Below are 72,089 nucleotides of genomic sequence, written 5' to 3' on the forward strand. Positions count from 1 at the left end.
CATTAACATACATTTTAGCATCAATTCATTAGCACATCATCACCCACTGCAAAAATCATATTTCAAGTTCGTAATTAAAATTCAATCACGCGCGAAGCATCCATCGAAGCACCAAAAAGGGTAAACAAAGCTAGTTCATACAAGCACGGAACATAGACATATAATGACTAATCGGTGCGAGACAGTATCATGTTCTGATTTTGCTCACATCAAGCCCTCATCTTGCCGTCATTGATGGTTGTGTTGGTGAACATGAACCGGGTCTCCTCGGTGAACAATGCAAGAGGTACTTGCTTCACCTTCATTGCCGCTTTCATCTCTTGGTTGCAACTTTTTTTTTCCTTTTGATCTCAAACTTGTCCTTTCTTAGTTTGTATCTCCACGAAGCTTTTGAAGCGTTCATATTTTTTTGCTCCCTCAAATCAAGTCTCTTCTCACTTGACACCTCTTTGAGCCTCATTAGTATAGCTAAACATTCTTGCAATGCGCTTGGTGAGGCGGTGAGGTAGCACACTTTGTGGCAACTTTCTCCCACATCCTTCTCCTTGTCGATTTGCGGAAACTCATTTGCGGTGGACACATTGTTTTTGCACCCGCCGGGTGCATATGCACCCATTATTTGAAATATATTTTTAAAATATTTAAAATGTTAAACAAATAAAAAATGTCTCTTGTATATCTTGACATGTTCCATGCTCACAAAGTTGTTTCAGTCAAAACCGATATATTTTGTACCCTTTGTAAAAAAAGGCAATTTTTGGTGCTAAGATAGACTATTTCTCGAGACTTTTTTTTGTTTTTTTTTGCACAGCGCACAAAATATGTCGGTTTTATGTAAAACTTTACGTGTTCACATGTCCATCAACATGTGATTTTTTTCCTATTTTCTTTTACTTTTTAAAATATATATTATACATAGCGGGTGCATATGCACCCGTGATTAGTTTTGAGTTTCTGATTTGTATCGCCATATTCATCATGGATTGTCTGGGAGCTTGAGATTTCACTTACTCACTTGCATTTTTTTGTTCAACCACCCTCATTTTTTGATTAATGTTGGAGTGAAATGACAAGAGTTTTCCTTGAATTTGTTGTCGGCCTATCTTCTAGAAGAGCCCAATGCTATGGTCAACTACACCTAGAAAATATATGAGAGACCATGGGTAGCTCATGGAAGTAATCATGTATTCTTCTTCAATAGGTGCTCCCTTTTTGCTCCCCATTACAAGTGAGAGCTGGGCTCACTTTCATCCATGCATCACACAACAAATCAACATTCTTGATCGTGTATGAATTACCCCAATTGTTTGAATTATGTTTTGTTTGTGTTAGATTAACATCAAACAGCACCTCGTCCTCACGGTTCATGTCTGTTGTTGATCATGTCCATGATACAATCATTAAACAAGACTAATGAACAATCACAATAGATGAATACCAATCAAAATATTCACAACTATCCATTTTATCCAACATTGCAAAAATCTGCACGATATTTCGGACACAAATACATCAAACATACACCACTTTGGGCAGGAATTTTGCCGAGCAAGTTGATGGCGTACGAGCCAACGCCACCTGAGAACACATGCGGCTACCGTTGGAGCATCGAAGAGTCACCGACCACATATGGGACATTGTAGTCCACCTCAACATTGTGGCAAGCATGTTGATCGATGTTGCTCAAGGTGGTACAGTTAGGAGGTGAAAATACACGGCTGGCATCCCAAACAGTCACTCTGACGTGGGCATAACCCTTCGGGTACTCGACATTGCCATACCCGGTGCAAACTATGAAGGTGGACCAGCACGAGGACTCGACAAGCTGGACCTGCACGCGCCTCAACTTGGACTACAAGGAAAGAAGACTCCAATATGAATCCTACTAGGACTCCTGTAAACCCTAGCTTGGCTGATATATAAAGCCAGGCAGGGGCACCCCTTAGACACGCACAATCAGAAACATAATTATAGAGGCGACACGCCTAGACACCGCAACCCACGGATTAGAACTAGACTAGATCCAACAACTCCGCCTATGGCGGCCCCCTGTATACATATATTGATATAGTGGATTGCTAGCAGGACGTAACGATCCTCCACCGTGGGGACGTGAACCTGGGTACGTCGTGTACCGCCTCGCTCCCGGAACTTCCGTCGTCGCCTTTCTCTAAAACCCAAGCCCCTCATGGTGGGCATTGCCGAGGAACCGCCCCGTCAATTAGCGCCGTCTGTGGGAAAAGCGACGCTGGATTTCGTCATCCGGGCGGGATTCTTCATCTACATCGTCGGCCAAAACACATCTGGCAAATTCATCTACACCGAGTGGATCATCAAAGACGTCATTACAACAGTTAAAAGAGAACCAATTCAGCGGAACCATCCCAAGATATCCGAGCTTGCGGCGCAAGAGCGCTGGGAAGAAAAGGCGTAAAGATCAATCTGCTGGCTGGGAAACTCTGGAGGAAGAAGGCTATGTGTGGACGAAATTATTGGCAATTCAATTATACTTCCGAGAAGCCTCGTTCCGTCGGGTTCGTTCGTAGTAATGGGCAACTCCGCTTATTACGTCTACGCTTGATACCCGGCCCGAATCAAGACCCGAAGAGTCGACTGTATCGGAGTCGACCAATATTTGTCTCAGCCTCATATTGATCCTATCCAGGCGCCCACCAGTACATTAAATCCCAAAAGCGGAGCAGCAACCAGAAAAAGCTGGGTGCAGTATGTATGATTGAAGCTGCCTTCTGCCAGGACTTAGGCCCTGTTTGTTTGGGCTGGAGCTTGAGCTTTTACTGCTTTTGGGTCTTTAAAAGCACAAGCCCAGCCAAACACCTAACTTCTAGGCATGGGCTTTTACAAGTGCTTCTCACATTTACACTTGAAGCCCATAAGCAGGTCCCGGGGTACTTCCTGCAGCTTCATGTGGCTTCTCACTTACAAATCGAGAAAAAAATTTGCATCTTGAGAAAAAAATTCAGATGCTTAGTTAATTTATATCTTATAGTAAAATCTTTTTAAATATAAAATAATAAGGAAAATAATATTTTTATTATTATTAAATAATAAGGAAAATAATATTTTTTATTATTAAATAATAAGGAAAATAATATTTTTGTTATTATTTTCTATTTTACATTTGACCAGTTTGCAAATAGTCCTGGATGCAGTTTGCCAAACAACAATTTTACATTTGACCAGCCATCCAGCTCCAGCTGGATGCAGTTTGCCAAACAGCAATTTTACATTTGACAAGCCATCCAGCTCCAGCTGCTTCTCAGATCTTACCAGCTCTAGCTGCTTTTCGTTCAGCTGCAGCCCAAACAAACAGGCACTTAAGCCAACACAGTCGCATCAACAAGTTTCAAGGAAAAGACATCCACGTGAAGGCTGGGAAGCCAATTCTTGGTTGTACTACTCGCGACTTGAAAATTACTGGCGAGCGAAGATTGCAGATGCAAAGTGTTGGCAGCTGACTGATCAGCTGGAACAAGTCCCAAAGAAAAAGCATGCGATACACCAAATTGGTCTTGGAGTCCCACATACGTATATACTATCAAGAAGGAAAAGGTGATCGACAGATTGGTCTAAGGGTCAGCCTCAGGCTGCTCAGTTTGTGCTACTTCGTACCGATGTTGCTGCCATGCTATCTTAAACAGACTCGAAGACGTCGTCAGTTGAAACAGCTAAGGAAACCATCGCCTGCACGCCTGCACTCCATCATGGAAGGCTCGTTTCAAAAAAAAAAAAACAAAAAAAAAACAGCACCGGCCGGGTCAAAAGGTAACATGCCGATCAGAAGATTGATACTGGCGGGAGCAAAAAAGGCATCGAAATAATGGCTACGTGCTTCAGATCTTCGCTGCCGACGTGATTGGTCATAACCTGTTCCACATACTCGTTCGTGGTTTTTGCGCCGCAATACACCTGCAGATTGAAACAAAGCTTCGACTGCTCTGCTCGGTCAACCGCGCCTGTCATGGCGCACTCGTCTTACTCGGGAGTTCGCTGGCCATGGACCCGACATCGCGGACCCGATATATTCGGGTGCTCGCCCCGTCGATTGCTCTGCTCGGCTGACCGCGCCCACCATCACGCACTCGTCATACTCGGGCTCGTCTGTCGTGAGCACGGCATTACAGATTCAATATATTCGGATGCTCACCCGCCGCAGATCGGCCATATCAACTGCGTCCTCGTCATCATCCAGGCGCCATTACATCATTACCTCTGGAGCGCTGGAATTACTCGGGAGCGCCGGTTCGCTGGAACCCAAGAAGATACGAAGACTATTACTCCCATCGGGAGCGCTGGTTCGCTGGAACCCAAGAAGATACGAAGACTATTACTCCCATCGGGAGCGCCGGTTCGCTGGAACCCAAGAAGATACGAAGACTATTACTCCCATCGGAAGCGCCGGTTCGCTGGAACCCAAGAAGATACGAAGACTATTACTCCCATCGGGAGCGCTGGTTCGCTGGAACCCAAGATGATATGAAGACTCAAGTTTTGAAGAATTGCAGTAATTCGGGACACCCGAACTACATCATCAGGAACTTTGTTCGAACATCGGTTCGATGGAAAGTACGCCCAGAGATTGCACTCTAAAAAAGCCTCTGAAATTACGAGTGCTATGATGCAAAATCAACGGGGACCTTGCTCTTTTCCTTTGCTATAGATGCCTCAAAGAGTGCCGCAAATAGCAAGGATCATGAAGCAACGGGGACCTTGCTCTTTTTCTTTACTATAGATGCCTTAAAGAGTGCCGCAAATAGCAAGGATCATGAAACAACAAAGACCTTGCTCTTTTCCTTTGCTATAGATGCCTCAAAGAGTGCCGCAAATAGCAAGGATCATGAAGCAACGGGGACCTTGCTCTTTTCCTTTGTTATAGATGCCTCAAAGAGTGCTGCAGATAGCAAGGATCATGAGGAAGCCTCTGAAATTACGAGTGCTATGATGCAAAATCAACGGGGACCTTGCTCTTTTTCTTTGCTATAGATGCCTCAAAGAGTGCTGCAAATAGCAAGGATCATGAAGCAACGGGGACCATGCTCTTTTCCTTTGCTAAAGATGCCTCAAAGAGTGCCGCAGATAGCAAGGATCATGAAACACGTACGAAAACGACCCACAGTCAAGACATGCATCGGTTGAAAGCAAAGTTGCACATACAACGGGTTTAGCAAGACCTGCAACACGAGCTGATCACTCAAACAATTTGCTGACCAACGAATACACATACGCTTAAACAGGCAATTAAGATTTGCTCCTTCAAAATTTGCCAACGGCATTGACACGGTAAAAGTGCATATATATGTACCTACCGAAAAACTTACAAACAATGGCATCAACGATGCTCAAAGTGCATTAAGGATTGCCCCTTGAAATATACAACAATGTGTCAACGGCACCTGAAGAAAACCATAAACATCGACTTGCTCGACTTGAGTCTACTCACGGTTGCAAGCACCAGTGCCCTGACTCGGGGGCTACTTCCGTTGGGAGCGCTGTGGCATCGTCCAAATCATCGGCTCCTCTGGGCCATCATCCGAATCATTGGCTCCTCTGGGCCATCGTCCAAATCATCGGCTCCTCTGGGCCATCATCCGAATCATCGGCTCCTCTGGGCCATCATCCAAATCATCGGCTCCTCTGGGATATCATCCAAATCGTCAACTCTTATATCAGTGAAATCATCAGAGTTATTGACATCATGTTCTCGGAACGCGAGGACATGTACGGTATTTGACTTAGCATTTTTTACACCCTATACATAACTATTTCATATTTATCTACAGGCTCGGGGGCTACTCCCATCGGGAGCGCTAGTCGCGCACCCGATAAAAAATATGGCAACCTCGCCAACAAAAAAGAATAAAGTTGAAGACGTCGACATCAACAATCAAGATCTTCGAGTAGTACAACTTGAGTCTATGCGTGGCTGCAAGCACCCGCCCATAGACTCGGGGGCTACTCCCATCGGGAGCGCTTCGCGCACCCGACCAAAAGCAACTTCGACTCTACATCAAGCACAAGATTCAACAGATGATTAAGTCATTCGGCGAAGACAACTTTAGTCCCTGCCCGAAGCTTCACTTCAGCCAGACACTCGGGGGCTACTGACGTGGGCATAACCCTTCGAGTACTCGACATTGCCATACCCGGTGCAAACTATGAAGGTGGACCAGCACGAGGACTCGACAAGCTGGACCTGCACGCGCCTCAACTTGTACTACAAGGAAATAAGACTCCAATATGAATCCTACTAGGACTCTTGTAAACCCTAGCTTGGCTGATATATAAAGCCAGGCAGGGGCACCCCTTAGACACGCACAATCAGAAACATAATTATAGAGGCGACACGCCTATACACCGCAACCCACGGATTAGAACTAGACTAGATCCAACAACTCCGCCTATGGCGGCCCCCTGTATACATATATTGATATAGTGGATTGCTAGCAGGACGTAGCGATCCTCCACCGTGGGGACGTGAACCTGGGTACGTCGTGTACCGCCTCGCTCCCGGAACTTCCGTCGTCGCCTTTCTCTAAAACCCAAGCCCCTCATGGTGGGCATTACCGAGGAACCGCCCCGTCACACTCGAAGGAGAGACATGCGTGGCGGCATCGACTAGGGGATGGTTACATATGAGTCTACGATTTCTGTGGAGAATCAATATGGATGTGGGTGCAACAGGGTCGCATAGAAACATATGCGACTGCTCCGACCTCTTAGGTGGGTACCTCGCAGAGGAACCCAAACCTTGGCTAGTCGTGGCTTCGGTGTCCATGTAATTAGTGTTCATTGCGCGACACTTTGCGTGCAAATTATCTTCTATTTTTGTGTGGTTTTCTCTATGAAGGCATGCTTCTCCTCTTGCTTGCATGACAGAGGGGACATAAAGGGAGACAAAGGTGTCGGAGAATGGGGAGATGACTCGATTTGGTGGAAGAGATCGAGACAGCCGTGGGAGGGAGAAGAGTGAGGAGAGAGAGTGCAGAGGGCTTTTGGGGCTCTCTAGCTAACGAGAAGGCCCGTTGGGATCCACACTCGTGTGGAGAGGACATAGACAATGTTTATTTGCCTTCAAACTTCCCCAAATTTGGGGCCAATTTAGAGTCAAATATACAAGGTGTCCATTTGGGGTGTCATTAGTTTGGACATCATTTTTGTCGGCCCTCCTAAACATACAAACGGGGAGGTTTGTGGGGATGCCATATATTGGAGTTGCCTTCAGACTATACAATGCTTGTTCAGCATATCTAGCATTTATAAAACGTAGTTATTCTAAGTGTTAACATTCAACCTGATAGGAATGCCAACTTCCTATTTGATAGCTCCCATCCCCCTGGCCATATGATTGTCTTTATTCTAGTATTTGTGACTTTCAGAGAGAGAGAGAGACCGCCACAATATAAACACCAAATAGAGATAAAGAAGCAGTGCACCATCAATAATGATTGAAGGGGAAATACTGCTAGAGCTACTCCTGATTGCACCTCCTACATCTTCACCACTGCTGTCATGATGATAGGTGAGTAGTCCATCTCTAGACCACAATTTTGTGGTTGTATCATGTTTAGAGCCATATGAGCTGCCCTTGTATTATCCATATGATGGATCTTTTGATATGAGATGAGTTATCACATGCAATTTCAGTATGTGTTTGATATGTTGTAGATGTATATTATTACCATGTTCTTATATATATATGAATACAAATTTAACACCGCATTGAAGTTACATAGCTTATTACTTTTCAAGAATATAAAATTTTGCGCAACCATGTTTGTGAGAAACAGGTCATGTGAAAACCTATGAACCCCGCTCCATATTTTTGTCGTAAGAATAGAGTTTTCCATTGATACATTTGCTTTATATTTTGCATTATTAAATATTCCAAAATAGAAACACATTTACTAATTTTATTTTTACAATTTTCTACTTTGCTTGCACCATCAACATATTTTTATAATACACCATATTACCTGAGAACGGCCACGGTTGAGTTGGGGACATATGACTACTTTTGGTTTTATAGACATTGCTTGAAAAAGGAAGAAAGCAAACTTAGAGTCCTTGTATTCGATAATCAACCCAAAATTATTCTTCTGATGAAAGAGCCAGTTGTTACAACACTCTTTCCGTCTGAAGTTCAAATAAATTGGTATATGTTTTCTATTTCCATCAGGATCTCTTCCTGAATGCATTGCTAGGGACTTCAAGTAAAGACTGCAATCATCCATAGTAACAACTTCTTATAGCAAGTGTTTGGCTTGGTTGTGAGCTTCACTTCTTCCTTTTAGATTATACAAAACCATTTCAGTTGGCTTGTATTAGTTTCATGTTGTACTTGTGCTATATATTAAAAGTAGTGTAGACTATTTGCATTTGTGGTTCTTTTAAATAAAAAGGGTTAAGTGCACTTTTGGTGCCTCAAGTGTTGCAAAACTCCAACTTTAGTACCCCAACTCTATTATCATTTAAACTGGCCCTCGAACACTTAATTAGCCTAATAATGGTCACTGGAAGTTGTTTAAGGATGATTGACCGATTTTTAACTTTGTATGTGCATTGTTGAAGATATGATTTGGCCCATTTGTATCTATAGGCTCATTTGACGTGGAGCTCAGTTGTCCTTGATCGGTATCACATGCATTACTCATCCTGCAGGAAAAGATGAAACCCCTTACCTTCTTGATCTCTCACGATGAACATATAGTTCTAAAGAAAATCACCAATATGCATAGATGGAGCCGTTGGGAGCTAATCAACGACACACAACCTCCATGGACATTCGTTGTACTTTGATTTAGTCCCTCTCCTAGACGCCCCGACTGCCAACACCATGCGCCAGCAAGGGCCTCCACCCCGAGGGATGGTCCACTCTATTGGACTAAATAGTAATTAGCAGCCCATTTTTATTCCTATATATGATTACAGCCGCAGGGACATGAATCAAATTCGATGGCAAAAATCAAAAGAGTTTTGACTGCATTTGAGATTCAGGTCATCGTCTTTTTTGCATGGTGCAACCGTCCTTGCATGTCAGCCGCCACCGTCACTAAGTGTTGGCAACGAGGTAGGTTAGTATACGGGCTAGTGATTCCGATCGTGCAGCCAAACACGCCTGTAATAATTAATTTCTTATATGATCTCACGACGATACTATGTGGATGAGATTCGGTCAAATCCTTGACAGTCATTCCACACAAAAAGTTATAAACTGGTCGATCATCTTTAAACCATTGTTAGACCTAATTCAGTGTTTTGGGGCTCGGTTTAGACTAGAATAGAATTGAGGGACCAAGCTTAAACTTCTGAAACACTTGAGGGACCAATAATACACTTAACCCTATAAAAACATATAAAAATTGGAAGTGGATTTATTTCAGAAGTTCTATCTATTATTATTTTCCTTTTAAGATAAATTTAAACACCAAAAACATGTATGCAAAGCTTGAAGAGGGCTTCCAAGAAAAGCCATGGATGAAAATTATGACATTGACAAAATTCTTGACAAAATTCTTGACGCATACAACAGACATCTCTCTTCCCAAGAGGGGAAAATTAAGGAGGGTTTGTTTAGACACCTAAACCATATGGCTTATAGTTTGTGTAAATTGCATGATATGACCTCATGAACTAAAAAAGACTTAATTTTTTTATATCAATGTAAGCACAACAATTATCATATAATTACCTCTTATCAACATAATAGGCTCCAAATTAGTGAGCTTATCAAGGAGCCCGTGAGACTCGTCGGCTCACTCGTTTAACTCGTGGATGTTAACAAGGAAAAAATGTTGCTCAGCCCAGTCTGTTACTAAAATGAGCTGAGCTAAACGTGATAAGCAAACGAGTGCTCATTAAGCTTGCTGAGCTTCGATGTCCAACACGGTTAGCAGCAACTTAAGTGGCAGTGATAGTGAGATCAGCACACATATGTGCCTGTTGTTTAGGGATATGGGCTGGCGCACACCCATGGCTCTACTCGTTGGGATCCGAAAAGACCGTGTGACTTGACTGGCAAGGCAATTTGGGTAGGATTCAATTTCAGATAGGATCTATGAGATCATTTTGTTTATAAAAGGAAAAATATGTTAAAATATTCTGGAAGAACTTGACAACATATATGTATCATGAATTCGAGCTACACTTAGAGAGATAAAGACATAAACTTGGGTGTGAATAATGTGATATATATTCACCCAAAACTAGCACATATATTGACATTTGAGCTCAAATTTCTTGAAGTTGTAGAAACAGTCATAGATATGTTGTATATAAGTTTCAGATATTTGTTTTGCAATTTCAAATGAGTTGATCCTACAGTCCCACCTATAAGAGGGATTCTATTCCCCCCATCCTTACCATGCTAGCCTGCTACCGTTCTCATCCTCTTCCAGCACAGAGCACGGTGTCCAGGTGTCCTGCTCGTGCACACAAGAACCTACCTAGGTGGCGGAAGATTCTATTGTAGGCAGTAATTAAACGGAGTGACGCTCTGATCTCAGGGATTGTTTAATTAGGGTTTCCTGCAGTACATGTGCGCTGACAGCCCATCGCTTGATAACAGAGCCGGGGTGGCAAGAAATAATCCCTTCTGGCTTCTGCTTTCCCGTTTTTGCTCCGCACCTTTTCTTGAACTTCTATAGCTTGGTGTGAAGATAGGGATCCAGAATTGGACTTGCACGTTTGATCTGCTACGTGGATTTTGGGGTAAGGTACGTGGTTTAGAGATCGAGCATAAAAGGACCAAGACTCGGAATGTTAACTTCTTAGTCTTTTCATGGCCATGTGGGCGTGCACCAGCGCATAAACCTAGCTAGTGAGTGGGAAACTAGGCAATGCATAATATGCATTGCATAATCGCATCTGAACATGGGTACTAGGAGATGCATAATTGAAGTAGACCTTTTTTTTTCTTCTGGGAATAGACAATCGTTTTCTTCCCTTATTGGAGATCATAAGTCATCCTGGTCGGGTGGCAACAGCTTAATTATAAGCCACTTGCTTATACGATCAAAGCGTATTACGAAATATTCGATGTTTAAACATGCGGGCGACATGATGTTGATGCCTTCTTTTTTCTGTCTGACACTAGAGGTATGTTCACGAAAAAGAAAAGCTCCATTCGTGGGCTGTCCTTACGTGATCCAATGCACATGTGTTCACCCTACAAGTGCTGAGTAATTCTCCCCTCATGCTGAGTGAGAATGGAGATACTGCAAGATTTGTAATGCAAGTCCTTTCACATATGCAAAAAATCAAACATCTACTTTTACTTTGCACCCCTCCCTCCAAACTCAGCAAACTCAAACACAATAACTTCTCCATTACCCGATACCCCTTCATAACAAAAGTCATGATGATCAACACCGGCTGCAACTTTTCCAATGACTTCAACCGTCAACGACTCCATGAAATTGTAGGTGGTGATGAACTCCTTCAAGCGAAGTCAGTAATCGGCCCACATGTCATTATTATCTTAATTATCCACCACCTTAGCCATCAACGTCCTTTGTGTTAGAAATAATGGGCTAGTTGAGTAATCCATGTGTGGGCCAAAGCTGATTGGCCCATGTAGATTTTAGATTTCTCCTAAATCTCAAAGCCCATCTTTGTGGTAGCTCAAGGCAAAAAATGGGGTCCTAAATTTAGTCTCACATAGAAAGTTCGGAGGAAGTTAGTCTACCTTATAAGGAGATTGTTTCGCCACTTGGTGAGAGCGTTAGAAGAGGAGTGTTACACGCATGCTCTCTCTCCTCCTCCGCTCGCCTCATCATGACGCGGCTCGGAGACGAGCTTTACTTTTGGTTCTCAGGAAAATCGAGACTTTGATGGTCATGTCACATCAAATCGATTCGGGCCGCTCCCGGATTGTCGGCTATTGTAACTGAGTCGAACGTGAGGCGTGGCATTGCCTAGGGTTTTATGAGCGCTCTATATAATGTCATGCAGAGCTGCCACCACACATGCAACTTATACACATGTTAGGGGTTTTCCATGCATCTCTGCTTGATACCGTAGTCACTCAATCCCACCCATCGGCATACATCGATGAATGGACGAGCGGGACTCCAAAACCAATCGCATGCACATGAGAGGGCAAATTAGGTTTTTGGAAAACACTATGTGCGCCTGCTCACGATCTTCGTCATGGGTCATCTTCAACTTTTCGTTGTGGCTAGGTTGCGATTTCGACGTCAACTTTCTGTTGTTGTTGCTGCTGCACCTACAATCAATCGCTACGTGCGCGGTGCTCCTCTTTACATGTTTAACATGATCCGCAAGACCACAATAGCTGCTACAGGTTTCTGTTCATCATGTTGTCGAATACATCTAGTATGTTCAAGTTATACGTTATAGTGGTCTTTTATGTCATGTTTAATATTCTAAAATTAATCATGAAATATTCCCTAGTTATCCAAAACCTTGTTCTTCATCTCGGGGAGATCAGTCTTCAAGATGTCGTCGGGCAATGTCTGAGTCCCGATGCTTAACGAGGGTCATCGTACCAGGATGTCTCCGCCCACAACGACCTCCAAACAGAAGTCGACCTCCATGTGATAGATGAAGTTTGGGAGACATGTACTTTTGCATAACTAGAGGTTGGTCCAGCGACCCACAGGGCCGAACCGGACTACCTGCATCTTGAACTAGACCATCTAGTGCGTCGTCTACAGACACTAGTCGGGTCCGGTTCTGGTCCTCGTTCTTTCTAGATATGCCAGACAGTGTAACAGGCAAAGGTTATAGTCTCCTTTCTCTGAATTTTGGAACACCAAGCCTAGACTGTCAATGCTTCAGAGCATAAACTTGCTACTGCAGCATTAGAAGTTGTGAAACCAGCCCAGACCCCCTTGACACAAGAGCACCCAACAGTCAGGTGGGCGGCCTACTCAAGCTCTTGGTCACAAAGGCTACAAATTGAGTTGCAGATCAGACCTCTCTTAGATAATCTGTCAGCGGTCCAATTCCTATTGTGTCATAAAATCCACAGAGAAAACTTGATCTTGCCCTCAATTTTATTTTTCCAAATCTTTTCCAAGTGCAGTTGCTGAATAGTGCCAACAAAATGAAAACCATAGGCAGATTTAGCAGAGTAACATCCATTTGCCTCCGGATTCCGGAAGCCATTGGATTGAGTCAGGAACATTTGTAACCTGCACTTCATCTACTTTGTCTTTAGCCCAAAGCTGCAGGAATTGATTTAGGTCCTCTTCGTTTGCGATCCGGTTGAGGCCACGCAGCCATCGCACATTGAGGATGACCTTAGCAACAGAGAGAGATTTTCCTCTCGCAAGCCGGTACACCGGGGGAGGAAAAACTCAGCAGGTGCAGCTTCACATAGCTCACCAAGCAGTGCCTCCCTTTGCTTCGTTATCACCTTTCCACCATAAGTTCCTTCTAATTCTGTCGATATTCTGATTGCCCAAGGGGTCAACAAGAAACTTGTAAAGAATTATGTCAAGGAAGAAGTCCGAACTTAAAAGGTACTGTAACTCGCAATCTGTTTCTCATCGTCGGCTTTGCATCCACATGTACGGCTTAAAACTAGACCCATGTTCCACAAATCTCTTTTCGGTCCTTTTTGTATCTAGCAATTTTCAAAACTACCACTAGTAGAAACAAGGGCTTTGGTTTTTTGCCCCAAATGGCTTTTGCACCGGATTTGGCATGAACCGGTGCTAAAAGGGGTCATTAGCACCGGTTCGTGGTGCGCAGCCGGCCGAGAGACCTTTTGCACCGGTTCGTGTTACGAACCGGTGCAAATGAGGTATCTTTTGCACCGGTTCGTAACACAAACCGGTGCAAAAGGTTCGTCGCCAGGCACGTGTCAGCCGAGGAACCTTTAGCACCGGTTCGTGTTACGAACCGGTGCAAAAGATAGACCATTTGCACCGGTTCGTAACACGAACCGGTGCTAAAGGTCCCCAGCCCTATTTCAGCTCAGCTACCCGGCCAAACAGCCCACTCACTTCATTTTTGCTAGGAGAAGGTGTGTGTGTTGAGTGCTACCTTGTATTTCTTTGGCATGCACACAAGGTGCTCGATGAAATGTCTGAGAGAATGATTTCGCTTGATTTTACACAAAATAAAAATGAGATGAGGTGCCGGAGCGACACTTAAGCTTTCTCCTCTTTCTTTCCCTCCTCGATCAAGGTTAAACAACTTTACCCTTTCATTTGTACGGTGCTAATATCCACTATATATATTATGATGTTTTGTAATGGTTTTTTGATAAACTTAATATTTGATGTAGATGAACCGGCGACAATGGATGTACGTTGACCGACGTCTGCCCGAGTTCACTTCGGGCCTGAAAGAATTTTTCCGTGTGGCTGAGGAAAACCCACAGGCGGATGGTTATATGTGTTGTCCATGTGTTGATTGCCGGAACTTAAAGCAATACCCTAAATGGCAAGTCATTCACTCCCACCTGCTTTGGAAAGGTTTCATGCCCAGCTATAATTGTTGGACCAAGCATGGAGAAAGAGGGGTTATGATGGAAGACGACGACGAAGAAGAAGAGGATGATGATATGTACCCTAACTACAGTGATACTGCAACAGGGCATGATGAAGATGAGGAGGCAGGTGGAGGTGATCAAGATGAAGAGGCATCAGATGAGCCCGTTGATGATGATCTTCGTCGGGCCATCGCTGATGCACACAGAGATGCAGAAACTGAAAACGAGAAGCGAAAGTTAAAGGGCATGTTAGATGATCACAAAAAGAAGTTATACCCAAATTGCGAAGATGGCAACACAAAGCTCGGTGCCACACTGGAGTTGCTGCAATGGAAGGCAGAGGCTGGTATATGTGACAAGCCATTTGAGAAGTTGCGAAAATAATGAAGAGGAGGTTTCCAAAGGATAACGAATTGCATGACAAAGACGTACGAAGCAAAGAAGGTTCTCTCGCCCTCTAGGATTAGAGGTGCTGAACATACATGCATGCATTAATGACCGCATCCTCTACCGCGCCGAGTACGAAAATTTGGAAAAATGCCCGGTATGCAATGCACTACGGTATAAGATCAAAGCGAGATGACCCTGGTGATGTTGAGGGCGAGCCCCCTAGGAAGAGGGTTCCTGCCAAGGTTATGTGGTATGCTCCTATAATGCCACGGTTGAAACGTCTGTTCATAAATAAAGAGCATGCCAGGTTGTTGCGATGGCACAAAGAAGACCGTAAGAAAGACGAGAAGCTGAGACACCCCGCTGATGGGTCGCAGTGGAGGAAAATCGATAGAGAGTTCCCGGACTTTGCAGATGACGCGAGGAACTTAAGGTTTGGTCTAAGTACAGATGGAATGAATCCTTTTGGGGAGCAGAGCTGCAGTCATAGCACCTGGCCTGTAACTCTATGTATCTATAACCTTCCGCCTTAGTTGTGCATGAAGCGGAAGTTCATTATGATGCCAGTGCTCATCCAAGGCCCAAAGCAACCCGGCAACGACATTGATGTTTACCTACGGCCATTATTTGAAGAACTCTTACAGTTGTGGAGCAAACCAGGTGTACTTGCATGGGATGAGTACAAACAGGAGTCATTCAACCTACGAGCGTTGCTTTTCCTGACCATCAATGATTGGCCTGCTCTTAGTAACCTTTCAGGACAGACAAACAAGGGATACAATGCATGCACGCACTGCTTAGATGAGACCGAAGGTGCTTATTTGAAGAAATGTAAGAAGGTTGTGTACCTGGGGCATCGTCGATTTCTTCCAAAGAGGCACCCCATCAGAAAGAAAGGCAATCATTTCGGAGGTGAGGCAGATCACCGGGAGAAGCCTGAACTCCGTACCGGTGATGCTTTACTTGATATGGTCAAGGACATAAAAGTAATATTTGGAAAGGGTCCTGGCGGCCAATCTGTTCCCAAAAAAAGGCTTCGAAGAAAAAATCTGTTCCCAAAGACGTTGTTACCGGACACGCACCCATGTGGAAGAAAAAATCTATATTTTGGGATCTACCCTATTGGAAAGTCCTAGAGGTCCGCTCTTCAATCGACGTGATGCATGTGACGAAAAATCTTTGCGTGAACCTGCTAGGCTTCTTAGGCGTGTATGGGCAGACAAAAGATACACCAGAAGCAAGGGAGGACCAGTATCATATGAAAGTCCCAAAGAACAAGCAAGAACAGAATTACAAGACGGATACAGGGAGTCGCTTAAGTCCTGGCAGCTACGCTCTTACCAAAGCAGAGAAGGAAATCTTTTTTGAAGTCCTTTACCGTATCAAGGTGCCGTCTGGATTCTCATCAAATATAAAGGGAATTATAAATATGGCGGAGAAAAAATTCCAAAACCTGAATTCGCATGACTGCCACATTATTATGACGCAGCTGCTTCCGGTTGCACTGAGGGGGCTTCTGCCAGAAAATGTTCGAATACCCATTGTGAAGCTATGTGCATTCCTTAATGCAATATCTCAGAAGGTAATCGATCCAGCTAGTCTTCCAAGGTTACAGAAGGATGTGGTGCAATGTCTTGTTAGCTTTGAGTTGGTGTTTCCACCATCTTTCTTCAATATTATGACACATCTCCTGGTTCACCTTGTCGAAGAGATTGCCATCCTCGGTCCTGTCTTTCTACACAATATGTTCCCCTTCGAGAGGTTCATGGGGGTCTTAAAGAAATATGTTCATTACCGTGCTAGGCCAGAAGGAAGCATCTCCAAGGGCTATGGAACAGAGGAGGTCATCGAGTTCTGTGTTGACTTTATTCCTGACCTTAAGTCGATTGGTGTTCCTGAATCGCGACATGAGGGGCGACTAAGTGGAAAAGGCACGCTAGGAAGGAAATCAATGATATGAGGGACGACATTTCTTTCACTCAAGCACACTACACAGTTCTACAAAGTTCCACCTTGGTGGCCCCGTATATCACTGATCACAAGAATATTGTACGCTCCGAATATCCGGGGCAGTCTGAAGACTGGATAACACATAAACATATGCAGACATTCGGCGGTTGGCTCCGAACACATCTCATTAATAACAACGCTATTGAAGATCAGTTGTACTTGTAGGCCGGGTCACCATCTTCGACTATGCTGACTTTCCAGGGGTACGAGATAAATGGAAATACCTTCTACACGTTCGCCCAAGATAAAAAGAGCACCAACCAAAACAGTGGTGTCCGCATTGATGCAACAAACACTAACAGTGGGGAAAAGGACACATATTATGGTTACATAGAGGAGATATGGGAACTTGACTATGGACCTTCTTTTAAGATCCCTTTGTTTCGGTGCAAATGGTTCAAGCTTGATGGAAAAGGGGTAAAGGTAGACCAGCTGTACGGAATAACAACAGTGGATCTCAACAATCTTGGTTACAGAGACGAACCATTCGTCCTAGCCAATGATGTGGCTCAGGTTTTCTATGTGAAGGACATGTCCTCCGCATCAAGAAAAGAAAACAGAAGGAAACGAGCTCATCCGATGAGCCAAAGTGTCACATAGTTCTTTCAGGGAAAAGAACCATCGTGGGAGTCGAGGACAAGACAGACATGTCAGAAGATTATAATAAGTTTGCTGAAATTCCGCCCTTCACAGTGAACATTGATCCAACCATCGCGTTAAATGCTGAAGATACTCCATGGTTACGGTCGAAGCGATCATAATGTATTAATTATTATCTTGTACCTTGATGAGCTCATATTGTGAAGCGTTTGTTGTGATATGTATCAGTAACATTGGTTGTTTGAACTAATCCACCATCTTTAGCACCGTTTTAAGCCAGGAACCGGGATAAAAGGGGTATATAATCAAATCCACCATCTTTAGCACCGGTTCAAGCCAGGAACCGGGATAAAAGGGATATATAATCAAATCCACCATCTTTAGCACCGGTTCAAGCCAGGAACCGGGATAAAAGGGGTATATAATCTAATCCACCATCTTTAGCACCGGTTCAAGCCAGGAACCGGAATAAAAGGGGTATATAATCTAATCCACCATCTTTAGCACCGGTTCAAGCCAGGAACCGGGATACAAGGGGTATATAAACCAAAGACAATGACTTTATTGAAATTTAACAAGATACGTTAACTAAACTTAAACTAAAACAACGACAACGACTTTATTGAAATTTAACATTAACTAAATTTAAACTAAAATAATAACAACTTCTACTAGTTCTTCCGCGCATCCGTTGCTGCCCTCCTGGCTGCCGCCTCCTGCCGCAGCTCCTCCTCACGACGACGCTTATACATCTCCTCACTATCCAGATCCGCCACACGCGGCCGCTTATGCAGCTCCTGGAGACTCTGCCTCTCAAATGCTTCTATGGTAGCTGCTAGCGCCGCCTCCTCCCACTCCTCTATCTCTGCGAGCTACGGGTCCACCTCATCCGCTGCTGCCCTCCTGGCTGTCGCCTCCTGCCGTAGCTGCTGCTGCAGCTCCTCCCACTCCTCTATCTCCGCGAGCTGCGGGTCCACCTCCACCGGCGGCGGCTGCGGCTTTGGGGGCATTGTGCAATGGGCTAGGGTTCGGCGATGAGTGAAATGGGAGAGACGGGGGCGTACTATTTATAGAGGGTGTGTAGGCGGGGAATCTCCGTGCTGCGCGTCGTGGCGGGAAAATATCCCGCGCGGCGTCGTGGCGGGAAAATATCCCGCCTGCCGTCGCGTGGCGCGGAAAGTATCCCGCGTGGCGTCGTGGCGGGAAAATGTCCCACGCGGCGTCATGGCGGGAACATATCCCGCGTGGCGTCGTGGCGGAAACCCGCGCAGCGTTGTGGCGGGAACACGATCCCACGCGAAAGAGAGAAAAAAGGCGGGAAGAAAGCAAAAAATTTCAGCCGAAATTTCGCCCTTTTGCACCGGTTCGTGGCTGGAACCGGTGCAAAAGGGTCTTTTGCACCGGTTCCAGCCACGAACCGGTGCAAAAGGGCCTCCCCTTAAAACTGCCCGCGCGCCCCTCTTCCTCCTCAGATCGAAAGCGCGCGAGGAGAAAAAACACGCCGGCAGGCTGCCAAAATTCACCACGCGGCGCCGCCGTCCGCCGCCGCCGCCTCCTCCCGCGCCCTCTCCGCCGCGCGTGCGCCGCCGCCTCTCCTCCTCCTCTCGCGTCCGCGCGGCCGCCGCCGCCGCCCGACCACCTCCGCCCGCGCCGCCGGCCGGCCCCTCCGCCTGCGCCGCTTGCCCCCTCCGCTCGCGCCGCCGGCTGCCGCGCGCCGGCCGCCCGGCCGCCGTGCCGCTCGAGCCAGAGGTGAGGCGCCGCGCGCCCGCCCCCTGCCTTTTTTTTGTTTTAGTTAGTTTATATTTAGTTAGGAATTTGTATTTGGAAATTTTAGTTAGGAAATTTGAATATGTAGGTTTATTTAGATGGAAAATTTAGTTAGAAAATTAGTTAGATTTTAAATAGTATGTGTTAGAAAAAAGTTACTTTGATTAGTATGTGTTAGATGGAATATGTAACTACTTTATTTAGATGTGTTAGAAAAAATTTAGATGGAATATGTAAGTACTTTATTAATTAGTATGTGTTAGAAAAAATTTAATTACTTTGATTCATATTCATAAGTACTTTATTAGTATGTGTTAGAAAAAATTAGTAAGTACTTTATTAGTATATGTTAGACAAATGTAGTAATATTTGTTACTAAGATATATATTCATAAGTAATTTATTCAAATTCAATATTATACTTGTTAGTTTGCATACGATGCCGCGCCCGCCGCGTCCTGGAGCTAGGACAATTTTAGAGGAGTTGCGGCAGTTGGGGGCAGTTCGGGACTGGGCTCCGCCGGGGTGGCACTGGGAGGTGTTATCTTCCGGGGCGCGCACCTTGGTGCGGAATCCGGGTCCCGTCGTCGACCCGGATATTCTCTGGTGGAGGTCTTATGGGCCACGTTCGTTTCAGAGGGAGCCGGCCCCGCCGGAGGTGGTAGCTCAGCGCATTGCAGCGGAGGACGAGCACGTTCGCCGTTACATGTATGCGTTAGACACCATGTACTATAGGACCGGATGGTCAGTTATGCAGGGATCTCATGTTAGCTATGCTCCCATTACTGTTCCGTGGCTTTGGGTGTTCACCCGGCGCGGCTCAGGACCCGGTCGGCGCCGTTGAGAGGTTGTAGTGTGATGTATTAGGGACCGATCGAGCTATATGTGTAACTCAGATCTTTGATTATGTATTGAGCATTATCCTTAATTTGCACTTATATATATGTGTAACTCTAATATTTGATCATTTATTTATATCATTATCTTGGTTAATTACTGCTTCGTTAGCATTAGAATAACTTGTAAGTCTTTGCAGAAACTATGGAACGAGACCTAGAAAAAGAATTCCTCGTCGAGGAGATTATCCGTGATGATGAGGATATCACCTCTCTTTACCTAAACCAATCTGGCGAGGGAGACGAGCGAACCCGTGGAGACGCCTCCGGTGAGGAAGATGAGCAAGACAACCGTGGAGACGGCTCCGGTGAGGGAGAAGGTGACGACTGCGAGGGAGAAGCTCGCGACGCCGAGGTGTATATATATTAATTAACCAAGCCTCCAGATTTGTGCATATACATGTATTAACGTTGTTTCTTCTTTTAGACCTCCCGATCAACAAACTCTACTGGCAGAACTAAACGAGGCGCGGCCAGAAGGATGGAAGACCATGAAAGGTGCACCATCACGGAAATCGCGATAGATGGCGAACCGATTTCTCCCAAGGCTCACGCAAAAAAGTTTGTAAGTCAATGCGGAGTTATTGTTAGGGACACCGTCCCGATCACCACTCAAGAATGGAAGAAACCTGGAAAAGGGGACGAAGGAGTTACTTATGTCGACACGAGATTAAAAAGTCTGATGTTTAGGAAACTGCTGGTAAATTTCACCTTTCCGGAGCCAACTGACTCTGATAGTGAGAATGACAGGCCAGACCCTGAGGATCCCGAGCTGAATAGTGTACAGCGAAGAGTTAAGAAGTGGGCTCTTAAGAAGATGGCAGTATAGTTCAACGACTACAAGAAGAAATTGGACAGCTTCTTTGTCAAGAAAGGGAAGACTCCTGATTTCAATGGCCCCTATGAGAAGATAAAAGACCACTGGGAGGAATTTGTGAAGTTAAAGAAATCGGACAAGGCAAAGAAAAGGTCAGACACCAATACGAAAAATGCTTCTAATAAGATGTACTTCCATACCATGGGGCGAGGAGGCTACAAGGCTGGCAGGCCTAAGTGGGAGAAATGGGAGAACGAGCTAATTAAAAAGGGGATCCAGCCAGAGGTACTGAAATGGAACCAGCGGTCAAGGGATTGGTTTTACGCGCATGGGGGCACGTTGGACGCACAAGGGTTTTGCATATATACACAAAGACATAAGGAAAACCCACTTCCCATCGAAGCCTTTAGAAATGTTGCAAAGGAAGTTGAAGAGGGGAAGTTTCGTCCCGAAAGAGAGAAGGACCAGCTCACACGCGCCCTTGGGATCCTGAACACTCAGGACGAACACGAACCACATCAGGTGGCAAGCCGTGGTGTATTGGGTTTCCTGCAGAAACGAAGAAATATCCCGATAGAAGCCGTCAGAGGCAAAAGGATGTGGTTCACGAACGCGTTGCTAAGCTAGAGGAGCAAGTGAGGATGATAATGTCAGGCTCAGTCACAGTCACCCAACCTCAACCTAATCCGCAGATAGAAGAAGTTGCATTCGATGCTACCGGCCAGGGATCTCAGCGGAAAAGCAGCGTGGCTTCCACGGAGCTGCCTGGTGATGATGCACATGTGGATCCGCAGATGGTTCCTCCCTCCCCTCTGGATCCGCAGATGGATCTTGATCTCTACCCTGTGGACTTTATCACAGAGTCTACACCTTGTGAGCTACATTTCCAAACGATGGGATACTTAACGCTCAAGGTGGCGGTCGGCTATGTCTTACCGCCAGTACCTGATCAAAGATACCACTTCAATCCGGTTCCACCTGGCTACGCTGTTGCCGGGGTGGATCAAGTTATGGATGGGTATGGGCCGCTGAGGCTTGACCACCCTGCCGGTGAAGGTGATTTGCTAGAGCTGGGAGAAGCCAAGAACACTACAGTTCTATGGCGAAAGGAATTCATTGTGATTCCGGGTTGGAAGGCGCCAACAAGGTCTCCACCGAGGCAGCATTCTCCACCGATGCAGCCGTCTCCAGTGCGTGAGCCTTCCCCGCCGGCGCGTGAGCCTTCCCCGCCGGCGCGTGAGCCTTCTCCGCCGCCGCGTGAGCCTTCTCCGCCGCCGCAGCCCAAGTCTAAGAGCAAAAGGCGGACCGCTACGACACTGAGTAGTACCAAATCACCGAGACGCAAACAAGAGCCCCTCCCAAGAGTGCCTAAGGTTCCTCCCAAGAGACCTTATGACTATACAGTTGAGGAAAATGCCAAGATCGTAGCTGAACAGCACAAGCAACAAATGTTGAAACTGAAAAAGCCCCAGCTTGAGCCGGAGCCAGCTATATCTCTGGAAAAGAAGTTGAAACTGCTGAAGAACCTTCATCAACCTGAGCCAAGTCTTTCATCGAACTATGACCGGTCTATTCGCAAGTCAAATGTGTTAGCAAGAGATCGGTGGGAAAAAAGTAAGGTAGAAGGGAAACCAGTTCCCCTACTTGGAACCCAGAAAAACTCGTGCCCCCCGCTCCAAGTGTATCCCGATGTCCTATCGTGCCTTGATCCGCAGATGGTAAAACTATACAAAGATGAGGCAGATGCGGCCGGTATGAGTATTCCTGAGTACTTAAGCCGCATCGATGCAGAATTCTTGTTCAAGGGTGATGATGTCCAAATAGCATACCAGTACAAGTACGGGCAACCTCTTGTCAGAGCTGAGGAGTTGCCTAATCTATCAACACAACTGCGAAGACTGCATAATTGGTACATGGATGCATGTAAGGATGGTAAGAACTGGATCATGGTGGCAATCACAGATGAGCACTACGGGCGAAATGACGTGATGAACATCGAATTTTGTGAATTATTTCAGTTATTCAACCAAGACGCCCTCGACAAATCTCTGCTGAGTGCCTACTGTCTGTAAGTATTATTTATGTAATTAAGTCTCTACCGCGGCTCGTCCATTGCATGCATATAACCATACTCTCACTGTACTATGCAGAATGAAGATCCGCGAATGCCGCAAGGGGCAAATCTATGATCTTGGGTTCGTTGACCCATATACCGTGAATGGGTATACTGTCGACCACTCTCCCAAGGACACGGAGAATAACTTGGTATATGTCTTAAGGAAAAACTCATACAAAAGGGCAATACTATTTCCTTACAACTTCGCGTGAGTGTTACTGTCTTCGCACATTAAATCTTTTTCGCTTACTCCATGTGTTAAGTGTAATTGATGAGTTATGCATATATATGTGTGTCCGCAGGTTTCACTATATCCTGCTAGTCATTGAACCCGACACCGGGATAGTAGAAGTCATGGACTCGAAGAGTAAACCCCTTGAGGCGTGGGGGGACATGGCTGATATCCTCCTCAAGGCTTGGAAACGGTTCACCAACAAGTCTCCGGGTTTAAAGAATAAAGAACTTCGAATAAAACATGTACCGGTAAGTACTACTGGCTAGGCCGCGCATCTCTTTGATTCTAGTTTCAATACCATTATTATCATCCTTGATTATATATATATTATTTTGATTGAACTTTGTTCTCGTAAAGTGCTTGAGGCAAGAGGACGGGAATAATTTATGCGGGTTCTACGTTTGCGAGTTCATCCGTCAGAATACCCACCATAAGAGGGACATTTTGGAACAACTTGATGTAAGTAAACAACATTCATGGCTTTATTTTATCACCTTCTGTTTCATTCACATACACACACATATATATATATTGACCACCGTACCTTCTTTAAATTATTAGATCCAACGGTTGCGGAACGGTCTTCTAGCAACCGAGCGTGTACGAGCAATTCAAGAAGAGCTGGCGGGATTCTTACTTGAGCAAGTCATAGCTCCAGACGGAGAACACTATGTGGCCGACATCCAATATCAAATTTGATGTAGACATATATATATATATATGCATGAACGTGTGTCACTTTGATCGATATATGTAATATAATGGTTTCCTATATATATATATTTGAATTGTCTGCATTAATATTATACCGTATTTCGAATCGGGCAGAGTCTGTGCCGCGGCAGCGTTTTAGTGCAATTCCCTGCCGCGGCAGAGTCTGCCGCGGCAGGGAATGGCACTAAAATGCTGCCGCGGCCCAACCCTTTTGCACCGGTTCGTATTACGAACCGGTGCAAAAGCTCCCCCGCCGAGCGCCCCACAGCCGGCCACGTGGAGACCCCTTTAGCACCGGTTCGTAAGACAACCGGTGCAAAAGGGGGGGGGCCTTTTGCACCGAATGGCTTGCACCGGTTGGCCATCCGGTACATATGGCCTTTAAAAACCGGTGCAAAAGGCCATGTTTCCACTAGTGTACTTTAGCGAAAATGAAGCACTCAGACATTAGAATGAGCGACAACACCGCCCCAGGTGATACGCTTGAACGGGACAAGAGGCGGCCATGAGATAGCCTCGACCGATCGAGCGGTTCATTACTTCCGTACGGAGATGCACGATTGACTCGCGAGTTTGGTAACATCGTAAACCTTGTTGAAAAATCGCTAAAAGACTAAACTACCCTCTTAACTGGATGATGGTCAGATTTAAGTGGCACTCCCACCCTTGTTATGGAGTACCAGATCGAAAAGTTCTTCTGCCACGTTTCTATATTAATTTTTGTAATAATCATATCTACAAGTTCATTTTAAAAAAAAAAATCCGAACTTTGTTAACGATATATCTCACAAGCATGCAAAGATCGCAATGCGAAATCCTTTTGTTGTGGGCTACATAAAAATGGCGAAATCTGATATTTTCAAGAGATTTGAAAATGTGATACTTAGATCCACACTTTTGCTATTCCGTATAGCCCAAAATAGACATTATTTGTAATTGATAGTTTTCATGTTTGTGGGATACATCACTGACTACATCCTAACATTTTCAGTAATTTTTGAAACTCAAAACATATGACGTTTGATTTTGTAAAAAGAAAACAGGATCACTCTCACCAGTGCGTCTTGTTCATTTTCGCTTTTGACCGTCCAAGTTCTTCTTCCTCGTACATTTCTCACTTTTGTAACCGCGGTGGGTTAAAAGTCTCAACGTGATACCAGTGCCTCTTCTCCTTTTAAGATCATTAGCAAGATGCTTGCTCGGAGTGATTTTGGACGGGATTTAAAAAACATGGTAGAGGTTAAAAGTGATGAATTGTGGTCACGTTATGTTGAGGTATTTAACGGTGTAAATTTTATTTTGTGCTTACTTTTGCAAGAGATACATACAAGAAACTGAAGGTGCTAGAAAAGAAAACTAGCTCTAAAAATTAGACGGAAAAGAAAAGAAAAGGCCCTGGACATAGCTGTGAGGTAAAATAGACAAAGACTACCGTTCTTCCCTACACTTCTCTCCTGCTCAGGTATATAGTTCCTTTGTTCGGGATTATAAGGCCAGAGCATATCCCTAGGTCATAAATTTAACCAATGTAATCCAAGGTATATATTTTAAAATATATAATGATATAATTTTTATTTTTTAATATTCATATTATGTTGGTCAAATCGACGATCTAGGTATATGTGTCGGTCTTATGATCCCGAACGGAGGTAGTATCTCCTATGTTTCTTTTTTCGTTTCCTTTTCTTTTTCGTTTATGTTTTTGGAGGGGTTGCCTGTTTGCTAAATCAAAATCAGTCTCTGACCTGACTTTTCTTCTTGACGATAGAGGAGCCGGTTCCGGCTTATGGGGGCTAGTTTCCTTTTCTTTTCCGTGTACTTTTTGAAGGGGAGTTATCCATTTGCTGAAGCAAAGACTTAGCTTCTTGATGTTAGAGCAGCCGGTTCCGCACCCAATACGTGGCTTTGCATCTTGAAGCTCATGTAACCTGCAGAAAGAAACAAATGCATCGGCTCGACAAGGAAGCATGCTACATTCGCTAGAATAGAAGCCACTCGCCATGACGGGTTTATCACGGAACCAATCTGGAAGGAATACTGCTGAAAAAAAAAAAACAGTCTGATGTCCTTGGTAGCTAAGAACTCCAAGAATCTAACGCGCGTATATCAGTTCTCATCGGATCGGTACTATTGATGTTGCAGATGGGAATGCATGAGCGAAACTGAAGCCTCTGGGAAGTTAACGCAGGAACATAAATCCAACAGTACACAGAATTAAGTCTTCCCACGCAGTGAATTCAGTCAAACCGATCGATGCCGCACGAATGATCGACCAGATCATATGCTCCTGGGCTCCTGGCCGTCGTAGCGAGGATGGATGCTCTTATGGAGGAGAATTCACTGCAGAAATAATGAGCGACACAGTGACCGAAAGACTTGGTCAATCGAGGAGCTTTGGCATGCTACTCAGTCAGGAGGGTTTGTTATGATCCTGTTCGGGTGAATTTTTCCACTAAATCATGTGTTTGTTTGGGTGGTCGTGAAGAGCGTGCACGAAAGCTTAAGACAGCTCGTGCTCCTCCACTCGCCTATATAAACCAGCCTGCACCAGCGTCTAGAACCCACAACCAGTTCACAACCCAAGAACCAAGCTTCACCAGGCTATGGCTGCCATGGCCGAGCGCCTCGTGCTCGCCTTCCTGATTGCGGCCGCCGCCGTTCTGACCACGGTATCGGCGGTGGACACCAAGCTGACCCGGCCTGCAGAACCTCTGCCCGTTCACCGTGTACCCCCTGGTCACCTCCAACGATGGCTTCCCCTCAATCGCCGGCAACACTATTCAGCTCGACGCCAACGGCCTCGTCTCCTTCCCCTTCCCGCCCACCTTCTGGGCTGGGCGCGTGGTGGCGCGCACCCTCTGCACGTCGCCGACGAGCTGCGAGACGGGGACGGCGCCGCCGATGACGGTGGTGCAGCTGGTCGTGCACTCCACAGAGGCCGGGCCCGGGGAGGACCTCGCCGCGTACAGCGTGAGCCTCAAGGACGGGTTCAACGTGGGGGCGGTGGTGACCCCGCAGTTCATCGGCGGCGGGCAGTGCCCGGTGCTGGGCTGCCCAGTCAACCTGAACGACGGCTGCCCCGTGGAGCAGCGCGTCATCGGCAAGGGCGGCGGCGTGGTGGCGTGCAAGGGGGACTACGTCTACTTCAAGCAGCGGTGCCCGCTGACGCGGGTGAGCGGGGGCGACGTGGAGCCCGTGCCGCAGAAGTGCCTCGCGCCCCGGGAGCTCAAGGTCATCTTCTGCCAGAACACCATCTGACCATCGTCGGCGCCGCCTCCGTCAAGACGGAGCTCCTACGCCGTCGGCGACAACTATATGGTCATTACTCACTATTAGCGTGCCGTTGTTGTGAATGAGAATAAATGGGTCTTTGATTCACATACTAACTACCTATGTTCCCTAAAAGGATGTCATACGTTTATCTAAAATTAGATTTAGTATCAAGATACATTCGAAAAACAAATTTACAACATCTTTTTACGGAGGGAAGGAGAACACAGGATGTCAAAAACCAAAAGGATCCTAATACTGACCATAAAAAAAGGATCCTAATAAAGATGATCAAATCAAAGTCAAACCACGGGCAAAATTAAACTTAACAATTTCTCCTCAAAATAGACTTTTCGTCACGCTTTATAAATAACAACAACATCATACAACCATTCAGATAAAATAAATATTGGTGCAACAACACAGACATGCCCGACATAAAAGTAAAGCGATACAAAGAAAGACCAACGCGGAAAGACATACATGTAGACCCTCAACCGACGCGTCCTTCGAAGTTGTCCCACCACTAAAAGCACCAAAGGTCGTTGAGTATCAAGGCACCATTTTCAAGAAGGGATGCGACGCGAACACACAGTTGCTGCCCCCGGCCAGCGAACTAGTCCTACGGTTTCCCCCGATACTCATCGGGGAGTAGGGATGGTTCGCCTCGACGCCCTACAAGTAGCCACGGCAACACCTGCATGCACCACTGCGTCGGTGCCGGACACGACGGCAAGGCTTTCTCCCGAACCGTATCAAACCACAGGCCCAAACGATTGTGACCCAAGAGCACCCAGAGGTCGGACGTGCAAACGGATCGGTACGATAACAGCAGGGCGGCAGGTAGGCCGAGTGCATCATGGCCCACGTAGCCCGTGCCCAAAGGCCCGTAAAGCGGCCACCAGATCCTAGCCCGCCTAGCCTAGATCTAGCCCGCAAGCGCCCTACGCCGCCACCTCCACCTCACCAGAACCCGGCCACCTTGCACACACGATCGTCCCCTCATGACCGTCCTTGCCACCCACGAGCTCGCGCATCAATAGACGTAGGATCCCAACGCCTTCGCCATGTTGTCGACGCCGCTTAGATGTCACAGACATGCTACCGCCAGCAGATCCGGGCCCACCTGGCATAGATCCGCCCTGCAGGAGCCACTCCAACAACCTTCGAGCAACATCAGCTGCCATATCCTCCCCTCCTTCTCGAACAAGAACCGGCGAACGACACCGTCGGACGCCACCATCGCTCCCGGCGGAAAAGCCATGCTTGGCCACGCCCTCTCGCATCGGTGAGGGATGGGGGAGGGAGAGAAGGGTTCGAGGACGGCGGGATCTAGGGTTTCCCCCTGTCTCCACGCGGGGATGACAGGGAGGGAGCACTACTCGTCAAAAAGTTCACAATTGAATCTTACCATGCGACCCTTGTCTCTTTTTTCGTGCCAAATAATTCTAAAAAAGAGGATTACTGGCTTCTCTGGTCAAAGGACATATATAGGTTGATGGTCACTTGCCAGAACCCTCATTCAGGACGTCATTCCACTATTCAATGGTGGTATCGAGCTAGACTAACGCCGACTGTACAGCACACCACTGGATATTACATCGTACAAGGAACCTCCTGAGCTCAGCTCCTCCGCTGGATGCGTTCCCCGCCGCCGACCTTCCTCCGCTCCTCCTCCACCGCCGCCACCTTCCAGGCCCTCCAAAGCGCGGCGGAGGGTGCGGATGACGTCTCCAAGCAGTTCACGCGGGGGGGGGGGGGGGGGGTCGACCTCTCGGGGCCCCATTCGGCCTCGCGAGGATCCACGAGGGGCCAGCGCGTTGGAGCTAGACCTCCACGACAAGCTGGTCTGCCGCTTCTACCTCATCTACCTCCTTCAAGCCTCGTCGGAGGAACGCGACACCATGTGCGAGCCCATTGGGTGGCGGCCTCCGCTTCCTCGAGATCTCCCGAGGCAGATCTGGTATCTGGAAGCGCGGGTGGCGGCCGGCGATCGAGGTGGTGGGATTCCGCCACCCTGAGCCTCCCGACAGTGAAGCGCCGCCCTGCTCCGATTCTGGGCCAGGCGGAGGATGGGGATATGGAGCACCATGCCCTGTTCATCGGTGGGATCGAACCAGGTGCGGGTTCCCAGACGAGCCCGTGCAATGTTTGGTCGCGGACGGAGTGTCGGCGGAGTGGATCCGCTACCCCACCTTCACCGACCAGTCGCGCCTCCTTGGTTTCTACCCCTCCCTCGCTCGGAAGCTCCCCAATCGCACCACATCGCTCGCCGTGGCTGGAGAATTTGCTCAGACCGCTCCGCCGTGCCGCTCGCCGTCTGACGCTGGCGTTCACAGTTCATGGAGGCGCGGATGAGGCAGGCAGCTGCAAGGCCACGTCCACCTCTGGCTTCGTCGGCAACCCTGAACCTCTGTTCTCCGCCTCAGCCTCTGCTTGAGATTTGGATTGGATCAGGCCGCCGAACTCCCAGGAAGGCGAGAGGAGACTTACATCAGATAATCAGGTACATTGGTTCATTGACTCATTCTTCTCTGAAGCTGGGTCAGACTGTGGGATCAGAGCGCAGGAGATTCAAGCGCAAGCTAAGGTCCGTGGTAGATTTCTCTTCGGGTCCAAACACTGTCCCTCTATTTCCTCAACCGCAGTCGACGTTGATTTTGGGGACAAATGCAGTTGGGCTCCTTTCAAAGTTGGCTCCATCACCATCAGTGACACCGCAGGAATTGCGACTGAAGCTACCTCCGTCTTTAGATCTCCTGGGAGAGTCCTCGATTTTCAGCTTCAGGGACGTGATTGCTGCGGCAACACTGGTTGCAATGAAAGAGGGATCGACCAACATTGGGAGGAAGATCGCAGAAAATCTGGATTCAGGAAGCGAAGCAGGCAGGTCTTGACAGTTTCTCAGGCTTGCTCTTGCTGCGCGGGAAGCAACGATAACTCAGTGAGTTCAAGGAAAGAAAGAAGGCTCACGTGTAAAGGTGTTAAAAGCGATAGCGACGCTGATAAGGCTTGGGGATATTTCTTTGGCAAATTTGGGATTCTGAAGATTGCTCCTCCACTAGGGTTTCTCCTCCTTCCTCTAAGGCGCCTCCACTATCCTTCCTTGTCTGGGTCAGAAGAGAGCTCGTCTTGAGGAGCTGTTTTGCTGTCTCCGACAGCTTCCCCGTCTCTGATGGAGATGATGTATCCCAACCAGCTCTACATATCTGTCTGAGTGACCATCCCTGGAATACCTTGCCAAACCTCTCTTTCTCTCAGGTTGCTGAGATCTGCAGCATGTCGGAGAAGGGCAGAGGCCGGGGGAAGAACAGGGGGGAGGTGGTAGAGGAGGACTCTGGCAACAACAGCAACCTCCTCCTCAGCAGATGCCACCGCCGACTCCCTACAATTTCGGGTTCCAACCTCAAATGGTTCCCCCTCAAGGTTTTGTTGGTGGCTTTCCTCCTTACCAGTTCCATCCACAGTGGCATCAGTTTGGTGGTGGTTTTCCTCCTCAGCAGGTTTACCCCAACCAATACCCTGGTGCATGGCAGCCTCCTGGCATGGCGCCTGTTCCATGGCCTCAGCAGCAACAGCAGCAGCAGGCTCCTCAAAAACAGAACAAGGATAACAAAGCTTAGAAACAGCCACAAAAAGATAAAGAGGTAGTCAAAGCTGCAGGATTTGATGGAAAATCTAAAGATGGAGCCTCTGTTACCTCCACTGGTTCTGGATCTACTGCTACTGGAAAGATGGAACAATATGCTGAAGTCATTTGCTACAACTGTGGTGAACCTGGGCATCACAAAGATGCTTTCCCTACTCCCAAGTCATGCTTCATCTGTGGTTCCCTGGAACATGAGGTGGATGCCTGTCCTGTTAAGAAACAACCTCAGCAGCTGGCCAAGTTTGTTGGGAGTGCTGCATCAGGCCTGGGTTTCTGTCACATTGAGCTAACCTTTTAGACCACAAATAACCCTGCTCCTGCTCATCACAATATAGCTCTGGTTTATATTGACCAAGGGGAAGTGTCCAAGAAGGAGCTTTATCAGGGGCTTGCAAAAATCTACAGAACAAATTGGCCTTGGCAGATTAGGATGCTTGATGAGTGGAACTAACTTGTGAAGTTTCTCCCACATCTCAATGTTGAAGAAATTGCTGGCTACCCAAGATTTGGTCTTCCCAAGGAAAATGTGTTTGTTAAGGTACATGTATGGAGTGGTGTGATGGACTACTATGCTGATTTAGAGGAGGTTTGGCTTCAAATTAGACGTCTCAACCAAGAATGGTGCAAATGGCCTATCCTCATGCAATCCGTGACATCTTTTGGCATCATGGTGGATGTAGATTGGCATGGAATGTTCAAGACTTTCTATGAAGTAGTCAGGGTTAAGATCAAGTGCAGAGACCATAGCAGGATCCCTGGATCTAGGATCTTTGAAGTGCAAGGTGTTCTTTTTCAAATGAGATTTGCTGTGGAAGGGCCAACTAGTGTTGTGAACCTTGAGGAAGGTGGAAATAACATCCATCCACCTCACCCTGACCCTGATAATGAAGATAAGGATCAAGGTCCTGAGGATGGAACTCTGAAGGAGAATGATGTTATGGACACTGGAAATCACTCAACCCCCTCAGCAGGTCAAACTTCTACTGGAGCCTCACGTGCAAACCTTGGTGCTCCAGCCACTGACAAGCAAAAAAGCACCTCTACTCTATCTGAGAAAGTGCATGAGATTGCTCAGTTCTACTTGAATCAAAAGGGGGATATCTCACCTGGACCTAGCAAGCTCAGTCCTATTCCTGACATGGTAGCTGCAAATGACAAGGTGATGGATTGGATAAATCAAACAACTCAGATTGACAACAGCTGCATCAATTTGCTTCAAGATATGGAGCTTGGTCAAGAGGAATATGACTTCTATGAAAGTCAAACACAAGACCTGTCTCAGGAGGAGCTTTCTGCTCACCTAGACTATGTGCCTCTCTCCAAACAAACCAATAAATGGGGACCTATAGCTGGCACAAGGCAGAGTTCAAGGCTCTTTAACAATGAAGGGAAATCTATGTTGCAGCTAGCTCAAGAACTGGCCCAGAAGAAAAACCTGGAAAAGGTGGTACCAGCCAGCTCAAGAGTAACAGGTAATCCCAGCTCTAATCCTTTTGAAGTTATTTCTCCTTACAATTTTATAGATATTGCCAATACTGTTGGTATTGACACGTCTCTAGTTATTAATGAACTTAAATCGCCTGTTGTTGATGATAACATTCCTGCAAAACTTTCTACTCCTGCTCACCTGAAGGGTCCTGACTATGATGAGGATTTCCCTGATGCTTTAGGTTGGTCTAGCATCAAGAAAAAAACTAGGCGGGGCAAGCACCCCATGACAGATAATTTTATATGATTATTTGTTCTGTAATCCTAGGGGAATTCAGGCCCCGGGAAGGAAAAGTACTTTGCTTGACCTATTCCAAAAACACAAGCCAAATATTGTAGGTTTCCAGGAAACAAAAAAAGAAGTCATTTCTGACAATTATCTTAACTCTCTAGTGGGTAACAAAATGTTTTGTTGGAACTCGCTCCCAGCCATTGGCTCTGCAGGAGGCATATGTGTTGGAGTGGATTCTGATCTCTTTGATGTTATTAGCTGGGATATTAGGTGCTTTTCAGTCTCAGTTGTGCTTAAAATTAAAGCTTCTGGTATTATCTTTAGAGTTGTTACTGTCTATGGTTCCTCCTATGAGGACAAAAAAGAGGCTTTTATTTCTGAATTGCACAGCCTCTGTTTAGATTTTAATGGCCACTCTATCATTGGTGGTGACTTCAACCTAGTTAGATTCCAGGGAGATAAAAGTAATGGAGTCATTGACCATAGATGGATTGATAAGTTTAATGCTTGGGTGGAGATTTGGAGTCTCATGGAAGTTAAGCTAGGGAATAGAAGATTTACTTGGGCTAATAATCAGGAGAATCTGATCATGTCCAATATTAATAGAGTCTTCTGTAACACTGAGCTTGATCAGATTTTTCCCTTAGCTTGCATTAGAGCTCTCCCCGGAATGGGGAGTGATCACACACCAATTCTGTGGGAATCTGGTGGTGATAGTATTCCAAGAGCCCCCCTCTACAGATTTGAGAAATGGTGGCTCATGAGAGAAGAGTTTAAAAACCTAGCTAGGCAGAATTGGGCTCTTCATGTTAGAGGAAGCACTTCAATTGATGTCTGGCAGGAAAAATTTAGGAGGTTTAGGAAATGGTCAAAAGGCTGGAGCAAAAATATAGAGTCATAGCTCAGGACCTTGAAAAAAGACTTGATGGAAGAATATGACTTCCTAGATATTAAGTCTGAATCTGAGGAGCTTTCACATGAAGAACTCCTTAGGTTAAAAATCATTTATGCTGAAATGCACAATCTTTGGTTGAAGGAAGAAGTTAAAGCTAAACAAAGATCTAGAGATAGGGACATTAAGGAAGGAGATAGGAACACAGCTTACTTTCATTCTGTTGCTAACCAGAGGAGGAGGAAGATGGTAGTTCATTCCCTGGATGGTCCCGATGGGCCCATCACAGAGGAGGCAGACATGCTTGAACTAGCTACCTCCTTCTACAAGGACCTCTTTAAAAAAGAAGTGCCTTCTGGTTATAGGTTAGCTGAGGATTTCTACTCCTCTGAGGAATGCGTTACTGCTGAGCAGAATAGAGGTCTAGAGGCCCCATTTACAGAGGAAGAGGTCAAGAAAGCTATTTTTGACTCATACTCTGATGGAGCCCCTGGTCCAGATGGTTTACCTTTTATTTTCTATCAGCATTTTTGGAACATGTTAAAAGATGACCTCATGGCTATGTTTAAAGATTTTCATGAGGGTAAACTAGATCTATTTAGACTCAATTTTGCCATTTTAACTTTGATCCCAAAAGAACCTGAAGCTAGTAGCATGAAGAAGTTCAGGCCTATTAGTCTCTTGAATTGTTGTTTTAAAATCTTTACTAAAGTTTTAACCAATAGGCTTGCTCTCATCATGGGCATCATTACATCTATTAACCAATCTGCATTCATCAAAGGTAGATTTATACTGGAAAGTGTAGTGACTGCCCATGAAGTCCTTCATTCTATAGTACATGAAAGAAAAGAAGGGCTGGTCCTTATGCTGGATTATAAAAAAGCTTTTGATAAAGTTGACATTGACTTTCTTTTAGATGTTCTTCTTAAGAGAGGCTTCTTCCCTAAAGTTCTAGCCTGGATTAAAGCTATTACTACTCAAGGCTCTGTTGGAGTCAAACTAAACAATGTTGTTGGAAATTTCTTTGTCACGGGCAAAGGGCTGAGACAGGGAGATCCCCTCTCCCCCCTTCTTTTTAATCTAGTAGTAGATGTTCTAACTAGAATGCTGATTAAAGCATCCAATGCAAACCTCATTAGAGGTCTTTGCTCAAATCTCTGCCCTGGAGGAATTATTTGCCTCCAGTATGCAGATGACACTATTCTTTTCTCTGAAAAAAATCCTATTCTAGCATCAAACCTTAAGGTGGTGCTCACTTGTTTTGAACAAGTATCAGGGATGAGGATTAACTATGAGAAGAGTGAGCTTATATCTCTAGGTGTTAGTGAGGAAGAGGTAAACTCTTAGACTAGTCACAATGCATAGTATCATATAGAAGTATCATGCGTATGATACTACTAGATGTTACTATCTCCACAATGCATGGTATCATATACTAGTATCATAGTCTCCATATATTAATTGTTTTGTAGAATCTCAATGTAAATATGTGTACAAGATTTACTTGACATTAATTTTTCTAGTAGTATGTGCTATGATACAGTATCTACCTATGATACTAGTACCCTCTCTCTCATCCTTAATTGCACTGCCACATCAGCATTTTGCATGCATGGAATGCATGATACTACCTATGATACTCCCATTGTGGCTAGTCTTACATTGACATCCTGGGATGTGCCCTAGGCAAATTCCCTATCAAATATCTAGGTATACCCTTGCACTACAGTAAGCTTAGAAGAGAAGATATCCAGCCCCTAATAGATAAAATTCTAAAAAGGATTGCTGGCTGGAGAGGGAAATTACTCTCTTATGTTGCCAGACTAACTCTTATTAAAGCATGTCTGGCTAGTATCCCTATTTATCTTTTTTTTTAAAAATTCCCAAGTGGGCCCTGGATCTTATTAATACCCAGATGGCCAATTGTTTGTGGAATGATTTTAAAGGACACAGGAAGCTCCATCTAGCTAACTGGAAATTAGTCTGCAAAAAGAAAGAGTTTGGTGGGTTAGGGATTCCTGACTTGGCCAATGTTAACCTTTGTCTCCTGAGTTCCTGGATAAAAAGATATTCTTTAGATGATGGGAAAATTTGGAAGACTTTAGTAGATGCCAAATATGACACACATAACCCTAACATCTTCTGTAGCTCTACATCTCGTGTCTACCAATTTTGGAAAGGGGTGATGTGGGCTGCAGAAAGTGTCAAGTTTGGTTATAAATGGAAAGTTGGAGATGGGACCAAAATTAGGTTTGGGAAGATACCTGGTTTGGTACCTCCCCTCTGGCTGTTCAGTTCTTTGACCTCTTTGTGGTTTGTAATGAACAAAATAAAACCATCTCCCAGGTCTGGGATGGAAGTACCCTTATGCTTACATTTAGAAGAAATTTTCCTCCTGCTCTTATGCAAAATAGCAGGAACTTGAAGAGATTGCATTTAGCATTACCCTTTCAGATGAATGTGACTCCTTAATCTGGAAATATGAATCTTCCGGGGTTTACTCTTCCAGTTCTTTATATGCTATCATCAATTTTGGTGGTGTGATGCCAGTTTACATTCCAGCTGTTTGGAACTTAATAGTGCCTCCCAGAGTTCATATTTTTCTGTGGCTTCTCTCTCATAACAAGCTCATGACTAGAGATAATCTACTTAAGAGAAATATGAATAAACCTGTGTGTTGTGTTTTCTGCTCTGAAAATGAAAGCATTGATCATCTCTTTTTCCAATGCATTGTGGCAAAGCAAATTTGGAAATTCATAGCCAACTTTTTCAACATTCAAATTGGCCATGACTATATTTCTATTGCTAGATTCTGGGTTGCAAACAAAAAACACCCAGTTTTAAATTCTATCTGTGCTGCCACTCTTTGGTGCATTTGGAAATTCCGCAATGATATGATCTTTAATGGGCAATCATGACTTAATTTGCACCAGATTCTTCGGATGATCCCTTTGTCAGTCAGGCGATGGAAGATCATCTTCAAGGATCCCATGCTTCCCCTCGTCGACCACTTATGCGAGCTTGCACTGAAGGAAATTTCGACGAACTTCCGCATCGAGGGGGGCTAACTGATGCCCGCTCCCGCCAAAGTCTCTCCCCTCCTTCAGCCAAGAAGAAGGCGCTGCCTGGCACTTGGTCTACTCCTACCTCCACCTTGGAGGCGGCCTCATGCATCTCCCCAGAGTTTGCTGGAGCGTGAAGCTTGATCGCTGGTGTACCCCTCTTTGGATGCAGTGCTATAGCTCTTCTTGTAGTTGAAAAACTAGTGTTGTTTCCTGTTTAAACTTTCCCTTGTTTTGCTGTTTCAGTTTCTTTTTCGGTTAGACACCTAGTCTTTATGGAACTGTAATGAACCTCGGGGCCTATTGGTTTCGTTGATTTATATCAATGGAACTGGGGAGGGGGTCCTCCCTGTTGATCTATAAAAAAGGACATATATAGAACTTTCTGATGATTTTAACTCTGTTTTAGTGAAGAAATTTCCTCCACTAACATCTAGCTACAATTACATTTGATTTCCTATGGTGCCACAAATACAACACGTAACTTTTCCAGTCTCCTTTTCTACATTCTTGGACATGTTTTGTTCATGTGAAACAAAGAGGTCCTAATGTCTCTACCCGCGTCAGCACGCATACAGTATTTTGCTTCGCGACCAGCGCGCTAATAATGTTATCACCAGAAAATTGGTTGTATATATCTGCACTTTGAGATGTCATTTTGATCCTGGTGTAGTGGATTCAGACGTGGAGCGATTCAGAAACAATATGCTTCTACATACACGTACAGAATCAAGTCCAGGGCAAAGGATTCAACAGAAGTGGAGGTCGGATCAGCTGTACGTCCCCCAACCCACAAAATTGTATGGAGAAATCTGTGCAGGAGAAGAATCTACGACATGATGCCCATGATGATCCTAAACAAGCCCTCTAATAACAATGAAAACGGCCCCCGTCACTCCGTCTGCTGCGTTTTGCTTCTCAAGGGCTTGAGGATTTGGAAGGAGCAGAGTAGGCTGGCGTCGACGTTCATGAGCGCGCCGGCGTTGTTGAACTCGCCGCAGTAGTTGGGCGCGGAGAATATGGTGACGAGCTGCCGGTCCGCGAAGAACTCGTAGCCGTCCTCTACGACCTGTCAAGAAGCGTATGTCAAATTGTCAATGCCAAGTTGGTTGATTGATTGATTCTGCAATGCGCGGGTGCAAGGAGGTTGGAAGGTCGGCTTGCCTGATGTGCGCGGCAGATGAGGTCAAGGTCGTGCTTGTTGAGGAACTCAGCGACCTTGTCGGCGCCGAAGGTGAAGGAAACGCCGCGGTCGTTCTCGCCCCATCCGGAGCTGTCGCGGTCGGGGTCGGACCAGAGGAGGTCGCAGAGGAGTCCCTGGTCGGGCACGTCGACGGGCCGCTGGATCTCCCTGATGCGGTCGAGGCTGTCGAGGTCCGGCGAGAGGCCGCCGTGCATGCATAGGATCTTGTCGTCGACGAGGGCGGCGACGGGGAGGCAGTTGAAGCAGTCGGTGAAGAGCTTCCAGAGGCGGACGCTGAAGCGGCGCTTGCACTCGTCGTAGAAGCCGTAGATGCGGTTGATGGAGGCGCACTCGTGGTTGCCCCGCAGCAGGAAGAAGTTGTCCGGGAACTTGATCTTGTAGGCGAGGAGCAGGCAGATGGTCTCGATGCTCTGCTTGCCGCGGTCCACGTAGTCGCCCAGGAACAGGTAGTTGGCGCTCGGCGGCAGCCCGCCGTAGTCGAACAGCCGGAGCAGGTCCGAGAACTGCCCGTGGATGTCGCCTGATCGATTCCCCACACACACACGGATCGTTGTTATCAAAAAAACCAAATTTGACGACCGCGATGGAATCAAAAAAATTAATCTTGACTCACCGCAAACGTTGATGGGCGCCTCGAGCTCGAGGAGGTTGGGCTGGGAGAGGAAGATCTCCTTGGCGGCGACGCAGAGGTGCCGGATCTCGGCCTCGCTCAGCTGCACCTTCTTCCCCGGCCCCTTGTTCTTCTTCCCGTCCAGGAGCCGGCGTATCAGCTCCTCCAGAGCGTTCCCGTCCATCGATCAGCCAGGCAATCCGCCCCTTGCCGTGCGCGGTGGGGATTGACGCCGGCGTGAGGTAAGGGACCGGCAGAGGGCGGAGGGCTGGGAAGAAGAGGAGAGGAGGGGAAAGTTCGTGCGTCCGTGTCCATGGAATTGGTTTTATGTCCACCAATGCTTGGCTCGCAAGCGCCCTGCCAAATCAGGACGAGTGGCAAATGGGGATCAGCCGCCACGGAAGCCATCAACAACCAAAGCGTGGAAACTGAAAGGAAAGCGTGCGCAGAATACTTGGCCAGTCGCGCGTGTTTGGTTGCCGGAGGCATTTCTCGGCTCGGGTGGTCAAAAAACGTGCGTTTGGTTGTTTTGGTTCATGGGGCATTTTCGGCCCACGCAGACGAAACAGTCGCTCATCGTCCGTTTACGTCGCCCCGTTGGAGATGCCCTTACTGTCGAGAACCGCACTCACCCCATTCAGCATTTGTAGGGGCGTAAACAGTAGGATAAACTTCGCACCGAAACCCGTGCCAAATCCGTTTTAAGTTATTCATATCCGATTTTAAAGAATCCAACGGATAAGGATATCTTATTCCGAAGTGGTGCTCTGGATATGGTATAGCAAATAGCATGTGAATATGAACTATCCGAAATTTAATTAGGATAACCCAAAGGCTTTAAACCAGACAATCCGATTTTTTTGTCAAAAGCCAATGCCAATCTTGCAAGGTTAATAGTTATTGAGTTGCCAAATTTATTTGCCGAGCCTGTTTAGCTCTAAATTTCTATCGATACTTGAGTTTTAGCGTATTGTGTTTCTTTTTTTCATAACTACACAAGATTGAAAGTGTAAATCTCTCTCAAGATTTAGAAGAACTATAAATATCTACCGATGAGAGCATGTATCTAACTATTTTTGTTTCTGGTCCGAATCCGCTCAATTTTCGATTTGAATCCGTGTTCCGGTATATTTGCATTCAAATCGGAAACTGATCATTAGCCAATCTGATTCGAATCCGAGAAAAAATATATGGTAAAAAATATGATATGGGCAAAATTCAATCTGATCTGATCCGTTTACATCCCTAGGCATTTGCCCTTCCATGGTCGACGTACCTCCACCTCCACACAGCCCCGCGCTACCATAAAGCAGACGTCACACACCCATGAGTTGTCGCCCAACTCGACAAGTTAGACACCGCCAACAAAGGAGATTTGACAAGGGCGTTTTCTTCCCGTTTACTCGCACATAAAAACATAGTGGTTTTGATAGTGACAAATTGGGCTACGGTGAGTTCTAATCGTGCTTGGGCATTAATATATGTTCTAGCGTGATCGGTTCTAGTACATTGTTCTAGAATTTCCCATTTTGATAATTGTACTACGTGTGCATGATGTGTTCTAGTTGTACTTGTGCATTGCCCACTTTAGGCATTGCACTATGGGTGCGTTTGGTAGCCTGCATCACTTTCCTGCACCACTGGCGCAGCGGGAAGTAGTTCCCTGCGCGTCGCAGACGGGCCATGGGCCATAAAAACCACATTGTTTGGTGGCCTGCATAGAGTTTTTTCGGTCCCGTGGAGATTTGGCCTTTGTCCATTTGGTAGGTCGGTTTTCAGGCCCTGTAGCAGCCCAGAACGGCGCCCCTGTCGTTTGGTTGCAACCCAGAAACTGCTTCTGCTTACTTCTTACTTTCGGTGGTGAGGTTACCAGCGATCAACAACACAAGCAAGAACACAATTCACAGTTCAGACAAACTTAGCACTAATAATAGTTCAAACACGGTCATAGTTCACGACAGAGGACGATCATAGTTCAAGACACACTATAGACGATCATAGTTCAACAGACGACTGGAACAGCAAGTACACACAGACCAGGAGCTTCAGACATGACTTTGGAAGACGACCCACTTGGTCGCGTCGCCATGGTAACGGTACATGGTCATCACCTCAGTGCAGGTGTAGTCGAAGATGACCACATTGTACTGGAAGGTGGACACCTTCTTGAAGACGAGGAACTGGCCTATCTGCAACTGATGAGCAACGGTGAAGGCCGCCCACCCCTGGTCAATGTATGCGTCATCGCCTTCTCTCACTGTAGTCATCCTCCAGTAGCAGCCAGTGTTGGTGGTGACGATGCTGTTCGAAGGAATTTCTTCGAACCACCTGATGAAATCATGAGGGATCCATAGCCGGTTGAAGGTTGGCTTGAAGACGATGCGCAGGAACTGGTCCGGCCCTACGTCCGGCTGGAAGTGGCCGATGTTAGCCGTCCTTTGCTTCTTGGACGGTCCCTCGTCGGGGGTCTCTGGTGACCCAAGCTTGAGCTTCTCAGTCTGCCACAAGAACACATGCCATTAGAGGTGTGCCTGCTCACAAGTATATAGATGAAAACGAATATTAGAAACATGTGATGCCTCATACATTGGATCACACAGCATCTCAAGGGACTGCCCTCGAACTAAGTCTAGTGTGCAAGATATCACACGCCCACGACTAAGTTTGAGAGCATCACGTTGCCTTCCAGTGTGCCATTGTTCAATAATTGGTCAATGCACTAGACAAACCAAAACGAGGCCTCATATATGTAGGATTACATGGCAGACAAAGGGACTCTCGGCAAACTAGATCTAGTGTGCAAGTCATATGGCACACACGACTAAGTTTGAGGGTAGCACCTTGCCTTCCAGTGTGCCATTGTTGAATCATTGGCCAATGCACTAGACAAACAAAATGAGGACTCATATATTGGATCACAAGGCAGGCAAAGAGACTGTCCGCAAACTAAGTCTAGTGTGCAAGTAATATGGCACACACGACTAAGTTTGAGGGCAGCACCCTGCCTTCCGTTGTGCCATAGTTAAATCATTGGCCATTGAACAACTGAAGAAGTACAAACATAGAAAGCAAGGTAGCATAGGCCTCATACAATGAGCACATATGGAGGAGATGTTTGATCTGAACCAATGGCATGGTGATGTTCAGTCATGCCATAGGTTCTGATCAATCATCTCCTCAAACTATGATTACCGTTACAATCAACGGCCTAGTTCAATCAGAAACTACACAATCTACAACAAACTACCGCGACTCATTCCGTACAGCAATCTCAACATGCTAAACCCCAACACAAAAAACCCTTCCCTTCTTTGCATGCACAGTAAGATCTGCCAGTTTCAGCAATCCAAAGCCCGATCTAGGAAGGATATACCGCAATCCGATACTAGAGTAACAGATCTAAGCTAATCGAGACCGTCAAAAGCAAGAACTGGACAAGAACATCAAGAAATGGGGACGAACACCTTGCAAATGTCAATCCGACCGCTATCATAACGGAAACCCTAGTAGGTCTAATGTGCATGTCGTCGGAAATGCCCGAGAATGGCATGTTCTGCGAGAACGAGTACGAAGGTGAGAAGGAGAGGTCGTTACCGCCATTGTTCCGGCCGAGGACAAGCTCGAGGTCGTGGGCGAAGTCGAGATGCCGATGAAGATTGCGGTCGATGTCGCAGTGTTGCTAGCCGATCTCTCCTCCTCCGGTAGCGATGCTCCTCCGTGCGTCGGTGCGGCGGATTGGTCGGCGGGAGGGGAACCGCCGGGTGATGTGACAGTTTGGGGGAGGTGAGAGTGCGGTCGCGAGTGAGAGGAAGGAGAGAGGAGCGGTGAGGCTAATTATGGCGTGTGGTTCCCAAAGTGACGCGGCGTTTCCGCCTCCCTTCTCCACGCGTGCAGGCTTCTGGCCGCAACAGGCCTGGCCCTGGAGAAACTGCCATTCCGGGCGTTCCTCCAGGGCCTGTCCCGGGGGTGCTTTAAAACCCGGTTCTTGCAAGAACGCAGTGGGTTGCAGGCATCCAAACGGGCAGAAAATTGCTGGCCCGATGCGAGCCAAGGGGGATGTAGGCAACCAAACGCGCCCTATATGAACTTGGAACAATGTTCTACTCATTCTGCCAGGATTGTTCTACCGCATTATACTTTATGGTTCTAGCAATGTTCTAAATTGTTCTAGTTCATGTTTTTAGTCCATGCATGCATTGACATGATCTAATGCATTTTTCTTACATTTATGTATGCTTAATGACAAGGTAATTAAGTTGGACTGCGAAATGGTGCATGGGGTTAGCACCCCCGCTCCTGAAGCTAGTGGTGCATGACAGGGTAGAGAGATCGGCGGTTCCACTTCACATCCATGGTCGTTAGCCAAAGCTGGGCACATATTCCAAGGGTCATGGTTCCTCGCTGGTGCTACGTCTGACGTGGGCACTACCCTTCGGGTAACCGACATTTTCCTATCCTGTATTGACTAATTGGAGGCCCATGAAGACACCTGAAGGCGAGATGGGCCACCTGGACGGCGTGCCAGAGGAATCCTTGACGAGCAAGACAAGGAAGCAGCCGAACAAGGAAAGATTAGATCTAAAAATACTGTAAACCTAGTCGTACTCGGTTAGGACTCTTGAGACCTGGCCTCCTATATAAAGGCCAGGAGAGGGGCTGCCGAGGGACACGATCAATCTTAGCAACCTTAGCCAGCAAAAGCTTAGAGCTAGGTTACCCTAGCAATTAGCCATCTCGACGAGATCTCAGCCGAACTATTCGGCACCCCATTGTAACCCATTATCATCATAATCAAGAACAGACAGGCAGGACGTAAGGGTTTTACCTCATCGAGGGCCCCGAACCTGGGTAAATCGCTCTCCCCGCTTGTCTGTGAACCGATGTCTCGTGTCAGCTTGCAGGATTCCATCAACCCTAAGCCCCTATCGGAGGGCATTGGCGAGGAGTACCTCGACAATTGGCGCCGTCTGTGGGAAACCTGTCGGCACAAGATCGGACATCGGCTGAACCCGTCATGTCATCGGCAGCTTCATCAACACCGTCATCGCCTCGTCTGGGAAGCCCAATTCGTTTCGGCTCCTACGAGTTCACCCCACATAGCGATTCGTCTCGCTCGACTTTCTCCGGTCTACAAGGCAACATGGAGATGGCCTTCGGGAGCGTCCACTACAATGTCAACTCACAAGGAATTCTTCGGCTGCTGGAGTCTCCCATCTCCAGGCCGACGAGTCCAAGCGCATCATCGTCACTCGACCTTTCGGCTGGCCTGACAAGCCCGTCAAGTCCGCTCGCGCCTTCGACTCCCCGTTCAGCGTCCTCCAAGTCGGTCGGATCCGACGATCCCGCGTCCTCGGAGCTAACCTCGTACTATTGCATGAACTGCGACACCAGGCACGGGCTAGGGTCGAGCGACACGCCGTTCATCTGCAATGCCCACTATTCGTCGGGAGAGGACAGCATCGACAGCATCACCCAAAGAGACACCTGAAGAGTGGCGCCCCTCCAAGTTTATGTTGCTAATAGGGGAGATGGAGATCGCACCCCTGCCCAAAGAGGGCGAGCTAGTTTTGAGAACAGCGCCAGCAACAACAACAGCGACCACACCATCGCAGAGGAAGAGTGGGCAGCAGCCAGGGCAGCCGTGCTTAACAACACACCACTTCCGGCGGGAACCGCGGTTGGCACTCTCAATTCTTACCGCTCCATATTGGAGAAAAATCGGGAGCGCCTATCTAAGGAGCAAGCCACCCTCGAGAGACGCCTATCTGCGGCAGACCGATCCAGCGAGCGACGAAGGGGCTCGCAGGGAACTGCCTCTCGAAGTACTCACGGAGGAGGCAAACATCGATCAAGAATGTCCAGGCTTTCGGAAGATGATGCAAGGGAGATAACGTCAAACTTGACCAAGTCCTTTATGACTACGGACACTGCGGGCATGCCACGGCCAAAAACCGTTGCGGGAGCAACAGCCAGCCTTGCAGCGTACCTCATTAACCAGCGTCCTGAAGGATCCATGGCTCAGTGATGCGGGGTGGCCTTCGGTCACCTCCACACCAAGACCAACAAGTCCCCCAAGTGGACCAATGACGCGAGCCCGAGTTAAAGCTCTTCATGATGAGGTGAACTCGCTCCTCACCACCCTTGATCTCGGTACCCCTTTGGATGGATTACTACCTCATGCCGACGTGCTATGTGTCATTAAGTACAAGGAGCATCAAGATCACGGAGAGGAGGACACACCATGGTCAAAGGGAGGAGAGGAGCAGCTGGACGTGAAGATGGACATGGAGCTGGACCGGAAGTCGCCCGAAGAACACAAGGAAGAGAAGATGGCCGGCCGGTCCAGAACCCGGTCTGACCGGCTTCCTGACCGGGTCACCCGGTCCAAACTGGGTTTTCCACCTGTGCCATCCGGGCGCTATCCCGGGGCCCCGGAACCCCGTCCGGTTGCCGCCCGGTCCCAGGTCCGGTCTGACCGGCCGCCTGACCGGCCTGCACGACTTAAGTCACCAAATCAGCCCGAACCTGTTTCACTTGTACCTTTTCAGCCCGTGACGCCTTGTAAGACTATATAAGCACCCAAGACGCCCCTTCACCTCTTTAGACTTGTTTTGAACTCAAACCTACCTTTGAGCTTAGTCTCCCTAGGGTTATCATCCCTCTGTAATCAAGGCACCTTGGTTTTTGATTTGGATCTTGTTGAGTGAGATTCTAGTACAAGCTACTCTCTCTCCCTCATCAAGCTCTTCTTCTCCAATCCCAATCTCTCTCCGGGAATTCTGCCGCGTGCCTCTTCCAGGAGATTCTATTGGCGTGGTCCATCGAGCCACGGGGGTAAGTATCGGGTGTATCGGGTTGGTGTGCGTGCGTGAGTCTCGGCGTTCTTCGTGTTCTTCGTGTTCCTCTCGTTCTCCCACCTCTTCCCTTCGTTTTCGGGGTCAAACCGCGAGATCGGGCCACTCCCGGGATCTTAGATCTCATCATATGGTATCAGCAGCTCTTGGTTACCGCGATTTTGACCCTCCACCCACCCGATTTCGTTTCTAGAAAATTTTCCAAAAAATCCCCAAAAATAGCCCCAAATTGCCTCTTGACCGATCTGTGATTTGGTTGCGTTTTGAGTGGTTTTGGTCCGTGGATCTGGTGTTGTTGTGCTTGATCTACTATTTCCCCAACTTTGAGCCCCCAATTCCATAGTTTTCCCGTCGATTTGCTCTTTGGATTTGGTTTGGGGAAGAACAGGAGAGAGAAATCGACGAACCCGGTTGAGACCCGGTCAACCGGACCCCAGACCGGACGCGCCGGCCCAGAACCCGGTCGACCGGGCGGCAACCGGATCCGCCGGTCCTCAGTCCGGTCCAACCGACCCCAGACCGGGCGCAGCTCCGCGCCCTTCTCCGAGCTCGATTTCCGGCGACATCCACCACCACCACCATCACCACCACCATCATCGCAGGTATAACTTGCAGCTTTCCCTTGTAACCCTCTTCCTTTTGCGATCTATCCCATCGAGCATTGCTTGTTTAGTGTTGCGAGACATTGCACGTGGCCCCGCATTGTGAGGTGTGTGTGTCGTGTTGAGTAAAGCATCCAAGCAAACACTCGTGTGGCAAGATAGCAAAAGCAAGGCTAACGCTAACATAGTGCGTGAAAAAGCCCCAAAAACACAAAAAGAGTGAAAGTGCCACCATAGATACAAACGAGTTCAAGTGCCACCATATACAAAAGAGAAAAAGCTTTTAAGCAAAAGAGAGATAAGAGAAGAGAGGCCGCATGTGAATCTTGTTGTCTCTTCCTTTGCAACCGAAGCTTTGGCTCTCCTTGTGTTAGTGTGACACCGAGCACTTATACATACACTTTTCCGCTCACTTTTGGTTGCACTAACCCCGCTTATCTCGTGTGTGTGTTCCACAACTTTTCCGTGTTTATAGTGATCTTCACATTGACATTTGGATTTTTTGGACCTTACCCACTTTTAACAACATACTCGATCTTGGATTTGTCTTTTGGCTTTCCACAACACTCGCCTAACACCATATTTGCTAGCTTTTGCGTGTGGTTTTGCGTGTGTCCCGATACACTTGATCTTGCTTTTAGCTTGGTGGATTGCCTCAATACTATCTTACCTTGGTAAGAGTGCGAGGTAGTCTCCTTCCACTAACATACACAACATAGTTCTTGTCTTTCCATCATGGATAGGAACGGAGATACCACAAGGGATGAAGAAATCCTCCGCAACACCGAGAGGTTGGCTACTCAACACAACCTATGGACACAACGCCAAGAGTTCAAGGAGCAACTCGCTCTCTTCGAGACGCGCATCGATGAACAATACGAGGAAGTGGCTCACAACTTCTCTACCGTGAACCAAGACTTGGCTCTCCTTCGTGAAGCTACGGACAATTTGAATGGCCAAATGGCGGCCAATGATGCGAACATGGAGCGGCGCATGGATAGCCTCGAGCGCGCCATCACCAACTTGGGTCACCTTCGCCGACACCGCTCTACTTCCTCTTCAACAAGCTCACCACAAGATTACTACTCTCATGGTGGCCTTTCGTCCTCAAGCTCTTCCTCAAGGCATGAAGACCATCATCGACCTCATCGCCCACATGCTCGTCATGAAGACTCTCGCTCAAACTCTAGGCGTGGGGAAATACATCGCCATGCTCGTCCACATGAGCGTCCTCCACAAGACCAAGGCCTACAAAAAGATCGTCACCAAGTGGATCACCATGCCCACCATGGGCGTGACGACCAACCCCAAGACCAAGGTCCTCAAGATACACCTCGGCGTGATCTCCGACGCCACCCTCGCCATGACCAACGTGGACGAGGAGAGCCACACCATGATCAAGATGAGAGAACCAACATTGAGCATCGTCAACAACCGCGACAAGATCTTCAACCACATCCTCACCGTGAACCAAGTGAAGCAAGTGTTCACCTTCAACGCCAACCCAATGCTATGGTTGGCCGTAGAAGACCTCCTATTCCTCCTCTAGCCGCAAGAGATGAATGCGCCCCTCCTCGTAGAAGAAACTTGGAGGATGAAGAAAACATGTTTGGAAGGCTCAAGTTCACCATGCCAAAGTTCAAGGGTGAAGAAGATGCCGAGGCCTACCTCTCATGGGCACTAAAGGTTGACAAGATATTCCGCATCCACAACTACTCCGGTGCCAAGAAAGTGGCTATGGCATCGCTTGAGTTTGAAGATTACGCCAACACTTGGTGGGAGCAAGTACTCACTCTTAGGGAAGAAAAGGGTGAACCCCCAATTGACACTTGGGAAGAGATGAAGAAAGAGATGCATGCTCGCTTTGTCCCGACGCACTACATGACCGACCTCTTCAACAAGCTACAACAATTGAAGCAACGGACCAAGACCGTTGAGGAGTTCTTCAAGGAGATGGAGCTCACTATGATGCGAGCCAACATCCAAGAGTCCGAGGAACAAACCATTGCTCGTTTCTTCAATGGCCTCAACTACCCCATCAAGAGAATTATGGAGTTCCAACCATACTCCAACTTGGTTGAGTTGGTCCACCAAGCAACCAAGGCCGAACGCCAAGTGATTGAGGACACCAAGTACTCCAAGTCCAAGACGTACTTCGCCTCCAAGCTCGCGACCTCAACTCCTCCTACTACAAGTGTCAAGCCCGACGCATCCTCTACACCATCCAAGAAACCGACTATCCAAAGTCGTATGAAGCAAACTGTCTCCTCCACCGCCTCCTCTAAGGCATCCACGGGACCCTCTAGTGTCACTTGCTTCAAGTGTGGCACCCAAGGCCACAAATCGTTTGAGTGCAAGAACACCAAGGTTATGATCACTATGGAGAATGGTGACATCGAGACGCTTGATGAGGATGAATATGAAGCCCTTGTGCAAGCCGCCGTTGCAAATGAAGAAGCTTATGAGGAAGATAGTGGAGAAGACCCTCTCTTATGCGAGCATGACCCAAGTCCCTCACTTGTAGTCACAAGGGTGCTAACAACACAACCTCACGCTATGGAAGACCAACGGTGCAACATCTTCCAAACCCGTGCCGGAATTGGTGGCAAGTCGATAAAGGTCATCATCGATGGTGGAAGTTGCCATAACCTTGCAAGCACCGAGTTGTGTGAGAAGCTCAAACTCACCCTCCGCAAGCATCCTCACCCTTACCATGTCCAATGGTTGAGTGACAAGGGCAACGTCAAGATACAACATACCGTCACCGTCACCTTCAAGATTGGACCTTATGAGGAAACTATCGAGTGTGACGTGGTACCCATGACGGTGTGCCACATGTTGCTTGGCCGCCCTTGGCAATTTGACAAGAAGGCTATACATGATGGACTCTCCAACACATACACCTTCAAGGTCAACGACAAGACGTTCGAGTTGCGCCCGATGACTCCTAGCCAAATCATCGCGGATAATGCGAAGGCTTTAGCGAGGGCACAACTCCGCACCCACCATAGTGAGATGAGAGGAGAGGGAGCGACCCACCACAAAGATAGTGAGCGCCACAAGCCATATATGAGTGAGACCAAGAGTGTTCTCCTAGCCACCAAGAGTGAGTGGAGAGAGGTCCAAGAGAACCCATCCACCATATTGCACTATGTGCTCATATGCAAGGGACCATCGTCGGCGACTAACGACTTAACCAACATTCCTTCGTCTTTGTTGTCTCTTTTGAAGGAGTTTCAAGACGTCTTCCCCGACGAGCTTCCGCATGGACTTCCACCGCTTCGAGGCATCGAACACCGCATCGACCTCATACCCGGCGCTCCGCTCCCAAACCGTGCCGCCTACCGCACCAACCCCGAAGACACAAAGGAGATCCAACGCCAAATTCAAGATCTCCTCGCCAAAGGGTACGTCCGCGAAAGCCTTAGCCCTTGTGCGGTTCCCGTGATTCTTGTGCCTAAACCGGATGAGACGCAACGGATGTGTATGGATTGTCGCCCCATCAATGCCATTACCGTCCGTTACCGCCATCCCATTCCGCGTTTAGATGATATGCTTGATGAGTTAAGTGGTGCCACGATTTTCTCTAAAGTCGATTTGCGTAGTGGCTACCACCAAATCCGCATGGCCATTGGTGATGAATGGAAAACGGCATTCAAGACCAAACTTGGTCTCTATGAATGGCTCGTTATGCCTTTCGGTCTTTCCAATGCTCCATCTACTCATTGGCAAGAGTGTGGTTGTCTATTTCGATGATATTCTCATTGGCAAGAGTGTGGTTGTCTATTTCGATGATATTCTCATTTATAGCAAAAACCTCGAGGACCATGTGCAACATGTGAGAGAGGTCTTGTGCATCTTGCGTCATGAAAAGCTTTATGCTAACCTCCCTAAGTGCACGTTTGCTCAAAATAAATTGGTTTTCCTTGGCTTTGTGGTTTCCGCTAATGGGATTGAAGTTGATTCTTCCAAGGTGGAGGCAATCCACAATTGGCCTACTCCTACAAATGTTGGTCAAGTCCGAAGTTTTCATGGACTTGCCGGTTTCTACCGCCGCTTTGTGAAAGATTTTAGCACCATTGCTTGCCCTTTGAATGAGCTTACCAAGAAGAATGTTCCGTTTGTTTGGGGCAAAGCCCAACAAAATGCTTTTGATGAGTTGAAGAAACGCCTTACCGAAGCTCCTCTTCTTGTCCTTCCAAATTTTGCCAAAACTTTTGAGATTGAGTGTGATGCAAGTGGGCTTGGTATTGGTGGTGTTCTTATGCAAGAGGGCAAACCCGTGGCATACTATAGTGAGAAGTTGGATGGCGCACGCCTCAACTATCCTATATATGACAAGGAGCTCTACGCTTTGGTTCGTGTTCTTGAAGTTTGGCAACACTATCTTTGGCCAAAAGAGTTTATCATTCATTCCGACCATGAGTCCTTGAAATATTTGAAAAGCCAACACAACTTGAACAAACGACATGCAAAATGGGTCGAGTTCATTGAGTCCTTCCCATATGTGATCAAATATAAGAAGGGCAAGGACAATGTTGTGGCGGATGCTCTTTCCCGCAAAAACACCCTTTTGCTTACTCGTTTGGATTTTCATGTTTTGGGACTTGAAGAGATCAAAGAACTCTATCCTTCCTATTCTTTCTTTGCTCCGATTTTTGAGAAGTGTTCCGTTGAACGAGGAGTGGATGATTTCTATTTGCATGATGGCTACTTGTTTAAAGCTAACAAGATTTGCATTCCCGAGTCTTCGCTTCGAAAATTGCTTTTGCAAGAGTCACATGGAGGTGGTCTTATGGGACACTTTGGTCGAGAGAAGACATATGCCATGCTCTCAACCCACTACTATTGGCCAAGAATGTACCGCGACGTGGAACGCCTTTGCCGCCGGTGCACAACATGCTTACAAGCTAAGTCTACCTCCAACCCTTATGGTCTTTACACACCATTGCCTATTCCATATGCACCATGGACCGATATTAGCATGGATTTTGTTCTAGGATTGCCTCGCACTAAGCATGGTCATGATTCCATATTTGTGGTAGTGGATAGATTCTCTAAGATGGCTCATTTCATACCTTGCCATAAGAGCGACGATGCTTCACACATTGCTTCATTGTTTTTCAGGGAAATTGTTCGCCTACACGGAATACCCGCAAGCATTGTGTCGGATCGAGACGTCAAGTTCATGAGTTATCTTTGGAAGTTGCTCATGGCAAAGTTTGGAGTGAAGCTTTTGTTCTCATCATCCTCACACCCGCAAACGGACGGCCAAACGGAAGTGGTCAATCGAAGCCTCTCCACTCTCTTACGCATCCTCGTGAAGAAGAACTTGAAGTCATGGGAGGAGTGCCTTCCACACGCGGAGTTCGCCTACAACCGCGCCAAGCACTCGACAACATCAAGGAGTCCCTTCATGGTCGTCTACGGTTTCGAGCCGCTCACGGCACTCGACATACTACCACTTCCACTGCATGAGCGGACGAACATGGACTTCGACAAGCGCACCGCCGCCGTGAAGAAACTACATGAAGAAACAAGAGCTACCATTCAAGAACATGTGCTTCGTCAAGCTACCCGCCTCAACGCCAAGAAGAAGGAACACATATTTCAAGAAGGCGACCTCGTTTGGATCCACCTCCGGAAGGAAAGATTCCCTCATGAACGCAACTCGAAGCTCAAGCCAAGAGGAGATGGCCCCTTTAAGGTCCTCAAACGCAACAACAACAACGCTTACGTCATCGACATCCCCACCTCCAAGTACTTGGTGAGCAACACGTTCAGCGTTGCGGACTTATCGCCATATCATGAAGATGAGGAGGCACAAGAGTCGAGGGCGACTCTTTCCCAAGGGGGGGAGATGATGCGGGGTGGCCTTCGGTCACCTCCACACCAAGACCAACAAGTCCCCCAAGTGGACCAATGACGCGAGCCCGAGTTAAAGCTCTTCATGATGAGGTGAACTAGCTCCTCACCACCCTTGATCTCGGTACCCCTTTGGATGGATTACTACCTCATGCCGACGTGCTATGTGTCATTAGGTACAAGGAGCATCAAGATCACGGAGAGGAGGACACACCATGGTCAAAGGGAGGAGAGGAGCAGCTGGACGTGAAGATGGACATGGAGCTGGACCGGAAGTCGCCCGAAGAACACAAGGAAGAGAAGATGGCCGGCCGGTCCAGAACCCGGTCTGACCGGCCTCCTGACCGGGTCACCCGGTCCAAACCGGGTTTTCCACCTGTGCCATCCGGGCGCTATCCCGGGGGCCCGGAACCCGGTCCAGGGCCCGGTCTGGACTGGCCTGCCCGGTCCCAGGTCCGGTCTGACCGGCCGCCTGACCGGCCTGCACGACTTAAGTCACCAAATCGGCCCGAACCTGTTTCACTTGTACCTTTTCGGCCCGTGACGCCTTGTAAGACTATATAAGCACCCAAAACGCCCCTTCACCTCTTTAGACTTGTTTTGAACTCAAACCTACCTTTGAGCTTAGTCTCCCTAGGGTTATCATCCCTCTGTAATCAAGGCACCTTGGTTGTTGATTTGGATCTTGTTGAGTGAGATTCTAGTATAAGCTACTCTCTCTCCCTCATCAAGCTCTTCTTCTCCAATCCCAATCTCTCTCCGGGAATTCTGCCGCGTGCCTCTTCCAGGAGATTCTATTGGCGTGGTCCATCGAGCCACGGGGGTAAGTATCGGGTGTATCGGGTTGGTGTGCGTGCGTGAGTCTCGGCGTTCTTCGTGTTCTTCGTGTTCCTCTCGTTCTCCCACCTCTTCCCTTGGTTTTCGGGGTCAAACCGCGAGATCGGGCCACTCCCGGGATCTTAGATCTCATCACTCACACTACAAGAAAAGTTCTGATAGGCAACGTCCCAAAATCGTCCGCTAAGGGGTGTTTTTCATCGCCTATGGGCCTAACCCGACGATATGGGTTCTGTTGTCAAAACTGCGTCAGGCAAAGTCCTACCACATTTTTTCCGGTCCGTCGCGCTTGGGTGCCCTTCCGCCACGGAAAATCGGACCGTTGCAGAAGTGTTTCCGGGAGCCCGTTGACTGCTGACGTCATGCAAACTGACACGTGGCAGACGCCGTTAACTGGCAGTTAACGGCGTTAACCGCTGAAACCCCGTGGTAGATGGTAGGCCCACACGAGGCCTTCCACGTCTTAAGCGGGCCGGCCCATTAAGTTTGCGGGCCGGGCCAGCTGACTTAGTTTGACCGGTCAACTATATAGCTGGGCTGGTCCATTAGTTACGTGGGCCGGGCCTAACGTCTAAGGTTGACTGGTCAAAACATTAATGGGCCGGCCCACTAAGCATGTGGGCCGGGCCGAATGCACTCGTTTGACCGGTCAACAGGCAAAAGGGCCGGCCCACAAAACATGTGGGACCCACTTTCATGTTATCGGGCCGGCCCATTTACCAAGTGGGGTCCACCTTAAAGCAAGTGGGCCGGCCCAAGAAGTTATTGGGCCGGCCCAAGGAGCACGTGGGTCCCACTTTCTCGCTAATCGGCCGCCCATTTAGTGCGTGGGGTCCACATTAGATCAAATGGGCCGCCCACCAAGCCATGAGTCGGCCAAAAGCACGTGTGGATCCCACTTTCCTGTGAATGGGCCAGCCCAATTAGTATGTGGGGTCCACCATATAGCAAGTGGGCCGGCCCAACAAGATAGTGGGCCGGGCCAAAAACACAGGTGGGTCCCACTTTCCAGTTAAAGGGCCGGCCCATTTAGTATGTGGGGTCCACCATATAGCAAGTGGGCCGGCCCAACAAGCTAGTGTCTTAGGGCCAAAAGCACTGTGGGTCCCACTTTCCGGTTAAAGGGCCGGCCCATTTAGTATGTGGGGTCCACCATATAGCAAGTGGGCCGGCCCAACACGCTAGTGTGCCGGGCCAAAATCGAAGGTGGGTCCCACTTTCCTCTTAAAGGGCCGGCCCATTTAGTATGTGGGGTCCGGCATTTAGCAAGTGGGCCGGCCCAACAAGACAAAGGTCGGCCAAAAGCACAGTGGGTCCCACTTTCTGTTAACGGGCCGGCCCAAAGTAAGTAAGTGAGCCGGCCCAAAATGAAAGTGGGTCCCACACTATCGTTAATGGGCCGGCCCAATCGTTATAGGGCCCCGGTTGTTTGACTAGTCAACTTGCATTAAATTACATGAGCCTAAAATCTGATATCAATGATACACACAATTACATACACAAATAAAATAACTAGGAAAATTACAAGGCAATTAATGTGCCCAAATAAAAAAATTACATAGAATCATTGAGGACTTCTATTAGCATCATCAATAACATGTTGACATTTGGCAATCGCCTTGATTGAATCTTGTGTACTCTTGGTCAACATATCAGCTACGAGACCTTAAAGCAAAGAATACCATGTCTTTTATAAAGTACAAACCTTGAGATGTTCACTGTTTGATGAAAAGAATGGTCTAGGTTGACGGCTATGAGAGGATGCATCGAACAAAGATCGAACTTTTGTGGGCCTCTCTTCTAATGAAGATTGCTTCATCGTAACCGCATTCTCGATAATAATGCAAAAAGAGTTAAACCATCAAATATGCAAACATGTATTAAGCATTGTCGATATGAGATAGTCACAAGTACTAAGCGCAGACTTACATTATATCGTTGCATAGGCTCACGCCTAACCTTTTTGCGCTCTATCTTCTACTAAGGACTTCTTCATTACAACTGCATTCTAGTAATATTGCAAACATAGTTACAACAGTGAACTATTCAAACATTTATTATGCAATGTAGATATAAGATAATAACAAGTTGCATAAATAAGACAATGTATGGAACTTGTACTAAGCAGACTTACATCATAATGTTGCACAGGGTCGCTTTGGCGACTATCTTCTAATGATGACTGCTTCACTAAAACTGCATTCTGGTAATATTGCAAAAATAGTTACAACAATTAACTATTCAAACATGTATTACGCAATGTAGAGATCAGATAACAAAGATGTAGCGTAGAACATATCGCTCGCAGGTCCTTCTCTTGCGCGCACTAGTCGTGGTCGACATGCCTGTCATTTTAGGTTCAGCCATCAAGTGAAATGCTAATCCTCCTGCTCCATTGTCCTTAATCTGTATTTAGATATCACATTTAAGACCAAGTTAGCTGGTTTCAAATAACAAAAAACTTGAACCGCCAAATGAATAAGCCAATATTTACCAGATATCAGATTAAAACCAACTAGATGTTGCTTTGCATGAGATATGAATTTCAGACATTCAGATTTAGAGTAGGGTAATGCCAAGGTTTTCCACATAAAGTAAACTGGCATTAAGAATGACCAAATGTCAGGTTCAAATCACCTTCGCAGTTGCTCCAAGACAAGCATATCAAATAGGCAGAAACATAGTAAAGCATGGATGGCATTGCTATGGCAGGGTTCCAAGTGTTTATCTCTTGCATAAGGAACAATGCATATAGGTTATAGATAATAACGGAAGTAAACTGCCAAAGTTACCAACCAAGAACTCATATTCCAACCTTCCCTAGCGTCCCCGCTGTTAATGTTGGATATTCTAATAAGTGGTTCGCATGATCAATCCCTAGGAAAAATAACATTGACAAGTTAGTCTACGATAATACAAAGACCAGACATGCACGCAGCAATAACTATACAAGCTGTGCGACAGGAGCATTCATGGAAAAAAATAGCTATAACCTAAAGACGAGGTATAAGAGCAAGCAGATTGGAAATGCACATAGCATGATTATAAAAGCAGTAAAAGAATAGCAGACACGAGAAAACAGCTAGCGGCTAGCGGTGAGCTAATGACGTGGTATAAGAACAACCAGATTGGAAATGCCCATAGCATGACTATAAAAGGAATAGCATGCAGTACAAAAACAGTTGGCAGCAAATGAATGGGTCCCCTATAAATATGTGGATGCACACATGTGTCAGTAGAATGAACATGATGGTAGCGACCGGATAATACTTTGGTACTGTACAATATTTAAACGAACTTCATGCGAAGTAACACATCAAGAAATTTAATGGCATATGAGATCTGCAAATAACTACACAAAACATGGCTAAAGAAACACCGCGATCTAACGGGCCAGCGTACTAACCAAGCTGCGGCGGGGTGGACGGGGGCGGCAACTTGCATTCCAGCGGCGGCGAACGCGGGAGATAATGAGTCGACCCTGTTTCAGTAGAAGCGGGCGTTAGTGAAGCAGAACTGGTTGGCTGGCAAGGGATTCGGTGAAGTTGATACAGCCGCTGCACCGAGGTAGTCGGTGGAATAGATCGGCTTCTGTGGAGGGGGGGCGCGGTGAAGTAGACACGGTTCCGTTGGAGAGGATCCGGTGTGTCGACAGGAAAGGCGTTGATTTCTACGCTGTGGATGAGGTCGGCGGTGAAGCAGATCCGTCGGTGGCGAGGTCGGCGGTGAAGCAGATCCGTCGGTGGCAAGGTCGGCGGTGAAGCAGATCCGTCGGTGGCGAGGGCGGCAGGGGAGCGGATCAGGTGGGTGGACAGCCAACACGATCAAGGCTACGCTGTGGAGGAGTATGCCGGTGGCGAAGCAGATCTAGTACTGTAGAGAGTCAGAGCTTTGGCGTGTGAGAGTATTTTTTAGCTAATGGGGCGAATGGTTGGTGGGTGGGTGTGGGCCTGTGGGGAGGGTTCGGGATCTAGGCAAGATATTTCATTGTTACCGAATGAGCCCTCCATGGTCGGTGGGTTGTAGCTTCCGGACCAGGGTTAAAAGGGTAAAACTGGTCACGGGATTTTCGAATGGATGCGGCGGGATGATTTGGCGCGCGGCCGAAATTTTCAGTTTCAAGCTACGAGCAGAACGACAAAAATAATGTTCTTCCCCAGGGAGCTCTCATTTCTTCCTCTTCTCTTTCTCTCTCGAGTCTCTCCCACTCCCCTGGCTCCTCTCCCCCTTCTCTCCGGCAGCCTCGCCGGCCGGAGACGAGGCCGACTTCTCTCTGTATATCGTACACCCTCCGAACTAAATTAATTGATTCAACTTTCCTTAGACGTGTATGTATCTCGAGTAAAAACATGTGTGGATACATCCATATTTAGATAAGCAAAGTTGAGTCAGTTAATTTGGATCCGAGGGAGTTCATGTTGTTGTAAGCTTAGATCCAGTGTTTCCCATGAGCAGAATGGCGCAATGGAGTCGGGGATCTCGTCATCGGCTTCAGATCTGGCCTACGGTGAATCTGGCGGATCTTGCCGCCAAACCTCGATCCGGTGCCATCAAGGTGATGGCGCTAACGGTGAGGCTTGCTTTGGTCAGTGCTTCAGATCTGGTCAATGGGGAAGTCAAGCTGCTAACGTTCACAAGCTCGGGGCATACGACGGCGTCATCCGTCTTGCCCGTGAACATCTTGGCCTTTCAGCGGCCCTTCTCAGAGCCAATGTGCCATTGCTGAGGCCCTTCTTCTCCTTCGTCCTGGCGACTACCGGCGACACCGTCCCAAGTGGTGCGTCCCCGGCGACGGAGTTGCTGGAAAGGATGCGGAGCAGAGATCTGATGTGCGGTCCAGAAGGACTCGATTGATTTTCTTCTATATGTTTTGGGGTCTTTTTTGTAAAGTTGCAGGTCCTATTAGTTATTGTCTAGTTCTCTTGGACCTCTATGTAATTTTTTGGACTAGTTTCCATTTGCACCGATAAACTTGAATTTTGACAAGTTCACGGGAAAAAAATTCCTTTGCACATATGGCCTATCATGTATGAACATTCTTGTGTTTTAAACTATATGTAATGGCCAGCACTTGCGCAAGGGGCTCGTCTAGTGCGCACTAGTTTCCATTAGCACCGATAAATTTGAATCTTGACAAGTTCTTGGAAGAAAAAATTGATTCACATATAGCCTATCATGTATGAACATTATTTGGATTCAAACTATACATAGATGGCCAACACGTGTAAGAGGGGGTCCTCTAATGTGCACTAGTTTCCATTAGCACTGATAAATTTGAATCTTTACAAGTTCTCGAAAAAAATTTGCTTCACACATATGCCCTATCATGTATGAACATTATTGGGATTCATATTATATATAGATGGCCAACACTTGTGCAAGGGGTCCTCTAATTCTTGGGGATTTCAATCTATCTATCTCTCTCGATCTTTCGTTGGTGGCCAGAACAACACACATATGCATGCACTTTATGCGCAAAGGCGCGGGTGCCTCTAATAATTCATGTGTGTGCGTATATTTGAACATATTCTTGGGGATTTCAATCTCTATCTCTCGATCTATATATCGTTGGTGGACAAGAAACACACTTATATATATACGCATGCACTTTATGCGCAAAGGCGCGGGTGCCTCTAATAATGTGTGTGTGCACTCGCTCGATGATCCCTAAACCTTAAACCCTAAAACCCTAATCCCTAATTATACCCTAAACGTACACCCTAAACACCCTAAACACTAAACCCTAGACCCTAAACCCTAAACACTACTCCATATACCCTAAACCCTAAACACTAGACCCTAAACCCTAAACCCCAACCCTTGTCCCTGAACCCTAAACCCTAAACCATAAACCCTAAATATATTTCAATCTCTCTCTAGATCTATATATCTTTGGTGGCCAAGAAACTTACTTATATATATATATATACGCATGCACTTTATGCGCAAAGGCGTGGGTGCCTCTAATAATTAATGTGTGTGTGCACTCGATCGATGATCCCTAAACCTTAAACCCTAAAACCCTAATCCCTAATTATACCCTAACCGTACACCCTAAACACCCTAAACCCTAGACCTTAAACCCTAAACCCTAAACACTAAACCCTAAACCCTAACCCTAGACCCTAAACCCTAAACACGTACTAAACCCTAAACCCTAAACCCTAGACCCTAAACCCTAATTAACCCTAACCCTAACCCTAAAACCCTAGCTAGCTAACCCTAAAACCTAAACCCTAATTAAACACTACATATATATATAGGCCAACGACACTTAATTGCGCATCAAGCAGGCGACCAAATAATTAGCGCTGATAAATTAATTAACTTGAATCTTGACAAGTTCTCTCGAATGAAAACACATTTGATTAAGTTGCCTCATAATATATATACAATTAGTGTGCATGCGCGCATGGCATACCATGGACATATCATTCGTGCATATATATATCTCAATATATATCTGAACATATTCTTGGGGATATATATATATTTCAATCTCTCTCTCGATCTATATATATCGTTGGTGGCCAAGAAACACACTTATTATATATATACGCATGCACTTTATGCGCAAAGGCGCGGGTGCCTCTAATAATGTGTCTGTGCACTAGCTCGATCGATGATCCCTAAACCTTAAACCCTAAAACCCTAATCCATGATCCCTAATTATACCTTAAACGTACACCCTAAACACCCTAAACACTAAACCCTAAACCCTAGACCCTAAACCCTAAACCCCAAACCCCAAACCCCAAACCCTAAACTCTAAACCCTAATTAATTAACCTTAACCCTTAACCCTACCCCTAAAACCCTAGCTAGCTAATCCTAAACCCTAATTAAACCCTACATATATATAGGCCAACGACACTAAATTGCGCATCAAGCAGGCGACCAACTAATTAGCGCTGCTAAATTAATTAACTTGAATCTTGACAAGTTCTCTCGAATGAAAACACATTTGATTAAGTTGCCTCATAATATATATACAATTAGTGTGCATGCGCGCATGGCATACCTTGCACATATCATTTGTGCATATATTTCAATATATATCTGAACATATTCTTGGGGATAAATATATATATTTCAATCTTTCTCTCTCGATCTATATATATATCGTTGGTGGCCAAAAAACACACTTATATATACGCATGCACTTCATGCGCAAAGGCGCGGGTGCCTCTAATAATGTGTGTGTGCACTCGATCGATGATCCCTAAACCTTAAACCCTAAAACCCTAATCCCTAATTATACCCTAAACGTACACCCTAAACACCCTAATCACTAAACCCTAAACCCTAGACCCTAAACCCTAAACACTACACCCTAAACCCTAAACCTAGACCCTAAACCCTAATTAAACACTAAACCCCAAACCCCAAACCCTAAACCCTAAACCCTAGACCCTAAACCCTAATTAATTAACCTTAACCCTAACCCTAACCCTAAAACCCTAGCTAGCTAATCCTAAACCCTAAACCCTAATTAAACCCTACATATATATAGGCCAACGGCACTAAATTGCGCATCAAGCAGGCGACCAACTAATTAGCGCTGCTAAATTAATTAACTTGAATCTTGACAAGTTCTCTCGAATGAAAACACATTTGATTAAGTTGCCTCATAATATATATACAATTAGTGTGCATGCGCGCATGGCATACCATGGACATATCATTCGTGCATATATATATATCTCAATATATATCTGAACATATTCTTGGGGATATATATATTTCAATCTCTCTCTCGATCTATATATATCGTTGGTGGCCAAGAAACACACTTATTATATATATACGCATGCACTTTATGCGCAAAGGCGCGGGTTCCTCTAATAATGTGTCTGTGCACTAGCTCGATCGATGATCCCTAAACCTTAAACCCTAAAACCCTAATCCATGATCCCTAATTATACCTTAAACGTACACCCTAAACACCCTACACACTAAACCCTAAAACCTAGACCCTAAACCCTAAACCCCAAACCCCAAACCCCAAACCCTAAACCCTAAACCCTAATTAATTAACCTTAACCCTAACCCTACCCCTAAAACCCTAGCTAGCTAATCCTAAATCCTAAACCCTAATTAAACCCTACATATATATAGGCCAACGACACTAAATTGTGCATCAAGCAGGCGACCAACTAATTAGCGCTGCTAAATTAATTAACTTGAATCTTGACAAGTTCTCTCGAATGAAAACACATTTGATTAAGTTGCCTCATAATATATATACAATTAGTGTGCATGCGCGCATGGCATACATTGCACATATCATTTGTGCATATATTTCAATATATATCTGAACATATTCTTGGGGATAAATATATATATTTCAATCTTTCTCTCTCGATCTATATATATATCGTTGGTGGCCAAAAAACACACTTATATATACGCATGCACTTTATGCGCAAAGGCGCGGGTGCCTCTAATAATGTGTGTGTGCACTCGATCGATGATCGCTAAACCTTAAACCCTAAAACCCTAATCCCTAATCCCTAATTATACCCTATACGTACACCCTAAACACTAAACCCTAAACCCCTAGACCCTAAACCCTAAACACTACACCCTAAACCCTAAACCCTAAACCCTAACCCTAAACCCCAACCCCAAACCCTGCTAGACCCTAAGCCCTAGGCCCTAAACCCTAATTAATTATCCTTAACCCTAACCCTAAACCCTAGCTAGCTAACCCTAAACCCTAAACCCTAATTAAAACCTACATATATATATATATAGGCCAACGACACTTAATTAATTGCGCCTCAAGCAGGCGACCAAATAATTAGCTAGCGCGCTGATAAATTAATTAACTTGAATCTTGACAAGTTCTCTCGAATGAAAACACATTTGATTAAGTTGCCTCATAATATATATACAATTAGTGTTCATGCGCGCATGGCATACCATGGACATATCATTCGTGCATATATATATCTCAATATATATCTGAACATATTCTTGGGGATATATATATATTTCAATCTCTCTCTCGATCTATATATATCGTTGGTGGCCAAGAAACACACTTATTATATATATACGCATGCACTTTATGCGCAAAGGTGCGGGTGCCTCTAATAATGTGTCTGTGCACTAGCTCGATCGATGATCCCTAAACCTTAAACCCGGCCTAAAACCCTAATCCATGATCCCTAATTATACCTTAAACGTACACCCTAAACACCCTAAACACTAAACCCTAAACCCTAGACCCTAAACCCTAAACCCCAAACCCCAAACCCTAAACCCTAAACCCTAAACCCTAAACCCTAAACCCTAATTAATTAACCTTAACCCTAACCCTACCCCTAAAACCCTAGCTAGCTAATCCTAAATCCTAAACCCTAATTAAACCCTACATATATATAGGTGATACGTCTCCGACGTATCGATAATTTCTTATGTTCCATGCCACATTATTGATGTTATCTACATGTTTTATGCACACTTTATGTCATATTCGTGCATTTTCTGGAACTAACCTATTAACAAGATGCCGAAGTGCCAGTTCCTGTTTTCTGCTGTTTTTGGTTTCAGAAATCCTAGTAACGAAATATTCTCGGAATCGGACGAAATCAACGCCAAAGATCTTAGAATCCCCGGAAGCATCCAGAACACACCAGAGAGGTCAGAGGGGGGCCACAGGCCCACCAAACTATAGGCTGGCGCGGCCAGAGGGGGGCCGCGCCGCCCTATAGTGTGGCCCCCCTGTTAGCCCTCCTGCGCCGCCTCTTCGCCTATATAAAGCCCCTGGATCGAAAACCCTGATACGTTCGATGAAACCCACAGAAACCTTCCAGAGCCGCCGCCATCGCGAAGCCAAGATCTGGGGGATAGGAGTCTCTGTTCCGGCACGCCGCCGGGACGGGGAAGTGCCCCCGGAAGGCTTCTCCATCGACACCGCTGCCATCTCCACCGCCATCTTCATCACCGCTGCTGCTCCCATGAGGAGGGAGTAGTTCTCCATCGAGGCTCGGGGCTGTACCGGTAGCTATGTGGTTAATCTCTCTCCTATGTACTTCAATACAATGATCTCATGAGCTGCTTTACATGATTGAGATCCATATGATGAGCTTTGTATCGCTACTAGTTGTGTGCTACTCTAGTGATGTTATTAAAGTATTCTATTCCTCCTGCATGGTGTAAAGGTGACTAGTGTGTGCACCATGTGGTTCTTGTCGTAGGCTATGATCATGATCTCTTGTAGATTGTGAAGTTAACTATTACTATGATGGTATTGATGTGATCTATTTGGTTATGTTGATCTATCTTACACTAAGGTTACTTAAATATGAACAACGAATTGTGGAGCTTGTTAACTCCGGCATTGAGGGTTCGTGTAATCCTACGCAATGTGTTCATCATCCAACAAAAGTGTAGAGTATGCATTTATCTATTCTGTTATGTGATCAATGTTGAGAGTGTCCACTAGTGAAAGTGTAATCCCTAGGCCTTGTTCCTAAATACTGCTATCGCTGCTTGTTTACTGTTTTACTGTGTTACTACTGCTGCAATACTACCACCATCAACTACACGCCAGCAAGCTATTTTCTGGCACCATTGCTACTGCTCATATATATTCATACCACCTGTATTTCACTATCTCTTCGCCGAACTAGTGCACCTATTTGGTGTGTTGGGGACACAAGAGACTTCTTGCTTTGTGGTTGCAGGGTTGCATGAGAGGGATATCTTTGACCTCTTCCTCCCTGAGTTCGATAAACCTTGGGTGATCCACTTAAGGGAAAACTTGCTGCTGTTCTACAAACCTCTGCTCTTGGAGGCCCAACACTGTCTACAGGAAAGGAGGGGGAACGTAGACATCAAGCACTTTTCTGGCGCCGTTGCCAGGGAGGAAAGGTAAAAGGCACTCATACTTCGGTTCCAGGTAAAGTACTTTTCTGGCGCCATTGTGTTTGTGCTCGAAGCTATTTCCTTTAGATCCTGCAATTGCAACTTTTTGTTTCTTGTTTACACTAGTTAGGCATAATGGAAAACATCTGTGAGCTCTTTGTACTATTTCCTGAGTCAAGACATGAATGGTTTAATGCGAAAATTAAAAAACCCATGGAACATGTTAGCATGAATACTTTGAACACCATTGTTGCTAATGATATGGAAAATTCTAAGCTTGGGGAAGCTGGCTTTGATGAGCATGATATTTTTAGTCCCCCAAGAATTGAGGAGAAAATTTTCTTTGATGATACTTTGCCTCCTATTTATGATGATTATAATGATAGTGGTCTTTTGGTGCCACCTACTATGGAGAGTAAATTTTGTTGTGATTATACTATGCCTCCTACACTTGATGAGAATAATAATGATAGCTATTTTGTTGAATTTGCTCCCACTACAACTAATAAAATTGATTATGCTTATGTGGGTAGTAATAATTTTATGCATGAGACTCATGATAAGAATGCTTTATGTGATAGTTATATTGTTGAGTTTGTTCATGTTGCTACTGAAAGTTATTATGAGAGAGGAAAATATGGTTGTAGAAATTTTCATGTTACTAAAATACCTCTCTATGTGCTGAAATTTTTGAAGCTACACTTGTTTTATCTTCCTATGCTTGTTACTTTGCTCTTCATGAACTTGTTTATTTACAAGATTCCTATGCATAGGAAGCATGTTAGACTTAAATGTGTTTTGAATTTGCCTCTTGATGCTCTCTTTTGCTTCAAATACTATTTCTTATGAGTGCATCATTAAAACTGCTGAGCCCATCTTAATGGCTATAAAGAAAGAACTTCTTGGGAGATAACCCATGTGTTATTTTGCTACAGTACTTTGTTTTATATTTGTGTCTTGGAAGTTGTTTACTACTGTAGCAACCTCTCCTTATCTTAGTTTTGTGTTTTGTTGTGCCAAGTAAAGCCGTTGATAGAAAAGTAAGTACTAGATTTGGATTACTGCGCAGTTCCAGATTTCTTTGCTGTCACGAATCTGGGTCTACCTCCCTGTAGGTAGCTCAGAAAATTAAGCCAATTTACGTGCATGATCCTCAGATATGTACGCAACTTTCATTCAATTTGAGCATTTTCATTTGAGCAAGTCTGGTGCCATTTTAAAATTCGTCAATACGAACTGTTCTGTTTTGACAGATTCTGCCTTTTATTTCGCATTGCCTCTTTCGCTATGTTGGATGAATTTCTTTGATCCATTAATGTCCAGTAGCATTATGCAATGTCCAGAAGTGTTAAGAATGATTGTGTCACCTCTGAATATGTCAATTTATATTGTGCACTAACCCTCTAATGAGTTGTTTCGAGTTTGGTGTGGAGGAAGTTTTCAAGGATCAAGAGAGGAGTATGATGCAACATGATCAAGGAGAGTGAAAGCTCTAAGCTTGGGGATGCACCCGGTGGTTCACCCCTGCATATATCAAGAAGACTCAAGCGTCTAAGCTTGGGGATGCCCAAGGCATCCCCTTCTTCATCGACAACATTATCAGGTTCCTCCCCGAAACTATATTTTTATTCCATCACATCTTATGCACTTTACTTGGAGCGTCTGTATGTTTCTTGTTTTTGTTTTTGTTTGAATAAATGCTTGTGTGGGAGAGAGACACGCTCCGCTGGTTCGTATGAACACATGTGTTCTTAGCTCATAATATTCATGGCGAAGTTCTTTGTTAAATTGTTATATGGTTGGAATTGGAAAATGATACATGTAGTAATTGCTATAAATGTCTTGGGTAATGTGATACTTGGCAATTGTTGTGCTCATGTTTAAGCTCTTGCATCATATGCTTTGCACCTATTAATGAAGAAATACATAGAGCATGCTAAAATTTGGTTTGCATATTTGGTTTCTCTAAGGTCTAGATAATTTCTAGTATTGAGTTTGAACAACAAGGAAGACGGTGTAGAGTCTTATAATGTTTTCAATATGTCTTTTATGTGAGTTTTGCTGCACCGGTTCATCCTTGTGTTTGTTTCAAATAAACCTTGCTAGCCTAAACCTTGTATCGAGAGGGAATACTTCTCATGCATCCAAAATACTTGAGCCAACCACTATGCCATTTGTGTCCACCATACCTACCTACTACATGGTATTTTCCGCCATTCCAAAGTATATTGCTTGAGTGCTACCTTTAAAATTCCATCATTCACTTTTGCAATATATAGCTCATGGGACAAATAGCTTAAAAACTATTGTGGTATTGAATATGTAATTATGCACTTTATCTCTTAATAAGTTGCTTGTTGTGCGATAACCATGTTTACTGGGGACGCCATCAACTACTCTTTGTTGAATTTCATGTGAGTTGCTATGCATGTTCGTCTTGTCTGAAGTAAGAGAGATCTACCACCTTATGGTTAAGCATGCATATTGTTAGAGAAGAACATTGGGCCGCTAACTAAAGCCATGATCCATGGTGGAAGTTTCAGTTTTGGACAATATCCTCAATCTCATATGAGAAAATTATTAATTGTTGTTACATGCTTATGCATAAAAGAGGAGTCCATTATCTGTTGTCTATGTTGTCCCGGTATGGATGTCTAAGTTGAGAATAATCAATAGCGAGAAATCCAATGCGAGCTTTCTCCTTAGACCTTTGTACAAAGGCATAGAGGTACCCCTTTGTGACACTTGGTTAAAACATGTGCATTGCGATGATCCGGTAGTCCAAGCTAATTAGGACAAGGTGCGGGCACTATTAGTATACTATGCATGAGGCTTGCAACTTGTAAGATATAATTTACATGATACATATGCTTTATTACTACCGTTGACAAAATTGTTTCATGTTTTCAAAATCAAAGCTCTAGCACAAATATAGCAATCGATGCTTTTCCTCTTTGAAGGACCATTCTTTTACTTTCAATGTTGAGTCAGTTCACCTATTTCTCTCCACCTCAAGAAGCAAACACTTGTGTGAACTATGCATTGATTCCTACATACTTGCTTATTGCACTTATTATATTACTCTATGTTGACAATATCCATGAGATATACATGTTACAAGTTGAAAGCAACCGCTGAAACTTAATCTTCTTTTGTGTTGCTTCAATACCTTTACTTTGAATTATTGCTTTATGAGTTAACTCTTATGCAAGACTTATTGATGCTTGTCTTGAAGTGCTATTCATGAAAAGTCTTTGCTTTATGATTCAGTTGTTTACTCATGTCATATACATTGTTTTGATCGCTGCATTCACTACATATGCTTTACAAATAGTATGATCAAGATTATGATGGCATGTCACTCCAGAAATTATCTGTGTTATCGTTTTACCTGCTCGGGACGAGCAGAACTAAGCTTGGGGATGCTGATACGTCTCCGACGTATCGATAATTTCTTATGTTCCATGCCACATTATTGATGTTATCTACATGTTTTATGCACACTTTATGTCATATTCGTGCATTTTCTGGAACTAACCTATTAACAAGATGCCGAAGTGCCGCCTCGTTTTCTGCTATTTTTGGTTTCAGAAATCCTAGTAACGAAATATTCTCGGAATCGGACGAAATCAACGCCAAAGATCTTAGAATCCCCGGAAGCATCCAGAACACACCAGAGAGGTCAGAGGGGGGCCACAGGCCCACCAAACTATAGGCTGGCGCGGCCAGAGGGGGGCCGCGCCGCCCTATAGTGTGGCCCCCCTGTTAGCCCTCCTGCGCCGCCTCTTCGCCTATATAAAGCCCCTGGATCGAAAACCCTGATACGTTCGACGAAACCCACAGAAACCTTCCAGAGCCGCCGCCATCGCGAAGCCAAGATCTGGGGGACAGGAGTCTCTGTTCCGGCACGCCGCCGGGACGGGGAAGTGCCCCCGGAAGGCTTCTCCATCGACACCGCTGCCATCTCCACCGCCATCTTCATCACCGCTGCTGCTCCCATGAGGAGGGAGTAGTTCTCCATCGAGGCTCGGGGCTGTACCGGTAGCTATGTGGTTAATCTCTCTCCTATGTACTTCAATACAATGATCTCATGAGCTGCTTTACATGATTGAGATCCATATGATGAGCTTTGTATCGCTACTAGTTGTGTGCTACTCTAGTGATGTTATTAAAGTATTCTATTCCTCCTGCATGGTGTAAAGGTGACTAGTGTGTGCACCATGTGGTTCTTGTCGTAGGCTATGATCATGATCTCTTGTAGATTGTGAAGTTAACTATTACTATGATGGTATTGATGTGATCTATTTGGTTATGTTGATCTATCTTACACTAAGGTTACTTAAATATGAACAACGAATTGTGGAGCTTGTTAACTCCGGCATTGAGGGTTCGTGTAATCCTACGCAATGTGTTCATCATCCAACAAAAGTGTAGAGTATGCATTTATCTATTCTGTTATGTGATCAATGTTGAGAGTGTCCACTAGTGAAAGTGTAATCCCTAGGCCTTGTTCCTAAATACTGCTATCGCTGCTTGTTTACTGTTTTACTGTGTTACTACTGCTGCAATACTACCATCATCAACTACACGCCAGCAAGCTATTTTCTGGCACCGTTGCTACTGCTCATATATATTCATACCACCTGTATTTCACTATCTCTTCGCCGAACTAGTGCACCTATTTGGTGTGTTGGGGACACAAGAGACTTCTTGCTTTGTGGTTGCAGGGTTGCATGAGAGGGATATCTTTGACCTCTTCCTCCCTGAGTTCGATAAACCTTGGGTGATCCACTTAAGGGAAAACTTGCTGCTGTTCTACAAACCTCTGCTCTTGGAGGCCCAACACTGTCTACAGGAAAGGAGGGGGAACGTAGACATCAATAGGCCAACGACACTAAATTGCGCATCAAGCAGGCGAGCAACTAATTAGCGCTGCTAAATTAATTAACTTGAATCTTGACAAATTCTCTCGAATGAAAACACATTTGATTAAGTTGCCTCATAATATATATACAATTAGTGTGCATGCGCGCATGGCATACCTTGCACATATCATTTGTGCATATATTTCAATATATATCTGAACATATTCTTTGGGATAAATATATATATTTCAATCTTTCTCTCTCGATCTATATATATATCGTTGGTGGCCAAAAAACACACTTATATATACGCATGCACTTTATGCGCAAAGGCGCGGGTGCCTCTAATAATGTGTGTGTGTGCACTCGATCGATGATCCCTAAACCTTAAACCCTAAAACCCTAATCCCTAATTATACCCTAAACGTACACCCTAAATTAACACCCTAAACACTAAACCCTAAACCCCTAGACCCTAAACCCTAAACACTACACCCTAAACCCTAAACCCTAAACCCTAACCCTAAACCCCAACCCCAAACCCTGCTAAACCCTAAACACTAGGCCCTAAACCCTAATTAATTAACCTTAACCCTAACCCTAAATCCCTAGCTAGCTAACCCTAAACCCTAAACCCTAATTAAACCCTACATATATATATAGGCCAACAACACTTAATTAATTGCGCCTCAAGCAGGCGACCAACTAATTAGCTAGCGCGCTGATAAATTAATTAACTTGAATCTTGACAAGTTCTCTCGAATGAAAACACATTTGATTAAGTTGCCTCATAATATATATACAATTAGTGTGCATGCGCGCATGGCATACGTACCTTGCACATATCATTTGTGCATATATTTCAATATATATCTGAACATATTTCTTTGGGATAAATATATATATTTCAATCTTTCTCTCTCGATCTATATATATATCGTTGGTGGCCAAAAAACACACTTATATATATGCATGCACTTTATGCGCAAAGGCGCGGGTGCCTCTAATAATGTGTGTGTGCACTCGATCGATGATCCCTAAACCTTAAACCCTAAAACCCTAATCCCTAATCCCTAATTATACCCTAAACGTACACCCTAAATTAACACCCTAAACACTAAACCCTAAACCCTAAACCCTAAACCCTACACCCTAAACCCTAAACCCTAAACCCTAACCCTAGACCCTAAACCCTAAACACTAAACCCCAAACCCCAAACCCTAAACCCTAAACCCTAAACCCTAGACCCTAAACCCTAATTAATTAACCTTAACCCTAACCCTAACCCTAAAACCCTAGCTAGCTAATCCTAAACCCTAAACCCTAATTAAACCCTACATATATATATAGGCCAACGACACTTAATTGCGCATCAAGCAAGCGACCAACAAATTGGCGCTGATAAATTATTTAACTTGAATCTTGATAAGTTCTCTCGAATGAAAACACATTTGATTAAGTTGCCTCATAATATATATATAATTAGTGTGCATGAGCGCATGGCATACCTTGCACATATCATTCGTGCATATATTTCAATATATATCTGAACATATTCTTGGGGGTAAATATATATAGTTCAATCTCTTTCTCTCTCGATCTATATATATATCGTTGGTGGCCAAAAAACACACTTATATATACGCATGCACTTTATGCGCAAAGGCGCGGGTGCCTCTCTAATAATGTGTGTGTGCACTCGATCGATGATCCCTAAATCTTAAACCCTAATCCCTAATCCCTAATTATACCCTAAACATACACCCCCTAAACACCCTAAACACTAAACCCTAAACCCTAAAGCCCTAAACCCTAAACCCTAAACCCTAAACCCTAAACCCTAAACCCTAACCCTAACCCTAACCCCTAGCTAACCCTAAACCCTAAACCCTACATATATAGGCCAACGACACTTAATTGCGCATCAAGCAGGCGACCAACTAATTAGCGCTGATAAATTAATTAACTTGATTCGTGCATATATTTCAATATATTTTTGAACATATTCTTGGGGATATATATATATATTTAAATCTCTCTGTTATCTCGATCTATATATCGTTGGTGGCCAAGAAACACACTTATATATATACGCATGCACTTTATGCGCAAAGGCGCGGGTGCCTCTAATAATGTGTGTGTGCACTCGATCGTTGATACCTAAACCTTAAACCCTAAAACCCCAATCCCTAATCCCTAATTATACCCTAAACGTACACCCTAAACACCTTAAACACTAGACCCTAAACCCTAGACCATAAACCCTAAATGTACACCCTAAACACCCTAAACACTAAACCCTAAACCCTAGACCCTAAACCCTAGACCGTAAACCCTAACCCTAAAACCCCAGCTAGCTAACCCTAAACCCTAAACCCTAATTAAACCCTACATATATATATAGGCCAACGACACTTAATTGCTCATCAAGTAGGCGACCAATTAACTAATTAGCGCTGATAAATTAATTAACTTGATTTTTGACAAGTTCTCGATCTCCAATGAAAACACATTTGATTAAGTTGTCTCATAATATATATAATTAGTGTGCATGTGCGCATGGCATACCTTGCATATCATTCGTGCATATATTTCAATACATGTTTGAAGATATTCTTGGGGATATATATATTTCAATCTCTCTCTCTCGATCTATATATCGTTGGTGGCCAAGAAACACACTTATATATGTACACATGTACTTTAATTTATTTGCCTCGCAATATATATAATAAATATGCATGCATGGCCTAACCATGTATGCTTATATATGTGTTTAATTTGGAGATTTCAATCGCTCTCTCGCCGCTCTCTCGTTGGTGGCCAACAACACACACATGCACTTTGTGCGCAAAGGCATGTGCCTCTAATAATGTGTGCTTGTGATCGATCGGTCTAGTTTTGATTAATCATAGCACACAAATATAGAAGTTGTATTTGAATCCACACAACCCTAATCTAAAACACATATCCCCTAACATGGCCTAATTAACTGACCCCTTCTCTCTAGCTAATTAGTGGAAATTGCACAAAATCAAAAGGGGTCCCTCACTAATTATACATATATATCTAGATTGTGATAAACTTTTGCCCCATATTTGGTGGATGGGTGCATCTTGGCATGTAAAACAATTAATGTTTGCAAATGGCGTTGTCAAAATTTATGTACAAATGATTTCTTTCCATCCAAAGTGCATAAAATGGGAGTTTTAATGAAGAAGGTACAAATAAAACAGCTCAACATGCCTCCACAGTCCACACCCCGATCTTCACAGGAAGTAGAGCATATTTAAAGGATAATTCCAGAGTTTTACTATTTTTCAAGCAACTTTGCTAATTTCCACCCACTCACATGACTTTATGTCGATTTAACGAAAATAGGGCGAATTTAAACTACATGGGCGGGATAGTTTGAATTGTGCGCGCGGCAAAGGGAACCGCCTATTCCTCAACCTTGTGCACGGCAAATTACAAACGCAACTCCATTAAACACCACCTACCGGGCGGCCCGGCCGCATGACCCCCCACCCACCGCTACACAACTTATCCCCGTCCGTGCGAAGAGCTTCCCCTCCCCGTCCCGTCCGTGCGAAGAAGAAGCTTCCCCTCCCCGTCGTTCTTCTCGAGACGCACCGGCGGTCAAGTTGATCCACGGTAGGGTTGCTATCTCTAGCTCAATCATGTATCGGGCAAGATGGTCTAACGATTTATATTTTCTTGATGCTGCTAAAAAAATCGTCAGTATGCTCGAACTAATTGGC

General features: G+C 45.8%; 1 protein-coding gene and 1 pseudogene across 1 annotated transcript; one reads left to right on the forward strand and one right to left on the reverse strand.

The window, feature by feature from the left end:
• Positions 1–26,605: 26,605 nt before the first annotated feature.
• LOC127318447 (osmotin-like protein) lies at positions 26,606–27,403 on the forward strand (annotated as a pseudogene).
• A 9,866-nt stretch (positions 27,404–37,269) lies between these two features.
• On the reverse strand, positions 37,270–38,803 carry LOC127318550 (serine/threonine-protein phosphatase PP1). Its single transcript, XM_051349025.1, has 3 exons — positions 38,434–38,803; positions 37,781–38,340; positions 37,270–37,685 (listed from the first exon to the last, which is right to left on the reverse strand). The coding sequence occupies exons 1-3, from the start codon at positions 38,612–38,614 to the stop codon at positions 37,509–37,511; spliced, it is 918 nt and encodes a 305-aa protein (XP_051204985.1). The 5' UTR covers positions 38,615–38,803; the 3' UTR covers positions 37,270–37,508.
• Positions 38,804–72,089: the final 33,286 nt, after the last annotated feature.

Source organism: Lolium perenne, chromosome 7 (genome assembly GCF_019359855.2).
Source record: "Lolium perenne isolate Kyuss_39 chromosome 7, Kyuss_2.0, whole genome shotgun sequence".
NCBI classification, from domain to species: domain Eukaryota; kingdom Viridiplantae; phylum Streptophyta; class Magnoliopsida; order Poales; family Poaceae; genus Lolium; species Lolium perenne.

Bases quoted from the DNA above. Each gene is read 5' to 3' on its own strand.
- LOC127318550 (XM_051349025.1), bottom strand. From the start codon at position 38,614: ATGGACGGGAACGCTCTGGAGGAGCTGATACGCCGGCTCCTGGACGGG. The intron at 38,341-38,433 runs GTGAGTCAAGAT...GGAATCGATCAG, and splicing joins GGCGCCCATCAACGTTTGCG to GCGACATCCACGGGCAGTTC. The intron at 37,686-37,780 runs GCAAGCCGACCT...GCTTCTTGACAG, and splicing joins TCATCTGCCGCGCACATCAG to GTCGTAGAGGACGGCTACGA.